Source organism: Mobula hypostoma, chromosome 11 (assembly GCF_963921235.1).
Source record: "Mobula hypostoma chromosome 11, sMobHyp1.1, whole genome shotgun sequence".
In the NCBI taxonomy this organism is placed as follows: Eukaryota; Metazoa; Chordata; class Chondrichthyes; order Myliobatiformes; family Myliobatidae; genus Mobula; species Mobula hypostoma.
This window is the reverse complement of record NC_086107.1, coordinates 105,355,023-105,427,111: the sequence shown is the minus strand read 5'-3', so window position 1 is coordinate 105,427,111 and position 72,089 is coordinate 105,355,023. Positions and strand designations below refer to the sequence as shown.

General features: G+C 46.6%; 2 protein-coding genes across 2 annotated transcripts; both read left to right on the top strand.

Moving 5' to 3' along the window:
* The first annotated feature begins 38,409 nt into the window (after positions 1 to 38,409).
* On the top strand, positions 38,410 to 55,395 carry LOC134354066 (retinoic acid-induced protein 3-like). The gene is made up of 4 exons (XM_063062805.1): positions 38,410 to 38,546; positions 41,706 to 42,679; positions 51,122 to 51,192; positions 53,454 to 55,395. Exons 1-4 carry the CDS (start codon positions 38,515 to 38,517, stop codon positions 53,571 to 53,573), a joined length of 1,197 nt encoding a protein of 398 aa, XP_062918875.1. The 5' UTR covers positions 38,410 to 38,514; the 3' UTR covers positions 53,574 to 55,395.
* A 2,395-nt stretch (positions 55,396 to 57,790) lies between these two features.
* Positions 57,791 to 70,162, top strand: LOC134353519 (uncharacterized). The gene is made up of 7 exons (XM_063061518.1): positions 57,791 to 57,805; positions 59,632 to 60,174; positions 60,256 to 60,366; positions 60,495 to 60,653; positions 60,735 to 60,893; positions 60,976 to 61,038; positions 70,064 to 70,162. The coding sequence occupies exons 1-7, from the start codon at positions 57,791 to 57,793 to the stop codon at positions 70,160 to 70,162; spliced, it is 1,149 nt and encodes a 382-aa protein (XP_062917588.1).
* Positions 70,163 to 72,089: the final 1,927 nt, after the last annotated feature.

The following is a 72,089-nucleotide window of genomic DNA, read 5'->3' as shown; positions in this document are numbered from 1 at the left end:
TCCAACATTGTATTTCATTTGCCACTTCTTTGCCCATTCTTCCAATCTATCCAAATCTCTCTGCAGTCTCTCCATTTCCTCAGCACTACCAGCCCCTCCACCTATCTTCCTATCGACAGCAATCTTAGACACAAAGCTATCTATTCCATAATCCAAATCGTTGATGTACAATGTAAAAAGAAGCGGCCCCAACACAGACCCCTGTGGAACACTACTGGTAACCAGCAGCCAACCAGAACAGGATCCCTTTATTTCCACTCTCTGTTTCTTGCCAATCAGCCAACGCTCTATCCACGTATGTAACTTTCCCGTAATTCCATGGGCTCTTATCTTGTTAAGTAGCCTCATGTGTGGCACCTTGTCAAAGGCCTTCTGAAAATCCAAATATACAACATCCACTGCATCTCCCTTGTCTAGCCTACTTGTAATTTCCTCAAAAAATTGTAATAGGTTTGTCAGGCAGGATTTTCCTTTAAGGAATCCATGCTGAGTTCTGCCTATCTTGTCATATGCCTCCAGGTACTCTGTAACCTCATCCTTGACAATCGACTCCAACAACTTCCCAACCACCGATGTCAAGCTAACAGGTCTATAATTTCCTTTTTGCTTCCTTGCCCCCTTCTTAAATAGCGGGGTGACATTTCCAATCTTCCAATGCTCCGGAACCATGCCAGAATCTATCGACTTTTGAAAGATCATCGCTAATGCCTCCACAATCTCCACAGCTACTTCCTTCAGAACACGAGGGTGCATTCCTTCTGGTCCGGGAGATTTATCTACCTTTAGACTATTCAGCTTCCTGAGTACTTTCTCTGTTGTAATTGTGGCTGCACACATTTCTCTTCCCTGACACCCTTGAGTGTCCAGTATACTGCTGATGTCTTCCTCAGTGAAGACTGATGCAAAATACTCGTTCAGTTCCTCCACCATCTCCTTATCTCCCATTACAATTTCTCCAGCATCATTTTCTATTGGTCCTATATCTACTCTCACCTGTCTTTTACTCTTTATGTACTTGAAAAAGCTTTTAGTATCCTCTTTGATATTATTTGCTAGCTTCCTTTCATAGTTAATCTTTTCCCTCTTAATGACCTTCTTAGTTTTCTTTGGTAAGCTTTTAAAAACTTCCCAATCCTCTGTCTTCCCACTAATTTTTGCTTGCTTGTATGCCCTCTCCTTTGCTTTAACTTTGGCTTTGACTTCTCTCGTCAGCCATGGTTGCATCCTTTTTCCATTTGAAAATTTCTTCATTTTTGGAATATACCTGTCTTGCACCTTCCTCACTTCTCGCATAAACTTCAGCCACTGCTGCTCTGCCGTCTTTCCCGCCAGTGTCCCTTTCCAGTCAACTTTGGCCAGTTTCTCTCTCATGCCACTGTAATTTCCTTTACTCCACTGAAACTCCGACACATCAGATTTCGGCTTCTCTTTTTCAAATTTCTCAGTGAACTCAATCATGTTATGATCACTGTCTCCTAAGGGTTCCTTCACCTCAATCTCTCTAATCACCTCCGGTTCATTACACAATACCCAATCCAGTACAGCTGATCCCCTAGTGGGCTCAACAACAAGCTGTTCTAAAAAGCCTTCTCGCAGACATTCTACTAATTCTCTCTCTTGAGATCCATTGCCGACCTGATTTTCCCAATCCACTCGCATGTTAAAATCCCCCACAATTATCATAACTCTGCCCTTCTGACAAGCCTTTTCTATTTCCAGTTGTAATTTGTAGTCCACATCACTGCAGCTGTTTGGAGGCCTATAAAAAACTGCCATCAGGGTCCTTTTACCCCTGCAATTTCTTAGCTCAACCCATAAAGATTCTGCACCTTCCAATTCTATATCACCTCTTCCTAATGATTTAATATCATTTCTTACCAGTAAAGCCAAGCCTCCCCCTCTGCCTACCTTCCTATCCTTCTGATACACCGTGTATCCTTGGACGTTCAGCTCCCAGAGACATGCATCCTTTAGCCAGGTCTCAGTGATGGCCGCAATATCATACCTGCCAATCTGTAGCTGTATGACAAGATCATCCACTTTATTCCTTATGCTGCGTGCATTTAAGTATAACACCTTAAGACCAGTATTTGGTACTTTTTGCTTTGATTACACTGCAACTTTATTGCACTGCAACTCATCCCAATGGCTACAAATTTGCCCCGTCACCAGCCTGTCTTTCCTGACATCTTTACTGCTCACTATCTTAGATTTATTTCTGTTTTCCCCTTCCTCTGCTCTATCATTCCGGTTCCCATCCCCCTGCCAAATTAGTTTAAACCCTCCCTAACAGCTCTATTAAACTTACCCGCCAGGATATTGGTCCCCTTCGGGTTCAGGTGTTTACTGTGTATTTACTGTGAATGCCTGCAAGAAAATGTATCAGGGTAGTATATTGTAATATATATGTACTTTGATAATAAATTTACTTTGAATTTTTGAACATTTTTACCAAATCCCCAGGATTTGCCTTGGGCAAATGTTATTCCACTACTGACCAGCAGTGGGCACAGGAGAGCTGTTACGGTGAGGGCAATCTGCGAGACGTCCTTCTCAAAATCACAGTCAGGGTTATTATCACCTACGTAAGTCGTGAGAATTTGTCGTTTTGCAGCAGTGGTGCAACGCAAGACATAAAAAAATACTATAAGTCACAAAATAAACAAATCGTGCAAAAGATGGATAACGAGGTAGTATTCATGGGTTCAGAAATCTGATGACAGAGGGGAGGAAGCTGTTCCTAAAACATTGTGAGAATCTTAAAGCTCCTGTTCCTTCTCCCCAATGGCAGAAACAAGAAGAGGTATCTCCCAGATAGTGAGGGCCCTTCATATGGACGCTCCCTCCTTGAGGCTCCGCCTTTTGAAGGTGACCTCAGTGGCCAGGAGGGTTGTGCTGGGATGGAGCCGGGTGAGTCTACAGCCCCTCTGTAGATGAAATCGGATTACACCAAGACCCAGAACCTTTATCTCACAGGGCCAGCATTGATTGCCCTGGATACACACAGGAAGATGTCATTCAGTCACAGCACAGTCCATGTCATTGGGCTATGGTCCAGTTTTACCCCTATAATGCTGCACATTTGTGTTTGATATCATGAAGGCTTGCTGGCCTTTGCTGGAATCAGCAAAGAGCCAAACATATTCCTCCCTGTCCCTTCCGTGAAGGACCTTAGTGAACTGGAATTTTCCTGATTATTGAAGTTCAAAGTAATTTTTTTTATTATCAAAGTACATATATGTCATTACATACAACCCTGAGATTCATTTTCCTGTGGGCGTACTCAACAAGTCTATAGAATAGTAACTTTAATAGAATCACTGAAAGACTACTCAACTAGGGTATTCAACCAGAGTGCAGAAGACAACAAACATAAATAAACAGCAATAAATAAGGAGAACATGAGATGAAGGATCGATGAAATTGATTGTGGAATTTTATGAAATTCCCAGCTGTAGTGGGCGAGCTGAACTAAGGATTATTTGTTCTGGCCCCCAGATTTTTCTCTTTCAATATTTTTATTAGTTTCTATATAGAAAGGATGGCTTTATCCATGGCTTTAAGGTAAGGGGTGGGAAGTTCAAGGGGGATATTAGAGGAAGGTTTTTTACTCAGAGAGTGGTTGGTGCGTGGAATGCACTGCCTGAGTCAGTGGTGGAGGCAGATACACTCGTGAAGTTTAAGAGATTACTAGACAGGTATATGGAAGAATCTAAGGTGGGGGCTTATATGGGAGGCAGGGTTTGAGGGTCGGCACAACATTGTGGGCCGAAGGGCCTGTACTGTGCTGTACTATTCTATGTTCTATGTTCTATGTTAGAAGATTACAGAGTACAAGAAGATATATATTGTAAGTCAAAAGAAAAAAATAAAATAGTACCAAATACAATTACAATCACAAAACCCTGTATTCATAAAAATTAAATTAAATCGTAATATTGAAATATAATAATTTTGTCATACAGAAAAAAAATCTAAACCCACTACCAAAATCAGAGCTGTTAGGAAAAGCAAGAAAAAAGGGGGAAAAAACCCTTATCATATAATAAAATATATTATTAGCCACCATCTGTATCTTTACAACAAATCAAAGGTTTTGAAAATAACTCAAAAATGGTCCCCACAATGTATAAAAGTCTTGGCTAGATTCAAAAACTGAACAATGGATCTTCTCTAAATTTAAGCATGACATAGCATCACGTAACCATTGAGTATGAGTAGGCAGAACAACACCCTTCCATTTAAGCAACACCGTCCTCCCAGCTGTAAGAGAGATAAAAGCCAAAATATGCAAATCAGTGTGTCTCCAAAATAAAGTATTTTCCTCCAACAATACCAAATAATGCAGTCAAAGGGTTATGGCTTAAAATTTACCTTGAAAAGTACCGAGAAAGTTTGGAATACTTCCTTCCAGTATCTTTCAGGGCTCGGACTTGTCCAACCCTCTCCATTATTACATCTATCACAGAAAGGAGGTATATCCGAATAAAAACGAGATCGCTTATCTTTAGACATGTGAGCACTATGAACCACTTTAAATTGTAAGAGGGAATGACAGGCACATAATGATTAAGTGTTAACCAATTTAAAAATTTCATTCCAAGGCCCCCCAGATTTTTGTACCCATAACAAGCCTGTCAAAGTTCAGGCAACCTGCTCCCTCCTTTGTCCCTTTTCGCTCTCCTCCTGATTTATCTAGTTCATCCTACAATTACTCATCAGTGGTTCTTTCCTCTCCTCCACCCTCTGCATCTGCCCATCACCCACACACTCCTTCCACTGGGTCCGCTACCCATCAGTTCCCACCTGCCCTCCCCACCTTGCTTCCTAGATTCCATGCTCCACCTTCGTCTCCTATCAGATTCCATTATCTGCTGCCACTCGTTGCCCCCACCCATCACCTTTGAGCCTCTGTGGCTATTCCTGCTTTCTCCTCCTCTACCTACCTATACCCCTCCTCACCTGGATCCGCCTATCACCTACCAGGTCTTGCTCCACTCCTTCCCTATCTCTTTACACTGCCTACCTCCCCTCAATCTGTCACTCCAGGTGAAGGGTCTTTTCCTGAAATGCTGACTGTCTATTTCCTTCCACAGATGCTGCCTGACCCACTGAGCTCCTCCAGCTCCAGATTCTAGAACCTCTTATGCACTGTTCCCTCTAAGCTGCACTGCTGCACAATAACTGAAATGCTCCCACGCACATAGCCTTTGTTGCCATGCAGCTGGAATTTTAATTTATATACAATGAAAGCATTGTCTCAAAAATATTGCAGCAATACTGTGATTTCAAAAGTTCTGAGAAAGTTAAAACTGGTGCAGTAAAGACGCTCACTGATATGTGATATGTGCTTAGAAACAAAGAATTTGAAGAACTGACAATTCATGTTGACATCGTTGGAACATTTCAAGCTTCTGGTGCTGACTATGAATGTGGATTCAGTTTTATCAATTTAATCAAATATAAATCCAGAAACAGACCAGAACCTTTGGATAGTCTAATGAGGGTGAAGATGTACTCTATCTTTCATCTGGATGCAAAATTAATCCGAATAATGCTTATAGACAATGGATTTGTAATAAAGACAGATGAGAAAAGGTTTATGAAATGTATAAGAATTTCTTTGTTGTAATTTATTTCATTACACCCTTCAATTAATAAGTAAAATCAAAAGTAAGTGATTTTTCAATTTTCATTCTAAATATTCATGGTATGTATTTAACAAAACATGTAAAATGCTGCACACTTTTCAGGCCATCTAACAATTTCCCGCTCAGAGCAATGGATGGACTCTGTAGTTCACGTTATGATGTGTTTCTGGTTTCTGGCTGCTCCTTTCGTGTTGCTACTTTGTGCAACTTTTGACCGGGGCGGGCTGTCTGTGGCCTGCAGTCAACAAACGACACAGCGCTAGATCAAACTGAACTGAACATTCCTGGGCTGCTTTGATGACTTTGTGGTTTGATGTTTTATATTCTGTGTTTTATCACTCATTTTTGCCGTTTGCGCAATTTGTTCTTTTTTTTTGGCATGTTGGGGGTTTGACGTTTTCCTTTGAATGGGTTCCATGGTTTTCTTTGTTTTGTGGCCATCTGTGAGAAGAAGAATCTCAGGGTTGTGTACTGCGCACGTACTTTGAATCTTTGGTCTGCCCAGCTGGTTAAAAATACGGGGAATGTTGCTCTTGTGTCTCCGCAATCCTATTGTTCACTGGGTGAAACATCGTGGCTGAGTTGCTGGGCCAGTACTGCAGAGAATAAGGATCAAATCCCATCAGGGACAGTTTCAGAACGTGAACTTCTTTTCAAAAGCATAAAGATGAGGAACTGACCTTTATCTCTCTCTAAGGCTGTGGAAATATCATGAATACCCACCTGGTTCAAAGACATCTCATTAGACCATAAGATCACAAGACATAGGAGCAGAATTAGGCCACTAGGCCCATCGAGTCTGCTCCACCATTCCATCATGGCTGATTTATTATCTCTCTCAGCCCTGTTCTCTTGCCTCCTCCTGACGAACCAAGAACCTATCAAACTCCGGTCTAAAAATACTCAAGGACTCGGCCTCCACAGCCCTTCCAGGTACATTGTTGGGGACTGATCGTTCACCCTATTGAAGGATTTTCTGACATTGATCGCTGAGACAGAGGTCACAGTGTCACGGGATTCATACGGGCGTAGTGTCATCCTCCCTTCCAAAGTGTGCCTGTAAAGTATTGAGCTCATCGAAAGGTGAAGCATCACTGCCATTTATGCCATTAGGTTTTGCCTTGTAGGAAGTAATGGCATCTGATTGTGGCTTTAACTTCAAATGGATTTGTCTTTTCACTCTCTTTATTTCTTTATTTTCTTGTATAATTCATCATCATCATTATGTGCCGTGTCATATGACATCATCACTATGTGTCATGCCATATGACATCATCACCATGTGCCGTGCCAGATGACATCATCACTATGTGCCATCCCGTATGACACAGGCGATCATGGTCTTGACCATGCCTGTTCTTGGTAAATTTTTCTCCAAAAGTTTGCCATGGCCTTCTTCTGGTCAGTGTCTTTACAAAGACGGGTGACCCCAGCCATTATCAATACTCTTCAGAGATTTTCTGCCGTGGTTGCGTAACCAGGACTTGTGACGTGCATCAGCTGTTCATACGGCCATCCACCACCTGCTCCCATGGCTTCACATAACCCTAATCGAGGGGCAAAGCAGGTGCTACACCTTGCCCAAGGGTGACCTGCAGGCTAGCGGAGGGAAGGAGCACCTTACACCTCCTTTGATAAGACACATCTCCACCTTACCAGTAAATACCTGCAAGAAATTTAATCTCAAAGTAGTATATAGTAAGATATACACACAATAATAAATTTACGTTGACTTTGACTATTCCTCAGTAGTTGGTACCGGGACTTCTTGTAGATTTCTGGATCAACGTTCTTGAACACCGCAGACCTAACCCTCAGCAGACTCCAGCGCTGCCGGTTTGGGAAGATGCCATATGCTCTCAAAGGAACACACTCAATCCATGCAGGTCTTGATGAAGTCATTGATAGCTGTGGCATATTCACTCAGATCCGAAGATTAATCCCTGAATATGGTGCAGTCCACTGATTTACAGCAGCTCTGTAAATGCTCCTCTGCCCCTCTTGACCATACCTTCGCGGTCCTCATTACCGGCGCTGTGGCCCGCAGTCTCTGCCAGGAGTAGAAGTACAGCCAGGTGATTGGATTTGATGGTTGTGAAACCAGGACTGTGTTGGCTTCTCCGGCTCTGTAGGTGACATGTTGGTGGTAGTGTGTCAGGTACTTCTTAAAGCTGGTCTGGTTGAAGTCCCCCTTGATTGGGAAGGCATAAGGGTGTGTTGTCTTGTAACTGTTGATCACAGTGCTCAGCTCCTCTGGTGCCACCCTGACAGTGGCCAGGGAATGATGGAGGAGGAGTCCCTCAGTTGATAGAACAGATAACATGCAGGGGAGCAGGACTGGGACAGAACCTCCACATCTGTGCACAACAGAGAGTTACTCATGAAGCAAATGCTGCCTCCTCCATCTTTACCTGACGCCCTTGTCCGGTCCACGGATGATGAAGCCCTACGGCTGGAGCGGAGTGCTGGAAGTGAGCCATGTCTCTGTGAAGCAGAGTATGCAACAGTCCCTAATGTCGCTCTGGTACTGTAGTCTTGCCCTGAGGTCTTTAGTGTAATTTCTAGAGACTGCATAACATTGTCCAGGAAGATGGAGGTGGGGTTCTAATGTCCCTGTATTTCTGTTTTATCTCCCCACCAACAACACCGCCTCCCAACCTCCTCCTGGCAGCCATGTTTCCTGAGATAATGGAGGCATCCCCTGAACTTGCAGCTGCCTCACTCGCTCCATGATGGTCTGGATTCCTGGGTCTGCAGGCTCTGAGATCCCTAGTTGTTTGAATTAACCCGAAATAGTGTTAGTACAATGTACCTGCCTGCAGTTGTAAAGGGATTACAGTGGATTCCGGTTAACTGGGACACATCGGGACCAGTACACTTAGTGTTCCTGTAGTGTACTAGCCTGCAGATTTCAGCTGTAGAGGCTTGTAAAGGGAGTATTTGATCACCCACGTAGGAGCTGTACTCAAAACGTCACCCCTCCCTGATGTCTGTTTTACACAGAAGGAACTCAGTGGACCAGGCAGCACCTGTCGAGTGAAATGGACTGTTAACATTTTGGTCTGAGATCCTTCATCACCCTTCAGCTGACCCGAGACATCGACTGTCCATTTCCCGTACCTAATTAAAGTACCGGAATGCACTGAGTGCATTTTCATGGTCTTCTGCTGCTGTAGCCCATCCACTTCAAGGCTTGACATTTTGAACCTGTAGTGGAATCTCAGGGTTGTATACTGCACACATACTTTGATAATAAATGTATTTTGAACCTTTGAAGGGTCTGACAGCTTTTCCAGTCTTTCCCTCCCTCTGTCCCTCCCTCTCACGTCCTTGTCCTTATCTCTAGCTCTTAACACTACTTGTGATCCAGCTGAGAGAAGATTTTCACTTGCACAAATAAATCACCTCCATTTAAACTCTTCAAGATCCCTTCAAAACTTTAGCATAACTTCCACCCCAGTGCTTTTCCATCCCCTAGCGGTACCATCCTGTCCCTGCTTATCTCTTATGACCTTTGACCTGGGCACATGACTTAGAGAGAGAGAGACAACTTTCCGTAGGGAGGAAACCATTCTCCACCCAGTACCTATTCAAAAGGACGTGCACATCTCCAGATTATAATCACATTCCAACCTGACACCATATTGTGTTAGAAACCTCCATTTGGCATTACACATTTTAGCATATACAAAGGAGGGATCAAGTTTAACTCTTTCTTTACACCCAACCCCTTGATTCCTCGTTTGGTAAAGGAAAGAAAAAGTAAAGTAAAATCAAGATAAAAATAGCACACTATGCGAACCAAGGAGATTCTGCAGATGCTGGAAATCCAGGGTGACATATAATTAATAAACTACATTAAATGTAAGTTGAATATAAATGTTAAGCAGCAGGGGTTATAGTAATGGGGGTTCCATATGGGTAAGAAATCAGACAATACAGAGGGGTCTGGCACTGCAATCACCTGAACTTAAGGTTTTAAGCTAAAATAAACCGCTCTACAAACAGAAGAAACATTACAGTTACAACAAGATATGACAAGATCCTAAGCCAGGGGTGTTTCTGGACCTTGGTCCCTCAATCCCAAAGTTTATCCCAAAAATCAGTTTTGGATCTTGCATTGCGTGGTGAGAAAGGATTGAATGAATAACATTGAAGAGGAGCCCGTAGGGGGAACTATGACCATAACACAACAGGATTTTACACTCAGTGGCCACTTTATTAGCTACCTGCCGTAACTTCATGTTGGGCACGTGGCCAAGCGGTTAAGGCGCTCGTCTAGTAATCTGAAGGTTGCTAGTTTGAGCCTCAGCTGTGGCAGCGTGTTTGTGCCCTTGAGCAAGGCACTTAATCACACATTGCTCTAGTCTGTGTGAGGAGTGGTGCCCCACACAGACTTCCAATCTGCGCCTTGTAAGGCATGAAAATGCCCGACGCAGGCTCCTCATGGTCTGAATCGACATTCCCCCTCCCACCCCGTAACTATAAAGTGGCCACTGAGTGTATGTTCATGGTCTTTTGCTGCTGGAGCCCGTCGACTGCAAGGTTTGATGTATTGTGTGTTCAGAGATGTTCTTCTTTACACCACTGTTGTAATGTGAGTAACTGTTACTTGAGTTACTGTTGCCTTCCTTCCAGCTTGATCCAGTCTGGCCATTCTCCTCTGACCCCTCTCATTTTCTCCCCAGGAACTGCTGATGCTCACTAGATTTTTTTTTTGTTTTTCACACCGTAAACTCCAGAGACTGCTGTGCATGAAAATCCCAGGAGATCAGCACTGGTGGCAGCTTCAGACTCCTGGGACTTCACATCTCACGCAGCCTCCCATGGTCCCAGGACACATGAGGCAAGAGAGCTCGCCAACACCTCTAGCTTCTGAGCAGGCTGAAAAGACCTGCACCTCACACGTCCTCACTCCCACGTTCCACGGATGCGCAATAGATCACATCATAAAAAGCTGCATCACTGCGTGCTATGGAATTTGCACTGCAGCAGGCAGGAAGGATCCCCAATGGGCAGACAGAACGGGGCTATGGCCTACCCGCTGACAAGCACATATATTCAGAAGGGTGCCGGAAAAGGGCCAGTGACATCACGAAGGGTCCCATCCACCCTGTTCATAAGAACATAGGAGCAGGAGTCGGCCATCTGGCCCGTCGAGCCTGCTCCACCATTCAATAAGATCATGGCTGATCTGGCCATGGACTCATCTCCACCTACCCGCCTTTTCCCCGTAACCCTTAATTCCCCTACTATGCAAATAGCTGTTTACTGAGGTAGCCTCCACTGCTTCATTGGGCAGAGAATTCCGCAGATTCACCACTCTTTGGGGAAAAGCAGTTCCTCCTCATCTCCATCCTAAATTTACTCCCCAAATCTTGAGGCTATGTCCCCTAATTCTAGTCTCACCTACCAGTGGAAACAACTTTCCTGTCTCTATCTTATCATAGTTTTATATTTTTCTATAAGATCTCTACTCATTCTTCTGAATTCGAACGAGTACAGTCCCAGGCATCTCAATCTTTCCTCATAGTCTAACCTCCTCTTCTCTGGAGTCAACCTGGTGAACCTCCTCTGCACCACCTCCAAAGCCAGCATATCTTTCCACAAGTAAGGAGAGCAGAACTTCACGCAGTACTCCAGATGCGATCTCACCAGGACCCCGTACAGTTGCAGCATGACCACCCTGCTCTTAAATTCAATCCCTCTGGCAATGAAAGCCAACGTTCCACTTGCCTTCTTTTGATAGCCTGCTGCACCTGCAAACCAACCTTTTGTGATTCGTGCACAAGCTCTGCCAAGTCCCTCTGCACAGCAGCAAGCTGCAATCTTTTACCACAACCATCAGGGAGGAGGCTATGTACCATCCACACCAGGACCACCAGACTCAAAAACAGCTACTTTCCCCAAGCAGTAAGGCTGATCAACACCTCCACCCACTAACTCCACCACTACAGTATAATATTCCATAAGTCACCTTATGTACACCCTAACGTCACTTTATGACGTTATATAAGCGATTTTATGTATTTATATTTATTGTGTTTTTATTATTGTTATTATTATTGTATTTCTTATTTTTTGTGCTGCATTGGATCCAGAGTAACAATTATTTTGTCTTATTTTGTCTTTACACTAAAGTACAGGAAATTTCCTTAAACTATCTTGACCCAAGAGTTTCTAACACACTCAAACCACCCCATCTGGCACCAGCAATCAATCCACAGTCAAACTCACTTAGATCACATTTTTTTTTAGATTATGAAGACACGCAGTCCTCTTTTATTGTCATTTAGTAATGCATGCATTAAGAAATGATACAATATTCCTCCGGTGTGATATCACAAAACACAGGACAGATCAAGACTGAAAAACTAACAAAAACCACATAATTATAACATATAGTTACAACAGCGCAACAATACCATAACTTGATGAAGAACAGGCCATGGCATGGTAAAAAGTTCAAAGTCTCTCGAAAGTCCCACATCTCACGCAGACGGGAGAAGGAAGAAAACTCTCCCTGCCATGCCCAACCACAATCCGACTCTGAGTCGTCCGAAAACTTCAAGCCTCCAATCAGCCCTCCGACACCAAGTACTGAGCACCATCTCTATCCGAATGCCTCGACCTCAGCCTCGGTCGCCAGCAGCAGGCAAAGCCGGGGATTTTGGGGCCTTCCCTCCGGAAGATTCTCAATCACCCAGTAACAGCGGCAGCGAACGGGCGTTTCAGAAATTTCTCCAGATGTTCCTCTGTGCTTTCATGCCTGTCTCCATCAAATCAGAATTGTCCACGGCCCCTATTTAACAGAAACAATATCATTTCACCGGAGAGCTGCGCGCGCTGCGTCGCACTGCCATCTTCTCCTTCTGATTTCTTCCCCATCCTGATGTTTGGTCTGAACAACAACTGAACCTCGTGACCATGTCAGCATGCTTTTATGCAGTGAGTAGCTGCCACATGATCGGCTGATTAGATATTTGCATTAACGAGCAGGCGTACAGGCGACCTGTGAAAGCGATCGACAGCAAGGCAAAAGCTGGCATCTACTATAAGACCATAAGACCATAAGACAAAGGAGCAGAAGTAGGCCATTTGGCCCATCGAGTCTGCTCCACCAGTTTATCATGAGCTGATCCATTCTCCCATTTAGTCCCACTCCTCCGCCTTCTCACCATAACCTTTGATGCCCTGGCTACTCAGATACCTATCAATCTCTGCCTTAAATACACCCAATGACTTGACCTCCACTGCCGCCCGTGGCAACAAATTCCATAGATTCACCACCCTCTGACTAAAAAAATTTCTTTGCATTCCTGTTCTGAAAGGGCGCCCTTCAATCCTTAAGTCATGCCCTCTCGTACTAGACTCCCCCATCATGGGAAACAACTTTGCCACATCCACTCTGTCCATGCCTTTCAACATTGGAAATGTTTCTATGAGATCTCCCCTCATTCTTCTAAACTCCAAGGATGTGAGAACAGTGGTTAGAAAGTATCAACGGAAATGGACAAACTCTCATCTGAGCTGCAGGGCTGGATACAATTGCAACAATTGGGTTTAAAAAAAAGGAAAAGTATGTTTCATAATCCCACTGGAGTGAATGGGAATGCTCCTAATGGAGTCATTAAGGGAGAGCCGGAACACCTTTGATAAAGTGACCTCATGTGGAAGCTTTAGAGAGGGTGCAGAGGAGATTTACCAGGACTAGAGAGCATGTCCTATGAAAATAGCTTGGGCATGCTAAGGGTTTTCTGTAAGATAGGAAGGTAAGAGATGACTTGTTAGAGGTGTACAAGCAACTAAGAAGCATAGCTCAAGTGAAAAGTAAGAGACATTTTCCCAGGGTGGAAATGGCTAATACAAAGAGGTATAATTGTAAGGTAAGTATAGGGGGCATGTCAGAGGTACGTTCTTTACACAGAAAGAGGTGGGTATGTAGAATGCCCTGCCAGGAATGGTGGTAGAGGCAGATACATTAGGGGCATTTAAGAAGCTCTTAGAAAGGCACATAGATGAGAGAAAAATGGAAGGTTACGTAGGATGGAAGGGTTAGATTAATTAACAGGTTGGCACAGTATCGCTGTGACATTCTATGTTATAAAAAAAAGTCCTACATGGAGGTTTAGTCATGGTCATACTTTATTGATCCCGAGGGAAATTGGTTTTCATTACTCCATAAATACTAAATAGTAATAGAACCATAAATAATTAAATAGTAATATGTAAATTATGCCAGTAAATTATGAAATAAGTCCAGGACCAGCCTATCGGCTCAGGGTGTCTGACCCTCCAAGGGAGGAGTTGTAAAGTTTGATGGCCACAGGCAGGAATGACTTCCTATGACGCTCTGTGCCGCATCTCGGTGGAATGAGTCTCTGGCTGAATGTACTCCTGTGCCCACCCAGTACATTATGTAGTGGATGGGAGACATTGTCCAAGATTGCACGCAGCTTGGACAGCATCCTCTTTTCAGACACCACCGTCAGAGAGTCCAGTTCCATCCCCACAACATCACTGGCCTTACAAATGAGTTTGTTGATTCTGTTGGTGTCTGCTACCCTCAGCCTGCTGCCCCAGCACACAACAGCAAACATGATAGCACTGGCCACCACAGACTCGTAGAACATCATCAGCATCGTCCAGCAGATGTTAAAGGACCTCAGTCTCCTCAGGATATAGAGACGGCCCTGACCCTTCTTGTAGACAGCCTCAGTGTTCTTTGACCAGTCCAGTTTATTGTCAATTCGTATCCCCAGGTACTTGTAATCCTCCACCATGTCCACACTGACCCCCTGGATGGAAACAGGGGTCACCGGTACCTTAGCTCTCCTCAGGTCTACCACCAGCTCCTTAGTCTTTTTGACATTAAGCTGCAGATAATTCTGCTCACACCATGTGACAAAGTTTCCTACTGTAGCCCTGTACTCAGCCTCATCTCCCTTGCTGATGCATCCAACTATGACAGAGCCATCAGAAAACTTCTGAAGATGACAAGACTCTGTGCAGTAGTTGAAGTTAGAATGGATATTATGCTGGTGTGGAATGGAGATTGTTTGTTAGACACTAGAGAGCAGGAATAGATGGGTCTCCTTTGGGGTGTCAGACAGAGACAAGTGAGATACGACTGGACTCGGACATAGTGCACATCAAGACTTTGAACAAAGGAGACTGCAGATGCTGGAGTCTTCAGCAATGAACGATCTGCTGGACTACGTCCCGATTCAGAGTTTCAACCCGAAACGCAGCGACTTCCTCTCCCCACCCTCACAGATCTTCTCCCATCACAGACGCAGCTTGACCTTCTCTGTTGGTGTGTTTATGAATCGGGAGGAGCACAATAAGGAGGTTTCAGAGTGATTTAGACGAGTGGAACAAGCGGGGAAAATACAGGGCAAAAAGTGTTACAATGTGGACAACAGCATCTTGACACTAGTACTGCTGCATTGCATACCGAGGGTGGGGAAGCGTTTGACTTGTGGAATATTATGTAGGTGTCAGGCTGTCTCAGGCTGGTGAGTCCCAGGATCAGACATTCTTACAAGCAGGAGGTACGAGGGCTGGTGATTTTGTGGTCCCGTCATCGACTAATCTGGCGGTCGATACCAAAATTCGATCAAGACTTGAGAAGTGGAAGCCCAATGGCCGATGCCTGGAGACAGGAGACTGGCAGCCCACCCTGGACATGGAGGCCTGTCTAAGTGTGTGGGTGAATGGGATGGAGGAAAGGGGCTTGCTTTGTTGTTGGTTCATTGCTTGTTGTGTTCTGTTTTGTTGTATTTTTGAGTTGGTAGGCATGCTATGTTGGCGCTGGAACGTTTGGCAACACTTGCGGGCTGTCCCCAGCATATCCCTACGCTGCGTCAGGTGCTAACGCAAACGACACATTGCCCTGTCTGTTTCTGTGTATACTTATTTATTTAGCGACACAGCGGCGAGTCGGCCCTTCGAGCCACGCCTCCCCAACAACCCCGCAACCCCGCAACCCCGCAACCCCGATTCACCCTATCCTAATCACAGCACAACTTACAACGACCAATTAACCTACCTGGTATTGTTTTGGACTGCGAGGGGAAACTGGAGCTCCCAGGGAAAACCCACATTCCACAGGGATGACATACAGAGTTTCCTTAAAGGGGAGGCCGGAATTGAACTCCAAACTCTGGAACACAATAGCGCTGCGCTAACCGCTACACTACTGTGGCGCCCGCACGTGATAAATAAATCTGAATCCGAAATCTGGAATTATCACCATTTTTCCACTACTGCTTCTTTTGTTCCTCTTGTTCAAACCCATTATTTCCCCTAATAAAAGGTCTCCAAGCTGAACCAATTGAGCCTGCTTCTCTCCCCCTAGATGCTGACTGTCCTGCCAAGTATTTCTGGCATTTTACATTTACAGCAACATTGTGTTTCTTTTTAGTTCATCCCCACTCACATACAAGTCTTTGAGCAAAGCAGGAATATCGGAACAACAGAGAGGAATTTCCTGGCTCATTAACAGAAAATGGAGATACGACAAGAATGAGGCTCATGTTAACCCCTTCATAGACCGATGGCCTGGCCTCATTTGGAAGACTTTAACCAGTTTATATCAGTTTCAAGGTCTTGGAGGCAGAGTTTAGCTGAATTATCTCTGGACATTAATGACATAGAGCACCACAGCGCAGGAACAGGCCCTTCGGCCCATCTGGTGTGTGCGGAACTGTTGTACTGCCTCGTCTCACTGATCTGCACTTGGACAGATCAGGTAAGTCACTTTTCTCCCCTGAGGTTAAGGATCCTTGAGAGGGCTGTTGGTAGAAAAAAAAGGGGGGAAAAATTAGGGGTGAGGTCGAAAGGACACAGATATAAAATAATTTGTAGGAAAGTGTCAGAAATAAACTCTGTAGTTGTCATGATCTGAAGTTCACTGAGTAAAGAGGCAGGTGGCCATAGATTCAACAGGAATTTGTGAAAAATGAAGTTGGATAATAACTTGCTAACTGTGCGGGTTGCTGAATAAATAGCAGGGATAGGACAGGGTGATGCGCCGAATGGCACGTTCGACAGTTCCAGCCTGCCTCTCCCTGGGAACCACACCCCACGCTGCCCTCAGCCCGTTGCAACATCTGCAAATGATGTAAGTCAGACCCAGCCTCAGGACCTGCGTCAGTTGTTGAGGACATCATCATTCTAAAAATAGGGCTCCAGGAATACGGGCATGAAGTGTGCTCAAGCTCCACGGCACTGGGTTGGAGAGGGGTGGGCCTATAAATATCCCACTCCTCCTAGCAGCACGAAAATGGGTTTCTTAAATAGTTCTGGGGTAAGTCAAAAATATCACTGCTCTGACTCAGAGCGTACCATGATTGCAAAATCATTGCCTTTCCCATGTATGGCCACATGACATAAGTTACAGAGTCATAAACTGGGTTACATATTAATGACTAACAAAACTAGACACGCCAGTCTTGTGAAATAATAAACCAACAATAAATTCAAAGTTTCTTATTTCTCCTTTCCATCATGTCACTTCATATGCTCACACACAGTCAGCGACCACTTTATTAAGTACCCCTGTACATCTACTCGTTAATGCAAATATCTAATCAGCCAATCCAGTGGCAGCAACTCAACGCATAAAAGCAAGAGGATCAGTTCTTGTTCAGAACGAACATCAGAGTGGGGAAGAAATATGATCTAATCAACTTTGACTGTGGAATGATTGTTGGTGCCAGATGGGATGGTTTGAGTATCTCAGAAACTCTTCATCTCCTGGGGTTTTCATGCACAATAGTCTCCAGGGCAGGGTTCCCAACACCTCAGATATTCTCTCTCCACTAGCGAGAGAGAGAGAAATTGTTCCTATAACAATGAGAATGGCAGCTTGATGTTCTGATGTTACAGTCCACCAAGCCCCACAACTTGAGGACTGACAGGCTGGGGACGGGAGAGAATGTGGGATGTAGGTATTCCACATAGACAGCAGCGGGAATTGAGCAGATTGGTCATCATGAGCGATGTAAAGCGATTCAAAGTTCAAAGATCAAAGTATGTACACAGTATTCAGCCCTGAGATTCTTCTTCTTCACAGACAGCCATGAAACAAAGAAAACCATGGAACCTGTTCAAAGAAAAGCATCAACCCTCTGCCACACTTAAAAGAGAAACAAATTGCGCAAATGCCAACAAGAACATTGACCCCCCCCCATTTGCAAAAAACAAATTGCACTAAAGAGCAACAGGAAAGAATGAGCAAAAATACAGAATATAAAAACACAAAATCGAGAGAGAGACCATTCGAACGCAGGGGCCTTCCCTCAGGAGCAGCAAACGAGAGGGAGAGCGAGACCATCATGCACAGACACCTTCCTCTGGCAGCAGCCAGTGAGAGGCTGGTAGATGGCGCTGAACGCTCGCTCGCCCTCCCTGCTCGCCTCAATGTTTCAATTTTCCTCGACGCTTTAGTTGGCAAGATTGGTGAGAAGTGGAGTCAATCCTGGGCTCGTCGTGCCCCATCTCTAAGCTTCTTGGCCTCGAGGCCACTCACCTCCTGGAACCTTCTGGGAGACAGCAAATCATCCTGAAAACACACCATCCAGCTGTAGATCACAGGCTCCAACAGTACCAGAACCACACTTAAAGGAAAAAGGAGACATAAAGGAAGTGAAAGAAACGGTTCTGTGGACCATCTGGAAGATGTCTCCCATGGCAGCCATCTTAACCAGACTGCGCTACCATGCCACACATTATTTCAAGGAAGAACAGAAGGGGCCCAGCATATTTATCCCTTGATCAAGATCTCTAAAACTGACGATGCAGTTATTGTCAGATTTGAGGAATCTTGCAGTGGACACATTAGCGTACAACAACAGTTGTGTTTCCAAAATACATTGGAGAGTGAGTAATTTCATGTTCCTGGGTGTCAAGATCTCTGAGGACCTACCTTGGTCACAACATATCGAGGCATCGATAAAGAAGACAAAGCAGCAGCTATATTTCATTAGGAGTTTGAGGAGATTCAGTTTGTCACCTAAAACATTTGTAAATCTCTACAGATGTACCGTGGACAGCATTTGAACTGGCCACATCACCATCTGGTAGTGGGGGGCGGGGGGGGGGGAGGGTGTTCCTGCACAGGATTGAAGCAAGTTGCAGGAAGTTGTAAAGTCAATCAGCTCCATCATGGGCATTGTCCTCCATAGTATCCTGGACATCTTCAAGGAACGATGCCTCAGAAAGGCGGTGTCAATTACTAAGGACCCCTATCAGGCAGGACATGCCCTTTTCTCATTGTTACCATCAGGAAGGAGGTACAGAAGCCTGAAGGCACACACTCAGCGATTCAGGAACAGCTTCTTCCCCTCTGCCATCCGATCTCTGAATGGACATTGAACCCATGAACACAACCTCACTACTTTTTTACTTCTGTTTTTACACTTCTTATTTAATGTAAATATTTGAGATATAGACTGAAATTCAGTTTTTTCTCTCTATGATCATGTATTGCATTGTGTTGCTGCCACAAAGATAAATTCCACAACATGTGCCGACGATATTAGACCTGATTCTGATTCTGTTATTGACTGAGGTTTACTTTATTGGGATAAGGTTGAAGTAGAACCATACGTTATAGAAACAGGCCATTTGGCCCGCTAGGTGTGTGCTAACCATTCACATTACATAAGTGTCAGATGGCACCTTTTTGACAGTCAAACCAGGGTAAGACATACAGTGAACAGCAGGGCACAGATGAGTGTTGTGGACTTTGAGAGTACAAGTGCAGAGTCTACAGAGAGCAGCTGTGCATGTAGAAATGGTGGGGAAGAAGGCGTTTAGCTTGCTGGCCTTCACCGTCAGGGCAATGAGGTTAGGAGCAGGGACGTTATGTTGCAGTTGTACGAGTCGTTGATGAGACCACACTTGGAGTATTGTGATCAGTTCCGATCACCCTGTTATAGGGAAGACGTTCTCCGATGGAGAGGGTGCAGAAGAGGTTTACGAGAATGCTGCCTGGACTGGAGAGCACGAGTCGTAGGAAGGAGTTGGCCATGCTTGATCTTTGTTCCCTGGAGCACAGGAGAATGATGGGTGACTGCATAGAAGCTTATAAAATGCTGGAGGAACTCAGCAGGTCAGGCAGCATCTGTGGAAAAAAGTACAGTCGACATTCTGGGCCGAAACCCTTTGGCAGGACTGAAGGAAAAAAGCTGAGGAGTAGATTAAACAGTGGGGGAGGGGAGAAAGAAACATCAGGTGATAGGTGAAACTTGGAGGGGGAGGGATGAGGTAAAGAGCTGGGAAGTTGATGGGTGAAAGAGACAGAAGTCCGTGGAAGAAAGAAAAAGTGGGGAGGAGCATTAGGGAGGCGATGGGCAGGCAAGGGGATACGGTGAGAGAGGGAAAAGGAGATGGGGACTGGAGAAGGGGGGGGCATTACTGGGAGTTTGAGAAATCGATGTTCATGCCATCAGGTTGGAGGCTACTCAAACGGAATATAAGGTGTTGTTCTTCCAACCTGAGTGTGAGCCTCATCACATCAGAGGAGGAGGTCATGGACTGCCCGCCTGCCCGAAGTGAAAGTAGTTTTGTGAACTTTCTGAAGGATGTTGCCCTTGGTCGTGTTGTTTGCTGGCATCGCCTTCTTCCCCCTCATTCAACACTAATCCCATTTTATTCTCTCCACATCCCCATTAGCTTGACCCCCAGGTTCCACCATTCACCTACGCTAGAGGCAATTAACAGTGGCCAATTAACCGTCTTAACTGAAGGATCCCAAGGAAACCCACGTGGTCACAGGGGGAAACATGCAAACTCCACACAGACAGTGCTCGAGGTCAGGATTGGATTGCTTCAAAATCTTGGACAGCACCCAGCACATCCCTAGGTGTGTTGGTCATTAGCACAAATGACACATTTCATTGTATACTTCGATATACACTTAGTAGCCGCTTTATTGTGTACCTCCTGTACCTAATAAAGTGGCCACTGAGAGTATGTTCATGATCTTCTGCTGCTGTAGCCCATCCACTTCAGGGTTCGACATGTTGTGCATTCAGAGATGATCTTCTGCACACCACTGTTGTAACGTGTGGTTATCTGAGTTACTGTCACCTTCCTGTCAGCTTGAACCAGTCCGACCATTCTCCTCTGACCTCTCTCATTAATAAGATATTTTGCCCACAGAACTGCAGCTCACTGGATTTTTTTTTTTAGTTTTCCACACCATTCTCTGTAAACTCTAGAGACTGTTGTGCATGAAAACCCCAGGAAATCAGCAGTTTCTGAGATACTCAAACCACCCCATCTGGCACCAACAATCATTCCACGGTCAAAGTCACTTAGATCACATTTCTTCCGCATTCTGATGTTTGGTCTGAATAGCAACTGGACCTCTAGACAATGTCTACATGTTTTTATGCATTGACTTGCTGCCACATAATTGGCTAATTAGATACCTAATGTACCTAATAAAGTGGCCATTGAATTTACAGAATCTAAATGTGAACCTGAATCTAAGTTTTTTTTTGAGCAATGTGTTTTAGTCCAGATGGGTTTGATGGAAGGTGATCGCATTGAATAAAACATTTAAAAATGGGAACAATGCTCTGGAACAGATTTCATCTTGCACAGGGGATGCACAGCCAGGGGAGAGTCTGTCACAGCATTGCCGTAGCAACCACCAGTATCCAAGCAGCCGGGTTGAAAGGATATTACATACCCTGCAGATGCTGGAATTCAGAGCAAAAAAAAAAAAATGAACAGGGTGGTCCAGGCAGCATCTGTGGAGGCAAAAATATGTTTGAAGTTTTGGGAGGAGACCCTGGATCAGGACTGTGAGGGTGGAGGGGAACGGGGTGAGGCAGCAACTGGAAGGTGAAGGTTGGATGCAAATGTGGACGGGGTTGATGGGTAGATGGAAACAGAGGAGGGAAGGAGGGGCAGATATAGCGATGAGCAATGGACAGTTATGGAAGCTGTTCAGAAAGGAAGGTTGGCAATGGAGCCAGGTGGGGGAATGGATGGCGGGTAGATAGGAATAGGAAGGGAAAAGGTAGGGGACACAGTGGGTTAAGTTTGTGGGTGATAGACCACAAGATGGAGGCAAGTAAGTTGATAAATTGGTATGTTATTGTCAGATGTACTGCAGTAGGATGAAAAAAAATATTTTGCATGCCATCCATACAGGTCTTTCCTTTGCAACAGCACATCAAGAATGCAGAATCCAGTGTTCCAGTGACAGAGGAAAATGCAACGCAGGCAGGCAATAAGGCCTCTACTCCCCGTAACATCGCTGGTGCTTAGGGCAGCAATGAAGGTCCTCCAACTCTGACAGTGTTCAGGGCTTCCTTCATCGTGTCAGTCGCTCGATTTTCACTACCGTCAGTTATGCGAGTTTCGAGTGGAGACTCAGGAATACCCTCACACACAGACATAAAGGATTCTCCATTGCTGTTTCAGTAACTATTTTGTTTTACCAGTCTGGGTTGTTAGCCTTGAGGTGAACCCCTGAACCTGGAGGACCGGTGGACCACTCTTAGTCTGACCTCTACCCTTTGACCTGTTTGGCATGGGTGACCCTACCAAGCACAAGGCCCTGACTCCAGCCAACATAGCTCTCCGGGTTTGGAGAGCAAGCCTCCAAACCCTACGACAAGGTTGCGGTCCTCTTGGAGGAGACAATAAGGTGCAAGACCATTATAAGGTAGGTTGTAAGATTAAGAGTCCATCTCCTTGTACCAGGGGACAGCTCAGCGGTCTCGTAACACTGGGGTAGAAACAATCCTTGATCCTAGGGGTATGTGCTTTCAGGCTTTTGTACCTTCTGCCCGATGGGAGAGGGGTGAAGAGAGAATGTGTGGGTGGGACTGGGGGCTCGGGGGGGGGGTCCTTTGGTCATTGCACTGATGCAATGAGTAGTGTGGACAGGGTCCATGGAGAGGAAGCTGGGTTCTGAGACATACCAAGCTCTCCGCAGTTTCTCGTACTGAGATTGCCGTACCAAGCCATTATGCATCTGGATAGGATGCTTTCTATGGTGCATCGATAAAAGTTGTGGAGGGTCAAAGGGGACTTGATAAATTTCTTTAGCCTCCTGAGGAAGTAGAAACACCAGTTGGCCTTTTTGCGGGGGCGAAGAAGGAAAAGGAAACGAGAAAATCAGGTAACACGTAAAATGCTGGAGGGACTTAGCAGGTCAGGCAGCACCTTTTGAAATAAGCAAACGGTCGAGAGCCTTCTCGAAATGTCGACTGTTTGCCTTTTTCCCATCAATGCTGCCTGACCTGCTGAGTTCTTCCACCATTTTGTGTGTGTGTGTTGGTTTGGATTTCCAGCATCTGCAGAAATTCTTGTGTTTAGATAACCAGGTGTTGCAAAGGGGGCGCGGTTGGGGGAGGTGGCGGGGGTGAGGGTGACGCGATTACGGTTCAGGGCCCTGGATTTCAGTTCCAACAGCATCTGTGAGGACTCTGTACGTCATCCCCGTGGAACGCACGGGATTTCTCTGGATGCTCCAGCTTCCTCCCACAGTCCAAATACGTACCAGTTAGTAGGTTATACTTTATACATTATTGTTGCCAAACAATTGATACTAGAGCGTACAATCATCACAGCGATATTTGATTCTGCGCTTCCCACTCCCTGGATTACAAATCAATAGTAAATAGTAAAAATTTAAATTATAAATCATAAATAGAAAATAGATTAATGGAAAGTAAGGTAGTGCAAAAAAAACCGAGAGGCAGGTCCGGATATTTGGAGGGTACGGCCCAGATCCGGGTCAGGATCTGTTCAGCAGTCTTATCACAGTTGGAAAGAAGCTGTTCCCAAATCTGGCCGTACGAGTCTTCAAGCTCCTGAGCCTTCTCCCAGAGGGAAGAGGGACGAAAAGTGCGTTGGCTGGCTGGGTCTTGTCCTTGATTATCCTGGCAGCACTGCTCCGACAGCGTGCGGTGTAAAGTGAGTCCAAGGACGGAAGATTGGTTTGTGTGATGTGCTGGGCTGTGTTCACTATCTTCTGCAGCTTCTTCCGGTCTTGGACAGGACAACTTCCATACCAGGTTGTGATGCACCCTAGAAGAATGCTTTCTGGTTAATTGGTCATTGTAAATTTTACCATGATTGAACTAGGGTTAAATCGGGGGTTGCTGGGTGGCAAGGTTGGAAGGGCCAAAAAGGCCTATTCTACACTGTATCTCAATCAATCAATCAATACACAAATAAATAAATAGATAGATAGTAAGACTTACGCCGAGTGCCGTGTTTGGAGTGTCTCTGAAAATAAGTGCAACATTCCTGAACTCTTGGGAGTTTCTGGCCCATGAGTGCTCGGGGTAGTGAAGGAACATTGTGTTGGCACTGAGAACCTTGCCCGCAGAACCCCTGCATAAGCAACAGAGCCCGAGGCAGCTGCCCCCTCCTGCCCCATGCGTGGAGGAGTCTCCACCCCTCGCCCCGAATTAAGCTGATGTTACTATGATACATGTACTGAGATACAGTGAAAAGCTTGTCTTGCATCCTGTTCGTAGTTATTAGATAATTGCATGGAGTACTACAGTACACAGGGAGGCCCTTCAGTCCATCTAGTCCGTGCGAGCCTGGTCTTCTGCCTAGTCCCATCTATACCTGCACCTCATACCCTTCTCATCCATTTACCTATCAAAACTTCTCTTAAATGTTACAACTGATCCCACATCTACCCCTTCTGCCGCCAACTCATTCCACGCTCACACCACCCTCTGACTGACGATGCGTTCCCCTCAGATTCCCCTTAAATGTTTCACCCTTCTCTCTAAACCTATGATGGCTACTTCTAGGCTCGCCTGACCGCGGGGAGAAAAGCCTGCATGCTTTATCTATACTCTATCTATACCCCTCATCATTTTGTATCACACTAAAAGATCTCCCCTCATTCTCCTACGCTCCAGGGAATAAAGTGCTAACCTATTCAACCTATCCCTGTAGCTTAGATCCTCAAGTCCTGGCAACATCTGAGTAAATTTTCTCTGCACTCTTTTGAATCTTATTGACATCTTTCCTGTAGTAGGTGACCAGAACTGCAGACAATACTCCAAATAGGTCACCAATGTCATATCCAACTTCAGTACTGCACCCCACCTTCTGTTCCGATAAGGAGGATGAGAGGTGACCTGATAGAGGTGTACAAGATGATGACAGGCATTGATCGTGTGGATAGTCAGAGGCTTTTTCCCAGGGCTGAAATGGTTGCCACAAGAGGACACAGGTTTAAGGTGCTGGGGAGTAGGTACAGAGGAGATGTCAGGGGTAAATTTTTTACTCAGAGAGTGCTGAGTGCGTGGAATGGGCTGTCGGCAACGGTGGTGGAGGTGGATACAATAAGGGTCTTTTAAGAGACATTTAGATAGGTACATGGAGCTTAGAAAAATAGAGGGCTATAGGTAAGCCTAGTAATTTCTAAGGTAGGGACATGTTCAGCACAACTTTGTGGGTCGAAGGGCCTGTATTGTGCTGTAGGTTTTCTATGTTTCTAAGTCACCATATTATACCCTGAGATTCATTTTCCTGCAAACTCTGATTGAAGGCCAATGTGCCAAAAGCTCTATTTTCAGCTCTGTGACACCACCTTCAAGGAACGAAGGATCTGTCTTCCCAGATCTTTGTTCTACCGCAAACTCAGTGCCCTACCATTAAACGGTACCTTGAGACAGAACAAGGTAAGACATTAACAATGCACCTCATTAGGCCTAACTGCTAATGTACAGTGTAGGTAGACAATAAAGTGCAAGATCATTATGAGGTACATTGTGAAGTCAGACATCCATTTCTTTTTAGATTATGAGGACACTCAGTCCTCGTTTATTGTCATTTAGAAATGCATGCATTAAAAATGATACAATGTTCCTCCAGAAAGATATCACAGAAACACAGGACAGACCAAGACTAAAACTGACAAAACCACATAATGATAACATATAGTTACAACAGTGCAAAGCAATACCGTAATTTGATAAAGAACAGACCATGGGCATGGTAAAAAAAGTCTCAAGTCCCGATAGCCCCATCATCTCACGCAGACAGTAGAAGGGAGAAACTCTCCCTGCCATGAGCTTCCAGCGCCGCAAACTTGCCGATGCAGCACCCTGGAAGCACCTGACCGCAGCCAACTCTGAGTCCGTCCAAAAACTTCAAGCCTCCGACCAGCCCTCCGACACCGAGCACCGAGCACCATCTCTGCCGAGCACTTCGACCCCTCCCCGGCCACCAAGCAACAGGCAAAGCCGAGGACTCGGGGCCTTCCCCTCCGGAGATTCTGGATCACACAGTAGCAGCAGCAGCGAAGCAGGCATTTCAGAAGTTTCACCAGATGTTCCTCCGTGCTGTCACGTCTATCTTCATCAAATCAGGATTGTGCACGGCACCCTACTTGACAGATAACAGATATTCATCACCGGACTGGCCGCTGTGCGCTGCGTCGCGCCGCCATCTTCTCCTCCTCTAATTTATCGCACTATTGACTTATTTACTAGTCTTTATAACAATTGGGTAGACGCTGTTCTTGAGCCTGGTGGTATTTGCTTTTAAGCTTTTGCCTAAGGGAAGAGAGAAGCAGTGAAAATGTCCGGGGTGGGTAGGAGAATGATTATGCTGGCTGCTTTACCGAGGCAGCGAGAGGTATTGACAGAGTCTTCATTAGCCTCTCAGACCTCTCAAAATTGGGGCTCAAGCAAACTTGGCAAAGCTGAGGAGATCTGCCAAAGGAGATCTTACTCTACCCAACACAACCCGACAAAGCACAGTGGAATGAAAAGTAAAGTCTTTCTCAGCTCCACTACTTCCAGTTAAAAGCATCTCACTCTTCCTGCTGGGTGACTCACATCAAGGTATAGGCACAAGAGATCATGCAGAGGCTGGAATTCTAGAGCAACAACGCACAAGATGCTGGAGAAACTCAGCAGGTCCTTGACCCGAAACATCGACTGTCTATCCCTCTCGATTGATGAGTTCCCCCGGCGTTTTGTGTGTGTGGCATTGGATTGCACGGCTTTGCAGAGATTTGCTAGGTGCAGCTCAGGTGGTGGTTATGTTACAAAGCCTCCCCCCACGCCCCCCCCCCGACCTCTCGTCACACCCGCCATTGTCTCCTCCCGTTCCATCCTTTCCCCCCGCGCTGATACAGCTGCCCCTTCTCAGAGTCTTCACTGGTAAGTAACAGGAGACAGAAGGGAGTTGAACTGAGCCCTCTGGGTAAATTCCTGGTGTAGAATTTCACCATGAACCTTGAAGTAAGCAGTTAACTGAAAGTATGCCAGGAATTGCAAAGTCTCTAAGCAATTCGACTTGCCCTGTAACATGATTTCAGCACATGCGATACAGGGAGGGAGGGGGGAAGTGCCACACAGACTCAGCACGAATGCTCCTCAGTCAACCAATGTGAACAGTTCATCCACGACCTCCTCTACTGTAAAGATGAAGCCACACTCAGGTTGGAGGAACAACATCTTATATTCCGTCCGGGTAGCCTCCAACCTGATGGCGTGAACATTGACTTCTCAAACTTCCGCTAATGCCCCACCTCCCCCTCGTACCCCATCCATTATTTATTTATTTATATACACACATTCTTTCTCTCTCTCTCCTTTTTCTCCCTCTGTCCCTCTGACTATACCCCTTGCCCATTCTCTAGGTTCCCCCCCTCCCCCTTTTCCTTCTCCCTGGGCCTCCTGTCCCATGATCCTCTCGTATCCCCTTTTGCCAATCACCTGTCCAGCTCTTGGCTCCATCCCTCCCCCTCCTGTCTTCTCCTATCATTTTGGATCTCCCCTTCCCCCTCCCACTTTCAAATCTCTTACTAACTTTTCTTTCAGTTAGTCCTGACGAAGGGTCTCGGCCTGAAATGTCGACTGTACCTCTTCCTAGAGATGCTGCCTGGCCTGCTGCATTCACCAGCAACTTTCTACGGTTGGGCGGCACGGTAGCGTAGCGCGGTTAGCGGAAAACTTTTGCAGCGCCAGCGGTCCGAGATCAGTTCTGCCACTGTCTTCACCGAGATTGCGTGTCATCCCCGCAACCGTGTGGGTTTCCTCCGGGCGCCCTGGTTTCCTCCCACAGTCCAACCACATTTGGATTAGTACGTGTGTTGGTCACGTGGGTGCAAGAGGGCGGCGCGGGCTTGTTCAATGGTTCCATTTAATACCAGAGAACCTGAAATTCTTACTCTTCACAGACATCCACGAAACAGAAGAAAAATCCCGAAGAATGAATGACAGATACAACGTATCTGCCTGGTTTAGAGAGTATGGATTATGATCAGAGATTAAGGGAGCTAGGGCTTTACTCTTTGGAGAGAAGGAGGATGAGAGGAGACATGATAGAGGTGTACAAGATAATAAGAGGAATAGATAGAGTGGATAGCCAGCACCCCTTCCCCAGGGCACCACTGCTCAATACAAGAGGACATGGCTTTAAGGTAAGGGTTGGGAAGTTCAAGGGGGATAGTAGAGGAAGGTTTTTTACTCAGAGAGTGGTTGGTGGAATACACTCCCTGAGTCAGTGGTGGAGGCAGATACACTGGTGAAATTTAAGAGACTACTAGACAGGTATATGGAGGAATTTGAGGTGGGGGCTTATATGGGAGGCAGGGTTCAAGGGTCGGCACAACATTGTGGGCCGAAGGGCCTGTACTGTGCTGTACTATTCTATGTTCTATGTAACAGCCCCAAAGCCCCTGCCCTCCTCCCACACACAAGCAGCAGCCAGTAGTATCAACCCTGCCCCCTCCCCCCACTTATTCTAGCCAGAGCATCAGCACTCCCACCATGCAACAGCAAGCTGAATCCAGACATGGCGAAACGCGGTCGATCGGCGAGCTCCAAAAACGAGAACTAGCTGCCGTGCAGATTTCGCAGTTTGGGTGCCGATGTGGATCAAAGGTCCCGACAGGGCCCCAGCCACACTGGAAGGAAAAGTAGAGACATTAGAACAGGAAGAATTTGACTGTTTCACTAACAAAACTGGCACCATCTTTAGCTCCGTCTTGATGGGCTGTATCCCCACGTAAATATAAACAAAAACATCATTGTCTTCATAGAGGGATATCAGGGTCCTCGGAATGCCCTCTGCTGATGGATAACTGGGCTATTGTCCAGACTGAACTGGCAGCACAGTAATGCACCTAGTGGAGACAGAGTCTCTCAGAACCAGGGCCCCCCGTTCCATCCTGACCCCCGGTGCCAGAGGCCTAGGCTTTAGGGTGGAACAGCAATGCAGCGATTAGCGTTAACGCTTTCCAGTGCCAGTGATCAGCAATCGGGGTTCATTCCTGCCACTGTAGGCAGTTTGTACATTCCCCCCCATCCTCCCATGACGCTATGGGGTTCTTCCAGGTGCTACGGTTTCCTCCCACATTCCAAAGGTGTACGGGTTAGGGTGAGTAAGCTGTGGGCGTGCTGTCTTGGTGCCCGCAGCTTGGCGGCACTTGAAGCCTGCCCGCAGCACGGCCTCAGATGGTGTTGGTCGTTGGCACTTCCACTGTATGGTCCAATGTGCATGTGACAAACAAAGCTCATCTTCAAAAGTCTGAAAAGATCTGGCTTTCCCCCAGTGTCCCTGCTTTCCTCCCACATGACAAAAACACATGGACTGGTGAGGTTAACAGGACACTTTACGATGTCCCTTGTGTGGCGGTGAGTGGGCAGATCTGATGGCAAAATGGAATGGGATTAGTGCAGGATTAGTGTAACTGGGTAAAGATTGTATCCTCCAAAGAATGAGCAAGATTCTAATATTCCAATGTTTGGGAAAACTCAATATGGTGAATGCCAAGATACTGTGTTTCATCACTGGAGGGTACAGATGTGGGAGACACAGTCTAGGTATAAGGCACTTAGGCTGAGCTAAGACCAATTAGCTTAATATCTATAGTCAGGAAAATGCTTTAAGTTGTCATTAAGGAAGAAACAGAGAGATATCTGGATAGAAGTGGCTCCATCAGGCAGATTCAGTATGGATTCATGAAGGACAGGTCCTGTTTGACCAATGTATTGGTGTTCTTTGAGGATGTAATGAGAGAGGTGGATAGTGGGCAAGGTTCTGGCAGATGGAGCACAATGTTGGTAAATGTGAGGTCATCCACTTCGGAAGGAAAAGTAGAAGATCAGGTTCTTATTTAAATGAGGAAAGATTGCAGAGGGACTTGAGAGTGCTGGTGTATGAATCACAAAAGGTCCGTTTGCAGGTGCAGCCGGCTATCAAGGCAAGCGGAATATTGATCTTCATTGCTAGAGGGATTGAATTTAAGAACAGGGAGGTCATGCTGCAAATGTACAGGGTATTGGTGAGGCCTCACCTGGAGTACTGCGTGCAGTTCTGGTCTCCTTACTTGAGGAAAGATATTCTGGCTTTGGAGGTAGTGCAGAGGAGGTTCACCAGGTTGATTTGTATATAAGGGGGTTAGCTAATGAGAGGAGATTCAACCACCTGGGACTATACTGGCTGGAATTTAGAATGAGCAGTGATCTTATAAAAACATATAAATTATTAAAGGGATTGATACAATAGAGGCAGGAAGGTGAGACTAGAACTAGGGGCATAGCCTCAAGGGTCAGGGAAGTAGTTTTAGGGTGAAGATGAGAAGATTGCTTTTCCCAGAGAGTAGTGAATCTCTGGAATTCTCTGTCCAAGGAAGCAGTTGAGCCCACCTCATTAAATATATTTAAGATGCAGTCAGGCAGCTTCTTGCTTTGTAAGGGGGATTATGGGGGAAAGGCAGGTAGGTGGAGCTGAGTCCAAAGCTGGGTCAGCCATGATCTTGAATGGTAGAGCAGGCTGAATGGGCCGAATGGCCTACTCCTGATCCTGTTTCTTATGTTCACCGTCACTCAGGACAGAGTTGACAAGAAATCGATTCACAAGGGATTGTTGCTCTATATCTGATCCCTTGCTTGGTTGTTGGGGAGTAGAGAACATCGTTGCTTGTAGACCTTCAAAGGGTTGTGGTAAGGTTAACTCAGGAGGTTAGAGTTGCAGTGAGTGAGGGTGATATAAAAATATAATAAGACCATAAAACCAGAAGATACGGCAGCAGAGTGAGGCCATTTGGCCCATCGAGCCTGTTCCTCCATTTCATCATGGCTGATCCATTTTTCCTCTCAGCCCCAATCTCCTGCCTTCTTCCCATATCCCTTCATGCCCTGACCAATCGAATCTGTCATCTTCTGCCTTAAACATACTTAAAGACTTGGCCTCCACAGCCACCTGTGGCAACAAATTCCACCAATTCACCACTCTCTGATGAAAGAAATGCCTTCTCATCTCTGTTCTAAAAGGACACCCCTCTATTCTGAGACTGTGTCCTCTGATCCTAGACCCTCCCACAATAGGAAGCATCCTCTCCACATCCACTCTGAACAGGTCTTTCAATGTTCAATAGGTTTCGATCAGGTCCCACTCATTCTTCTGAATTCTAGTGAATATAGGCCCCAAAACCATCAAATGCTCTTCATGTGACAATTTTCGTGAGCCTCCTTTGAACCCTTTCCAGTGTCAGCACATCGTTTCTAAGATAAGGGGCCCAAAACTGCTCAGAGTACTTCAAGCGAGGCCTCGCTAGTGTCTTATAGAGCCTCAACATTGCATCCTCGCATAATGAAGTTCCACCGGGACAATTCTAACATTGGCCCTTTGGCATGCATTTTCCATCTCCCGTCGTAATCTGTAGACCACGTCCTGACTACTGTTTGGGGGTCTGTTTTTCACTCCCATCAGGATCATGCAGTTCCTTAGCTCTACCCACAACGATTCAACACCTTCCGATCTTATGTCACCTCTTTCTAATGATCAGATTTAATTTTTTTTCACCCACAGACCCATGCCACCCCCTCTGCCTTCCTGCCTGTCCTTTTGGTACAATGTGTATCCTGGAATGTTAAACTCCCAGCTATAATCTTCTTCCGGCTATGATTCAGGGATGCCTACAACATCATACCTGACAATCTGCAACAGTGCACCAAGTCCATCTACCTTATTCCGTATACTGCGCGCATTCAGATATAACGCCTTCAGTCCTGGATTCACGCTTTTCGATTTTGTCCGCATTTTACGTTGCAGCTCATCCTGTTGACTGAAATTTTGCCCTATCATTACCTCTCCTTGCAAGGAGCCCAACTACACACTGCCTTTGTTTGTAAACCAACTACCTTATCCTCAGCACTATCAATCCAGTTCCCATCCCCATGCCAAATTAGCTTAAACCCTCCCAAACAACAACAACAAACCTGCTAGCAAGGATATCGTACCCCCTCAAGTCCAAGCGTAACCCATCCCTTTTGTACAGGTCATATCTTCTGCAGAAGAGATCTCAAGGATCCATAATCTGAACCACTGCGCCTTCACCAGTACCTCAGCCATGCACTCACTTGCCAAATCATCCTATTCTTCCCCTCACTGGCACGTGGCAGGGGCACCAATCCAGAGATTACTACCCTGGAAGTTCTATTTTTCAATTCTCTACCTAGTTCCCTAAAGTCTCTCTTCAGGACCTCCTCACCTGGTCTATCTATGTCATTGGTGCCAATATGAAACAAGACTTCTAGCTGCTCACCCTCTCCCTTGAGAATACCATGGACCCAATCCAAGACATCCCAGATCCTGGCACCAGGGAGGCAACATACCAGCCAGGTGTCTCTATTGCCCCACAGAACCTTGTCTCTGTTCCTCTGACTCTGGAGCCTCTTATCAACACTGCAATCCTTTTCACTTCTCTGCTCTTCTGAGCCACAGCACCAGACTCAGTGCCGGAGACCCGGTCACTGTGGCTTCCCCTAGTAGGTCGTCTGCCTCAACAGTATCTAAAGTTGCATACTTATTACTGAGGGAAACAGTCACAGGTGTACTCTGCACTGGCTGTGCATTTCCCTTCCTTCTCCTGACTGTTGCCCAGTTGTCTGTCTCCTGCACCCTAGGGGTCACCTCCTCAGTCTCCCATATTGAGTCGAAGGTCATCGAGCTGCAGGTCCAGTTCCTTCATACGTTCTCTCAGCTGTAGCTCAGTGCACCGGGTGCCGATGTGTTTATCTGGGCGACCGGGGGGTCTCCCAGACGTCCCTCATCCAACACACAGTGCAAAACACTGCCCGAGGAGCCGTTCTCACTACACTACTCTGCCCTAACAGACGAGGAATGAACAAATAAAAACAAAAAGAGAAACTTAACAGATACTGTACCTCACCCGAGCCTGATGAGCCAAAGCCACTCTCAACACTGGCACACTCACAAGAATGGCCACTCCACTTGCACAGGAGTTATCTTTATTTGGTTTTTCTAATGAATTCCTCTCATTGATTGGTCACAGCCCAACTCAGAGAAACTGCCGCGAAGCACTGCGTTCTAAATTTTGATCGTGGACCTGCTTGAAAAGACAGCTCTACATACGCACTCCCTCTCGCACAACTGCATAACGGAGGGTTTTACTCTCCATACAGAGTGAAAAAACCAAAGGACAGAGACAGTGTAGAGAGCAAATACATCACGTGTATGATGAAATGGTCTCCAAGATCAGCATGTTTAGGAGCCAACAAGGGGGCAGACTATTTTAGATCTGGTATTATGCAATGAGAAATAATTAATTAATAACCTGTAGTTAAGTGATCTTCAGTGAGGCTTGATTATTGTAATAATATTATGTAAAATGAAAAGAAAGTGATTAGGTTCGATCTTAAGTAAACACAAAACCATTAAGTTATGGAGAGGTTGGGTCAAAGGGCCTGTTTCTATGCTGTTTAACTCTATGAATCTACACCTAGTGACCACGTTAGGAGGTACCTCCTTAGTATATGTTTATGGACTTCTGCTGCAGCAACTCATCCATTTCAAGGTTTGATGTGTTGTGTGTTCAGAGATGCTGTTCTGCACACCACTGTTGTAACGTATGGTAACTTGAGTTATTGTCGCCTGAACCAGTCTGGCCATTCTCCTCTGACCTCTCTCATTAACAAGGCATTTTCACCACATAGAACTGCCACTCAATGGATTTTTTTGTTTGTTTTTCATACCATTCTCTGTAAACTCTAGGGACAGTTGTGTGTGAAAATCTCAGGAGATCAGCAGTTTCTGAGATACTCAAACCACCCCATCTGGCACCAACAATCATTCCACAGACAAAGTCACTTTGATTACATTTCTTCCCCATTCTGATGTTTGGTTTGAACAACAACTGAACCTCTTGACCATGTCAGCATGCTTTTAGACAATGAGTTGCCGGCACATGATTGGCTGATTAGATATTTGCATTAACGAGCAGGTGTACCTAATAAAGTGGCCACTGAGAGCATACTGAACATGAAAGCGTTCAGTAGCAAGGCAAACACTGGCATCTACTATGCGGGATGTGAGAACAGTGGCTAGAAAATATCAACAGAAATGGACAAACTCTCATCTGAGCTGCAGGGCTGGATACAATTGCAACAATTGGGTTTAGAAAAAGGAAAAGTATGTTTCATAATCCCACTGGAGTGAATGGGAATGCTCCTAATGGAGTCAGTAAGGGAGAGTCGGAACACCTTTGATAAAGTGACTTCATGCAGGAGCTTTAGAGAGGGTGCAGAGGAGATTTACCAGGGCACTGCCTGGACCAGAGAGCACATCCTATGAAAATAGGTTGTGCGTGCACATTTCTTCCCCATCCTGATGTTTGGCCTGAACAAGAACTGAACCTCTTGACCATGTCTGCATGCTTTTCTGCATTGAGTTGCTGCCACGTGATTGGCTGACTAGGTATTTGCATTAACGGACAGCTGTGCAGGTGTACCTAATAACGTGGCCACTAAGTGTATGAATTTTTGAGGTGTGAGTTTGCTGATATAGATCTGGTATGACAGTAAGCAAGACATGGGTAGTTTTTAAGGAATACATATTTTACAGTAAATATGCACTCCTTTAAGGCAGCGGTTCCCAACTTGGGATCCATGGACTTCTTGCTTAATTGTATTTTTTCGTGGCTTAAAAAAACGTTGGAAATCCCTGCTTTAAGGCAAGGAATTTACATGAGATGTCTGTGGCTACTAAGAAAAATTAAAAACATTATTAGATCAAAAGGAAAAGGTTTATAAAGTTCCCTAAAAACAGTTGCAAGCTGTATTCACATTTGCTTAAGTCATAGACGGAGGCCATTTGTCCCAATGAGTCTACTCTACTCTCCTCAAATTCTATTCAATTCCTCTCCACCTACGTGACTTCCCTCAACCTACGCAATAAAACCAAATCACAGCAGGCAGTTAACCTACCGACCTGAATGTCCCTGGGCTGTGTAGGAAATCGGATGACCCGAGGGAATCCGATGTGGTTCACAGGGAGAACATGCAAACTCCACACAGACAGCACCCGAGGTCAGAATGAAACCCAGGTCATTAGAGCTGTGAGGCAGCAGCTCTACTGTTAACCGTTGGGCTACCCAAGTAAGACTGAGCGACACACACAAAATGCTGGAGGAACCCAGCAGGAGGGGAACAAACAGTCAACGTTTCTTCACTACTGGAAAAGGTGAAGGACCCCAGAATAAGCAGGTGTGGGGGAAGATGGGTGGGTTGAGGAGGATCATCAATTAAGGAGCTGCAAGGTGATAGGTGGAACAGGTAAAGGGCTGAAGAAGGAGGAATCTGATAGGGGAAGAGAGTGGACCATGGGGGAAAGGGGAAGGAGGAAGGGAACCAGAGGGAGGTGATGGGCAGGCGAGCAGAAGAAAAGGGGCAAGAGGAGAGTCAGAATGGGGAATGTGAAAATTGCCAGAAATAAATGTTCATGCCATCAGGTTGCTTCTGTGCTATGGACATGGCTCACATGGGGGGGGGGGGGTGATGAAGTAAAATGCTGGGAGCGGGTAGGTGGAAGGAGCTGAGAACTGGAAATATTTCAGATTTCAGCAATGGATGACCAAGGATTTGATAAGGGAAAGAAACATAAGAAAATAGGAGCAGGATCGAGTCCCCTGCCCCTGAAATCAGTCCCATTTAAAATATCTTTTACTCATAGAGGCACAGCAATACACATCATGGAAATAGGTCCTTCCGCCCAACATCAGAGCTGACCAGGTTGTCTAACTGGGGTAGTCCCCTTCGCCTACATTTAGCCTGTATCCCTTGCTATCTGCCCCTGGGCCTCAACTCTTCTGATTTAGTAGCTCATTGCCCTCACTTCCCAAGGATCGAGGATTAAGCAGCAACTTTATTCACTGTATACATTAAATATTGTTGGTCAGACCACAACATGCAGCCAAAAAAGGAGCATTCAGCAATTATAAAGAATAAAGAATTCTATAAAGAAATAAAGTTAGATGTTAAAGTAAGGATATGGAATTAAATGTGCATAAAATACAGTACTGTGCAAACTCTTCAGAGTATATACATATAAAAGACTTTTGCACAGTACTGTACTTGTCAATATGGAGTGGAAAGCGAGTTTGTAAATCTGGTGGGAGCAAAGGAGCGAAGGCGGAGTACTGCGGGAGGGGTGTGGGACAGGTGGCAGAGAAGGAGTGCCAGGGCAGGGGCTGGCACGGGTGCAGACGCACCCAGCGCTAAGACAGCAGGCAAGGTTATTTGATTCCAAACAACTGGTCTATTGATCATTACAGAATGTCTCTCTGGTGCCCCCCGCCACCCTTCCCCTTTTCCCAACCATGATTCCCTTTCCCACTCTCAGTCCACACTAGAGATCCATATTGGAATCAGGGTTATCATGACTCACATAGATCATGAAATTTATTTTTTTGTGTGGCAACTATACAGTGCAATACTGTACATAAAATTACTACAGGACTGTGCAAAAGTCTTGGGCACCCTAGCTATATATATCTGCCTAAGGCTTTTGCACAATATTGTACATAAATACTAGCATGTGTTTTACAATGTAAACAGCATTATAAAAACTGGTTTCGTGCTTGCAATGTCACGGGTTAAAAGATAGAGGGGGCTGGGGAAGGGTTAATCAGATTAACTCCCAGGTTTCCCATAAATATACCTCCCTCCTCCTTAAACAGCTCCTAGAAAGAGAGGGTACAGTACAAAGGGGATTTGGATACAAGAGTGGGGATGTATCTCTCCAATTACAAAGGGTCCCAGTTAGTCTACTTCTGAAATATTGGTCACAGCTCTGGTATCCCAATCCAAGGGAGGATGTACTGGCACTGAAAGGGGTGTGGTGAAAGTTTATCAGACAGATTATTGGGGTGGCAAGCTTGTTGTATGAGTAGAAGTTAGCATATGTTCTCTTAAGATTAGTAAAATGAGATGGAGCCTTGTCAAATTAACATCTATCTTGAACATACAGAAGGAGTGAACCTCCAGAACCTCATGAAATTAACGTCAAAGGGTGTTTCAATTTCTATCTTCAACATACACAATGGTTCTCATGATTTTTTTTCTTTCTCTTGCTCATTGGTCTTTTATGTTTTTTATTCTTTTTTTCTTTAATTGGGTTTTTTCAGGTTCCTTGCTTTGTGGCCACCTGTGAGCAGGTAAATCTCAAGGCTGGATAATTTATATATTCTTTGATAATAAATGTACCCAACTCTTGAATCTTGAACCTCCGGAACCCTCCAGTAGAAAATGATGCAGGGACGGGTGTCAGGATCCATGGGTCACAGTCTCAGAATAAGTGGTCAGCTATTCAGGGTGAAACAAGAAGAGGTTTATTCACTGAGTCATAGAAAGTCATAGGGCATAAATCAGGACCTTTGACCTGCCTGACCAAGTTGTCTACCTGAGCTAATCCCATTTGTCCTGTATTCTAACCCTTTCCTGTCCCTGTAGCTGTCTGAATGCCTTTTAAATATTGTGACTGTACCCGCCTCTACAGCTTCCCCTGAAAGTTTGACCCACATACCCACTAGCCTCTGTGTGGAAAGGTTGCCCATCGTATTTCCTTTCGCCTTAAACCTAGAGTTTCCAGATTCTCTAATTTGATGGGGTAAAAAACTGTGACCATCCACCAAATAATTTTATAAACCTCTGTAAGGTCATCTCCTCAGCCCTCTCCACTCCAGGGATAAAGGTCCCAACATGGGCACCATGGTAACCTAGTGGTTAGCACAACGCTTTACAGTACCAGGGACCGCCACTGCCCGTAAGGAGTTTGCATGCACTCCCCCATGACCACGTTTCCTCCCAGTGCTCTGGTTTCCTCCCACAGTCCAAAGATGTACCGGTTGCTAGGTTAATTGGTTATTGTCCTGTTATTAACATAGAAACATAGAAGGCTAGGATTAAATCAGGAGATTGGTGAGTGGTGTGGTTTGAACTGTATCCCAGTAAATAAATAAATATCCAGCCACTCTTTATAACTTAGCCTGGAAAATCTTCGGAATTTCCTACCGGAGCATTCTGGTTCAGTCCCCCGTGTACGTCCAAGACCCAAATTGAAACTTCATTCCGTATTACGAGAATCTCGAGATTCGAGATTAATGGGGGAAAGTGATGGAGAGGTGAAAGACCCGACTGAGTGACAGTCCAGGCAGGAGGGGCTTCAATTTCCAATGTACAAGCTGGAGGGGCCGGATGGTCTACCCCGGCTTTATTGCGACCGTAGTACTGGACCACAAACCGGACTAGTGCCAGGTCTGCAATTTAGAGCCGGTTTCATTGTCTGGAAATCGCACTGGGGAGTTTGGCAGGCGCTAAGGAAATGCAACTCTGCGGGGCGACGGCAAAACGCGCCTGGCGGTAGGAACTCGAATTTCCAGGCAGCGGGGAAACAGGTAAGACAAAACGTCGGCAGGTATTCGCCCCAGCAACGTCAGGCTGGGAGAGTGAACTGACGCAGGTGCTGACACACCTGGGCACACCTGAACACAGCAGGCGATAAAAGGAGACCAGGGAGGCAGCTCCGACATAAAACAGAGAGCGAGATGGCGGGGGCATCGCGAACAGCAACACCAAGGTAGGGCACCACCTTCAGACCCCCCCCCCGGTGGAAATCTGGCCCGTAAGGAGTTGGGTTCAGGGACATTTTAAATCTTTCCTTTCTCTTCATTTCTACTTTGAGGCGTGAAATCACGGTTCCCTCCTGAGTTTATTTTTTTTTAACCCGGAGGGAGCTAGAGTAGGGTCCGCTTGCCTTCCTCCCTCAGACCGGGATTGTGAAGCCGAAGTGTCCGCCGACGGGTTCGCGCGTCCCCCGACCCTTGGCTTTGAGGGGTGGCGAGGACGAGACGGGCAATGGACGCCGGGGCTGGGAGCTATCTATTTGTGATGCCGTCCCCTCCGAGGGAAGTCACTCCGGTTTTGTTCAGTAGATCCTTGCCGATGATCGACTTGTTGACTAGATCCTGTCCCCGTCCCCCCCCCCCCCCCGCCACGGTTCCAGTAGATCGTTTCCACACATGCTGATCGGATCGTTGAAAGTGATGCACTTTAGATTAAGATTTACTTATCACGTCTGTTGATTTTTGAGATACAGCCCTTCTGGCCCAGCAACCCCTAGCCCAATCACGGGGAAGTTTACGATGATCAATTAACCTACCAACCGGTAGGTCTTTGGGCTGTGGGAGGAAACCGCAGCACCCGGAGGAAACCCACGCGCAGTCACGGGGAGAACGTACGAACCCCTTACAGGCAGCGGCAGGATTTGAACCCGGGCCCCTGGCGCTGTAAAACGCTGTGCTAGCCGCGACGCTACCGTGTATGTCGAAACATTCAGTAAAATGCGACCTTTGTTAGCAACCGTTTAGGGATGTGCCGGGGGCAGCCGCATTTTGCGGGGCGCCAACGTAGCACGCCCGCAGTACTCCCGCCGAACAACACGGGACACGACAAAACAAAATATAACGAGCAGAACAATTCGAGAAAGCGAGCCCCTTTCCTCCCTCCCATCCACCCATCCACCCACATACACACAGACAGCCCTCTTGTTGACCAGATCCTAGCCATTGTTCAATAGATCTTTGCTAGTGATCTACCAGGATCAGAACATCCTTCCCGCGCCTTCTCCATCGGTGGTATCTTTGCAAGTGATCCACTTGTTGAATAGATTCTTGTCTGCCAGCCACAAACTTGCCCCTTCCCACCAACCCCCCCACCCATCTGTTCAATAGATTTTGTGACTCGTGTGTCGAACGGTGCTGCCAGTGCCCCCTTGATCAGTAGATCTTTTCCCCTGCCCTCTATGTTAACTGGATCCTTCTTGGTGGTAGTCAGTAGATCACCAACACTGCTACTGGGTGGAGGGGTTGATCTCTGCGCCTGTTTCACTGCTGCTGTTTGGTTTCCTAGATTTGCATGACAGGGTTTGTTTTTGCCTTGTCAGTAGGTCACAGCTGATACCAACTATCAGGGGACCACAGAGGTTCTGTGTTATAGTTTGTCTCATGTCTCTGTGATACGTAGGGAACAAATGTCCCTTCCCTCCAGGGACAGAGATGCCACTTGCCTCACCCAGTCCTGTGTGTTGCCCCCCCCGAGTGCCCACCTTTGCTGAGTCCCCACTTAACAACCAACCTGTGACCATGAACTAGCTGTGCAGCAAACAGGGCAAAGACAAGGCGTCGAGACTCACTCCATTTAATCGCAGATTTGGATTTCTGCGAGCGGCGGAGGTTAATGCCGAAGTCTGGCGTGCACTGTTAAAATCTCAGCCAAATGACATTGTCAGCCATGCGAATCCACACCCTCAGGAGACTATCCCAACCAAAACTCTGAGTCAAGGTGAATCATGTTTACCTTAAACATGTTGTAAGAGGCAACAGACATTTAATGCAGCTTACAGCCAGTTTCTCCTGGAATTGAGATATGAATTTACAAGTTGATAGTGTGGTTAAGAAGGCGTACAGTTGTGTCAGCCTTCATTCGTCCGGGAGGGGGGTGGAATTGAGTAGAAAAGCCACAAGGTAACATTGCAGCTCTAAAACCCTGGTTAGACCACACTTGGAACATTGTGTTCAGTTCTGGTCACCTCATTATAGGAAGGGTGTAGAAGGATGCAGAGGAGATTTACCAGGATGCTGCCTGTATTAGCATGATGAAGATAAGTTAGCGAGCTGGGGCTTTTCTCTTTGGAGTGAAGGAGGATGAAAGGTGACTTGATGGAGATGCACGAGATGATAAGGAACATTTATAGAGTGGATAGACAGAGACTTTTGCCCAGGACGGGAATGGCTTATACAAGAAGGCATACTTTTAAGGTAAACACAAAATAATCTGCCGATGCTGGGGTCAAAGCAACACTCACAATATGCTGGACGAACTCAGCAGGTCGGGCAGCATCAGTGGAAAAGATCGATCGACGTTTTGGGCTGGAACCCTTCGTCGATCGATCTTTTCCGCTGATGCTGCCGGACCTGCTGAGTTCCTCCAGCGTGTTGTGAGTCATACTTTTAAGGTGATTGGAGGAAGGTATGGGGGGGGGGGATGTCAGATGCAGATTCTTTATATGGAGGGTGGGTGTGTGTGAATTACTTTGCCAGGGGTGGTGGTAGAGGCAGATACATTAGGGGCATTTAAGAAACTCTTAGATAGACACATGGTTGATCTACCTTGATGGAGAGCAGTACAACATCGTGGGCTGAAAGGCCTGTAATGTTCTATGTTCTAAAGTTGAGGGTTAATGTAGGATGAGAGTTTGTTGGCTGTGGGCCTGTGCTCACTGGAGTTTAGAAAAATAAGAAAGGACCTCATTAAATCCTATTGAATATCGAAAGGCCTAGATAGAGTGGATGTGGAGAGGATGTTTCCTATAGTGGGGGAGTCTAGGACCAGAGAGCACAGCTTCAGATTACAAAGGTGTGCCTTTAGAACAGGAATGAGAAGGAGTTTCTTCAGCCAGAGGGTGGTGAATTTGTGGAATGCATTGTCGCAGATGGCTACGGAGGCCAAGTCATTGGGTGTACTTAAAGCCAAGGTTGATAGGTTCTTTATTAGTAAGGACATCAAAGGTTATGGGGAGAAGGCAGGAGAATGGGAGGGATAATAAATCAGCCATGATGAAGTATCAGGGCAGAGATGAAAGACCAAATGATTCCACTCCTACAGCATTCCCTGTGGTCTTATTATGGAGAAGGTACACTTTAAATTGTTGGTTATGTTTTTCAATTTCTCCTTTCAGGGTGAACTGGAAGATAATCGCAGCACTGCCCTTCCTGTTGTCCGTGTTTGGTTATGGATCTGCTCAGAGCTCTCCTCCAAGAGGCTGTGGTCCCAACCTTCTAAGCGTATACTTCAACCTGTGTGACCTGGATGCGGTGTGGGGGATCGTCCTGGAAGCCTTTGCCGCTCTGGGGATCGTCACCAGCCTGGTGCTGGTCATGGTGCTCCTGGGCATCACCCCTTTCATTGTCGACAGCAGGAAGAAGGCTTCCGTTCCCGTCCACTGCGTCTTCCTGCTCGGCACCATGGGGATCTTTGGCTTAACCTTCGCTTTCATCACCAAGCTCGATCAGAGGACGTGTCCCACCAGGATCTTCCTCTGGGGCGTGCTCTTTGCCATCTGCTTCTCCTGCTTGCTGGCCCAGGTTTGGAGAGTGCTGAAGCTGGTGCGGTCAGGAAACGGTCCGTCTGGGTGCTGCATGCTCACCGTGGTCCTGTGCCTCACGCTGGTCCAAGTCATCATCGACATAGAGTATCTGGTGCTGCTAACCCACCGAATGAAAGAAAACTGTTCCTACACCAGCACTGACTTCACCATGTTGCTCATCTACGTCATGTTCCTGATGGCCCTGACTTTCATCCTGTCCATGTTCACCTTCTGCGGCCGCTACCAGAAGTGGAAGAAATATGGCGCGCACGTCTTTGTTACCATGCTGCTCTCCATTGCGATCTGGGTGGTGTGGATAGTCATGCTGGTGCGCGGGAACGCCGCACTGGGCAAGAGCCCCCTGTGGGACGACCCGACGCTCAGCATCGCGCTGGTCGCCAATGGCTGGGTCTTCCTCCTGTTCTACATCATCCCCCAGCTCTGGCACATCACCTGCCCGGCCAAGCTCGAGGATGGACCCGTGGAGGCCGTGCCTCAGAATCCACACGGTGGAATGATGGGTGGCGTAGACAATCAAGTGTTCACGTACGAGGAGTCAAACAGAGGTGAGTGAGGGGTTCTTGTGAGATGATTAGCTGTGAATATTTCCAGGATAGAAGATCTTGGCTTATAACTCTGAACTGGGATTTGGCCAAAAAGATCTTCTCAAGTAGAGTAAAACAACCGACCCTTCGGCCCAGTGAGTCTATGTTATTATTTACATGAATTGCACTTTATTCACTCCACATTCCCATCCACTTTCTCCAGATTCAGTTTCAGATTCAGAATTAGAATCAGGTTTAATATCATCGGCATAAGCTGTGAAATTTGTTAACTTGGCTGCAGCAGTACATAGCAATACATGATAATAGAGAGAAAACAAAAAGAAAAAGGCATCCGTTAGTCTTGCGAGACCATGGATCTGCGCCTGGAAAGTCTTCACTCCCCAGAGCGCAGGCCTGGGCAAGGTTGTATGGAAGACCAGCAGTTGCCCATGCTGCACGTCTCCCCTCTCCACGACACCAATGTTGTCCAAGGGAAGGGCATTAGGACCCATACAGCTTGGCACCAGTGTCGTCGCAGAGCAATGTGTGATTAAGTGCCTTGCTCAAGGACACAACACGCTGCCTCGGCTGGGGCTCGAACTCACGACCTTCAGATCGCCAGTCGAATGCCTTAACCACTTGGCCACGTGCCCACTCAGAGAGAAAAAAAGAAAACTGTGAATTACAGTGAATAGTTTAATTAAGTAAGTGGTGCAAAAAATTAGGAAATAAAGAAGTAGTGAGGTAATGTGTGTAAGGCTATAGACAAACCCTGCTCCTCAGTGTCTAGGGAAACCCCGCAACCAGCCAACTACGTAAGGCAGTTTATGTGGAGGCTGCGTCACAGATCAGACGGAACACCATAAGCAGTTAAATACATACACTTTATAAATCTTACTGCAAATATCAGTTAACAAAGAATACACTCTAAAAGAATAAAACAAAGAAAGGCACCAAAGTTCGAATAGAGTTTTAAAAGTCAGTGCACTTAAGGTTTCGTTGAAGCTCAATATCCCGCAGAACCTCGACCCTCCGTCCTCAGCCTCCGACGACCCACACAGGACCACTCCTTGGGTGGGTGACCAGAGCACCTCCGAATGCGACCTTCCTCCGTCTTCTCCGCCCGAAAAACTCGCCAAACCATACTGTCCCCCAGGCATATGAGACCGAATATCACCCACAAAAAGAATAACATGGATACTCGTTCTTCCCCTTATCAATAATGTAACCGAAACAAGCAGGGAGAGAGAGAACTCCTTACATCGCAGTTATTATTACAGAAAAGCCATTTTATATAACATACAAAGAAGCCATTTTAGACACCTCAGCAGGCAGTGTAACCAAGACTCAGTTACATGCGCATGGGTTCAATGTCTATTGAGAAATCGGATGGCAGAGGGGAAGAAGCTGTTCCTGAATTGTTGAGTGTCTAGTTTATTAATCACATGGACGTCGAAATATACGGAGAAATGTGTCATTTGCATTACCAAGGATGTCCCAGTGAGGCGTCTCAGCCCAAAGTGTTGACTCTTCACTCCTCTCCGTTGATGCTGCCTGACCTATTGAATTCGTCCAGCATTTTGTGTGTGGTTCCCAAAGATCTGTTAAAATGCATTGGCAACCAAAGATCTACTAACATGCACGAGCAGCCAAAGATCTACCACTCGCCTCTACACTAGGGGCAACTTACAGAAAGTGTTTAACCTCCTTTGGGATGTGGGAGGAAACCAGAGCACTCGGGAGGGGCAAGTGAACCTGCTCAGTCGCAGGGAGAACGTGCAGGCTCCACACAGACAGGGCCGGGGGTCAGGGTTGAACTCGGGTCACCACAGATGTGAGGCAGCAGCTCTGGTGGCTGCATCAGGCTGCAGTTGTGCTCCCTGGAATTAAATTAAGGCCTGGAACTCCTCAGCATTTACAGAGAGGGAAACAGAGTTACTGTTGCAGGGGAGTGACTTTCAATGGTTCAATTTAATATCAGAGAATGTATACAACCTGAAATTCTTATTCTTCACAGACATCCACGAAACAGGGGGGAAAAAAACAAAGAATAAATGACAGGAGATGTTAGAACCCAAAAGCAGCCCCTCCCTCCTTTAATGCACAAGCAGCAGTAAAACCGTCAACCCTCCCCCCCTTGTACTACACCACCACCCCTCCCCACCATCGGAGCAGGGAAACAGTGCGGAGATGAACAAGTTGCAAAGATGGAGAAGAAGGCAGAGACAACATAATAATAGCATAAAGTGGGAGGGGTTGATTAAGGGCCATGCAAAGACAATGTAAGTAGATTTAGCAGTGTCTTTGTCCTGGGGGGAATAGGTTGTGGAATTTGGTATTGAATCCAGAATTGCCGTGCAAGCAACTTGGTACAGGGACAAGGTTAGATGAACCATTCTGTATCACAAATTGAGAGGTAAGTTGAGACTGGGCCAAAACTCCTTAGGGATAAGAAGAAATAGTCTTAATGAAGCATATAGTTATTTGTGACGCTTCACTGGTTTGATGCAGGAATCTTGTTTGCTGTGAAAAATCAAAATGGAAATGAAAACAGAAAATGCCGGAAGAACTCAGCGGGTCAGGCAGCAGCTGTGGGGGTGAAAACCCTTTTGGCTGGAGTGTTTAAAACTACAGGAGTCTAACAGGGTTGTCATTGAAAAGCAAAGCTGATACAGGAACCAAATCGAGTACACAAAAGATTCTGCAGATGCTGGAAGTCCAGAGTAACACGCACAAAATGGTGGAGGGACTCAGCAGGCCAGGGAGAATCTCTGGAGAGGAATGAAAAGTCAATGTTTTGGGCTGAGACCCTTCATCAGCTCTTTGTTCCTCTCCATGGATGCTGCCTGACCTTCTGAGGTCCTCCAGCATTTTGTGTGCATCACGCTGTACATGAGCTATGCTTTTGTTTCATGGTCTTACTGGCTGTGACTTTTTTGACCAGGGGTTGTTGGTCCTAATTTGCTGACAACGCTTTCCCACACGGTTCACTTTCAACCCAGAGTCTCTGCATCAATGAGACCTGATGTAGAGTGAGAGACCACTTTGTCAAGCACCTTCACTCCATCCACTACAAAAAGTGGGGTTTCCCAATGGCTCCCTCATTTGAATTCTACTCCCCATTCCCATTCCAACACGCCTCATCTACGGCCATGATGAGACCACTCTTGGTTTGGAGGAATAACATTTCACACTCCATCTGGGTAGCCTCCAACCTGGTGGCATGAACCATCAATTTCTCTAACTTCTGGTAATATCTTTTCCGTTCCTCTTCTGGATCCTCTCTCACACCTTCTCTTCTCCTCACCTACTCATCACCTCACACTGATGCCCCTCCTCCTTCCCTTTCACCCATTGGTCCACTCTCCTCTCCAATCAGATTCCTTCTTCTTCAGCCCTGTACCTCCTCCACCTATCACCTCCCAGCTTCTTACTCCGTCACCTCCTCCCCCACCCACCCACCTTCCCCCTCACCTGGTCCCACATATCACCTGCCAGCTCGTACTCCCCCCATCACCCCCCCCCCCCGCCACCTTCTCATATTAGCTTCTTCACTTTCCTTTCCAACCCTGATGAAGTGTCTCGGCCCAAAACGTCAACTGTTGATTCCTCTCCGGAGATGCTGGCTGACCTGTTGAGTTCCTCCAGCATCTCGTGTGTGTGTGTTGGATTGGAAACAGTGTTTAACAGTGAGTGATTTCCTGGGGCTGAGGCTGGCCTTGAATAATACAGAAGAAAGTAACCGTTAATAAGCGGGAGTACATCTCACTTCAAAGTGATAACTGGTTAGGCAAGAGAAACCAACCTTGAATCTATTATTTGGCATTTAGAAGAATTTGGGGCGGGGGGAGTTATTGAAACATAAGACCCTGAGGGATCCTGACAGAATTGTCACTGGGACATTTTCACCAGTTAGGGAATCCCCAGCAAGTTCAGATCCTATCCATTTAAAACAGACGCGTAAAAATTTCTTTTTGTAAAGGGCGGTGAACCTCTGGAATTCTCTTCCCTAGGGGAATATGTCATTTCGAAGTATTTAAGGTGGAGGTTCCTGAAGGAAGTTCTCGGCCCAAAACGTTGATTGTTTACTCTTTTCCGTAGATGCCACCTGGCCTGCTGAGTTCCTCCAGTATTTTGTGTGTGCTACTCAGGTGGAGGTAGATATATTTTTGAAAATTTATCGGTGGGGATCTGGCATGGAAGAGGACGAAAGGTCTGGTCTCGGCCTGAAATGTTGCCTGTTTATAAGTGCTGTCTGACCTGCTGAGTTTCTCCACCATTTTGTGTGGGTTGGTTTGGATTTCCAACATCTGCAGACTTTCTCATGTTTTAGATAAAGCCATGATCCTATTGAATGATAGGACAGGACTGATGGGCCAAGTGGCCTACTCTTGCCTCTATTTTCTCGTATTTTCTTGTGTTCTCCAAAGCCAGTGATGGCCTCACATACTGACACTATTCACTGTGAAACAAATTCATTTGTTGCTCCCAGCGCAGATGTTTACAAGAGGGCATTGGAAATAATCAATGAGTTTCCAGTAGCTGACAATGTTCTACCAGAGTCGGTGTTTTTTTTTTGGGGTGCCACGGTAGGGTAGCAGTTAGCGTGACACTATTACAGCTCAGAGCATTGGTTCCGGCGTCCTCTGTTTAAAGAAAAAAGTTTGTACATTCTCCCCGTGTGCACGTGAGTTTTCTCTGGGTGCTCTAATTTCGTCCCACAGTCCGAAGACATACCAGTTAGTAGATTAACTGGTCTTTGTAAATTGTTCTGTGATCAGGCTAGGGTTAAATAGGTGGGTTGCTGAACAGCATAGCCCGGTGGACCGGTGTTACTAAATAAATAAATAACTGTTTGCAGACTTTCTCAACACTGGGGCATACACGTTCACCAGTGATACAAAGTGAACAAAGGACTGGCAGTAAATGGATGTAGTAACAGGTGACTTAAAGCACACACCTGTGTCTGTGTGCTGACAAGGTAATTCTATAACCTAACCAGTCACCCGCAGGCAAATAATGTGTTAATATCTGCTCTTGTGAAATAAACAGTGTGCTTTGTACTGGCAAGTCCCACTTCAACCCAGGAGAAAGACGCTGTATTAAAAGACAGCTATTGACCTTGCTGGATTTTTCAGTCAGAACATGACACAGATCCTCTGCTCTCCATTCCTCCACCCCACCCGACTCCTTTCTCAGTATGGGTGTCTTCCAGAAATCTTCTCTTAAGTGGGAAAAGAAGTAACCTTATTTCTCACACAGGGGGTTCTGCAGGTGCTGGAAATCCAGAGCGCTGCACACAAAATTGCTGGAGGTCGGGCAGCATCTATGGAGAGGAATAAACGACCCTTTATCAGTACTGGAAAGGAAGAGGGAAGTAGCCAGAATAAGCAGGTGAGGGAGGGGAAGATGGAAGGTACATTGGCTGTGGTAGCAGGTCTAAGAGTCGGAGGCCAGCGGAGATCACAGAAGGGGAGCAGTGAGGGAGAGTCTCACTGAACTCCAGTGGAAGGGAAGATTTAAACTTCTTCAGGTAGGCATCCTTCGAGGTGACCTCGCAGTGGAACAGCAAATCATAAACGCGAGAGGTTCTGCAGAGTTCCTGTTTCTCTAACCGTTAAGGTTAAGTTCTTTGTTTTGATTTTAACTTACAAAAACCCCATTATTTTAAATTGTTTCAACACTGGACCAACTATAAAGTTTATAATTAAGCCTTCTAGTCCCTCTAGATTTAAATACTTTTCCTGGAAAAAGAAAGTTTTTAATGCTCCTACATATTTCCATTTGTATCATTTTTCATTTGAATATCAATTTAAATATTCACTGACTGGAGATTAGGTTTTGCATGAATGCACACTTGGTTAATATACATCCATAATTTCATTTATTTTGAATTGTTAATATTGGAGACATAGAAAAGTACAGCATAGAAACAGGACCTTCGGCCCATCTAGTCTGTGCCATTCCACTTAAACTGCCTACTCCCGTTGACCTGCACTGGGACCATAGCCCTCCATACCCCTACCATCCATATACTTATCCAAACTTCTAATAAACATTGAAATGGAGTTTGCATACATCACTTGCGCTGGCAGCTCGTTCCACACTCTCACGACCCTCCAAATGAAGAGTTTCCCCTCATGTTCCCCTTAAACCTCACCTTTCACCCTTAACCCATGACCTCTGGTTGTAGTCCCACACAACCTCAGTGGAAAAAGCCTGCTTGCATTTACCCTATCTATATTCCTCATAATTTTGTATACCTCTATCAAATCTCCTCTCAGTCTTCTACACTCCTAGGAATACAGTCCCAACCTATTTAATCTTTCCTTATAACTCATGTCCTCCAAACCCAGCGACATCCTTGTAAATTTTCTCTGCACTCTTTCAACCTTATTTATACCTTTCCTGATGGTAGGTGACCAAAACTGCACACAATACACCAAATTAGGCCTCACCAACATCTTCTGCAACTTTGGCTAAGGAACTTGATAAAAGTACCTCGCACACCACATTACCGAAACTGTTTAAGACAGCAAAGAAGTTCAGCGCTTCAAATTTGCCCATGAGACTCACAAGCACCCAGCAATCTGAAATTTCAAATACAAACTGAACTCCTCTGAGCTCAGAAACCATCCAGAAAGTGCACAAAGTGCAGTCAGAACCCCATGTTCTACCACATCCCTTCACCACGGGTTGCTAGAATTTAAAGGTTCCAATATCTCAGGGGTTTAATGTTTTACTCTGTATTTCGGGGAGGTCAAAGTTCAAAGTGATGAATCAGCCCCTTTCAACCCTCGCAGTGGTTTCACCGGAGTGTGTAACCACACAACAGAGAGGAAAACATACACTTAGTAGCCACCTTATTAGGTAAATCTGCTTGTTAATGCAAATACCTAATCAGCCGATCATGTGGCAGCAACTCAGTGCGTAAAAGCATGCAGACATGGTCAAGGGGTCCAGTTGTTGTGCAGACCAAACATCAGAATGGGGGAAGAAATGGGGTGCCACAGTAGCATAGCGGTTAACGTGACGCTTTTACAGCTCAGGGCGTTGGAATTTGGAGTTCAATTCCAACGCGGTCTGTAAGAAGTTTGTACACCCTTTCTGTGACTGCGTGGGTTTCCTCCGGGTGCTCCAGTTTCCTCCCACAGTCCAAAGATGTACTGGTTAGTAGGTTAATTGGTAAAATTGTCCTGTGATTAGGCTAGGGTTAAAAAGGTGGTCCGCTGGGCGGTTGCAGCTCATTGGGGGCCAGGAGAGCCTGTTCCACACTGCCTCTCTAGATAAGTGTGACCTAAGTGACTTTGACCATGAAACGTTGATGCCAAGTGGGGTGGTTTGAGGGTGGCGGTCAGCGTAATGCGGGGTGTTAAAGTTCAGAGTTCAATTCTGGTGCCGTCTGTAAGGAGTCTGTACATCCTTCCCGTGGAGCGCATGGATTTTCCCCGGGCACTCCAGTTTCCTCCCACAGGCCAAGGACGTACCGGTTGGTAGGTTACTTGGTCACTGTAAATTATCCTGTGATTGGGCTAGGGTTAAATGGGGGAAATTGCTGGGTGGCGTAGCTCGAAGGGCCGGAAAGGTATATTCCACGCTGCATCACAGTAAGTAAAAATTTCTATCTACCCACCACTCTCTGTGTGAAGAACCTCTCCTAACCGGTCTCTTGTAGGTCATCATTGAGAAATTCTTGTCGGTGCCTTGATAAACAGTCGACATTACAGGCCGAGTCCCTTCATCAAGACTGGAAAGGAAGAGGGCAGAATTCCTCCAGCATTTTGTATGTCGTGATAGTTTTCTGGTCACTTCCAATTTCCCGTGGTTCCTGTGATTTCTACAAGGACACAGACCGCTGCATGGTTATATACCAATGCTCAGTAATGCAAAGGGGATTGCCTCCGACCTGATGTCATGAACATCAATTGCCCTAACCTTCTTCCCTGCCCTTTCATTTTCCGTTCCCCATTCTGGCTCCCCTCTTTCCCCTTCTTTTCTCCTCACCTGCCCTTCCCCTCACTCTGGTTCTCCTCTTCATTTTGTTCTTGGTCCACTCTTCTCGTCTATCTGACTCCTCCTCATTCTTCAGCGCTCTACCTCCTCCAGCTATCACCTCACAGCTTCTTACTTCATCCCCCACATTCCCCCTCACCAGGTTCCACCCGTCACCTTCCAGCTTGTACTCCCTCCCCTCCTCCCTCCTTTTTATTTTCTTTGGCTGGTGCTCACCTCCTGATGAAGGGTCTCAGCCCAAAGCGTCGACTGTTCACTCATTTCCAGAGATGTCACCTCACCTGCTGAGTTCTTCTGGTATTTTGTGTGTGTGTTTCTCTGGATTTCCACCCTCTTGCGTTTGAGATGCTAATGAGGGGTTGTGATTTAGTGAAGTGGATAGCTGGCGTGTGCCACAAAAAAGAACCGTTGCCTCAGCTTTCACTCACGCCTGATTGATTTGCTTTTCAGGATTTGCCATGACTCATTCCAGTGTTGCCTCCTCGTCCCACTACAGCAACTCCGCCCCAATGGAAAACAGTGTGAGTACTTGCCCGCCACCACGACCAGCCTTTATACTCCGCTTTTCATTCTGCATCCGTGGGTTCTTGCTGGGCAAAGGGTACAAGGTGTCATCGAGCCAAATGTGCTAAGGGCAATTGCTCCAGTCCACCGCTGTTGAATGTTAACGGTCTCAGGAGCCCTCACCGTCAGATTCCTGAACCAGCGGGGAATAACCTTACTCACTACAACCCTGACCTATTCCACTACCCTGTGCACTCAGTAAAGGACTCTACAACTCATGTTCTCAATACTATTTGGCGAGGCGTACTTTAGAGTAGTGTGTGAAGTTTTGGTCACTGACCTGCGGGAAAGATGTAAGTAAAGTTGAAAGAGTGCAGAGAAAATTTACAAGGATGTTGCCGGGTCTGGAGGACCTGAGTTATAAGGAAAGATCGAATCGGTTAGGACTGTATTCCTTGGAACGTAGAAGATTGAGGGGAGATTCGATAGCTGCATACAAAATTATGAGGGGTATAGACAGGGAGAAGGCTGTTTGCACTTGACCTCTGAGGTTGGGTGGGACTACAACTAAAGGTCATGGGCTAAGGGTGAAAGGTGAGAAGTTTAAGGGGAACATGAGGGGAGACTTCCTCACTCAGAGGGTGGTGAGAGTGTGGAACGAGCAGCCAGCACAACTGGTGCGTGCGAGCTCGATTTCAACATTTAAGAGAAGTTTGGATAGGTACATGGATGTTAGGGATATAATGGGCTAAGGTCGATGGGAATAGGCAGTTTAAATGGTCCAGCATGGACTAGATGGGCCAAAGGGCCTGTTTTGGTGCTGTATTTTTCTTTGACTTTGGAATAACAAAAGATAGACACTTCACAAGAAAATTTTATCTGTGAAAAGTCCCCCCAACTCTTTCAAAAATGTGGTCCCTTTATTGTATTCGACTGTGGTTTATTGATCACAGAGCTTCCGCCTGGCTCCTTGCTCTGTTCCACATATTGACCATCCTTTACCTCATCGAAGGTTTAAAGGGTCACAGCACACCAGCCACCACCTCCACCCCCCAGCCCTCTCCTAATCCTGACCTTGAACCCTGTCTGACTCACTCAGATGGTTGAGGAAGGTCACCCTGGCACTGGTGGACCTTGCTGGGTCAGTGTATCCTGAATGTCAACAATGGAGTTTGGGAAACACTGTGTATGGTCAACAGGGAATCTGTGGATCGATCTCACACTCTCACCACCCATTCATATCCACTGCTCAGTAGGGTAGGAGGCCATGAAAGCAAACTCCAGACAGAAAATTCAGGGGACCCCTTAGAATGATCTTTCAAAAGGTGCTGACAGGAGGGATTTTATAAAGACCATAAGACAAAGGAGCAGAAGTCAGCCATTCAGCCCATCGAGTCTGCTCCACCATTTTATCATGAGCTGATCCATTCTCCCATTTAGTCCCACTACCCCGCCTTCTCACCATAACCTTTGATGCCCTGGCTACTCAGATACCTATCAATCTCTGCCTTAAGTACACCCAATGACTTGGCCTCCACTGCCGCCCGTGGCAACAAATTCCATAGATTCACCACCCTCTGGCTAAAAAAATTTCTTCACATCTCTGTTCTGAATGGGCACCCTTCAATCCTTAAGTCATGCCCTCTCGTACTAGACTCCCCCATCATGGGAAACAACTGTGCCACATCCACTCTGTCCATGCCTTTCAACATTCGAAACGTTTCTATGAGGTCTCCCCTCATTCTTCTAAACTCCAGGGAATACAGTCCAAGAGCGGACCAACGTTCCTCATATGTTAACCCTCTCATTCCCGGAATCATTCTAGTGAATCTTCTCTGTACCCTCTCCAAGGTTGAATTTTTTCTGTGAATTTTTTTTTTCTGAGAGTATGCCAGGTACAGTGGAACCCGTGCTGAGAGTGTGGCCTATAAACCCCCAAATCATAATGAAAACGTCAATTGGACAAACTCTGTTCAACAGAAAGTGAAGTCAAAGGGTCACCAGCTTTCACGTGGGTCACAGGGACAGACACGGACAGTGTTGGAAGTAGGCAGCAGGTCAGGTGGCATCTGTGGAGCGAGAAGCAGTCAACATTTGAGACGTTAACCAGGCCTCTCGCTCTACAGATGCTGCCTGACCTGCTGAGTGTTTCAGGTGCTCCCTGTGTGTGTTTCAGATTCCCAGCTGCTGCAGTATTTTGTTTCTATCTTGTTCCATGTGCAAATTTGCGGTTATTATTCGTGTGTCTAATCTAAACCCTCTTGCATTCATATTATAGGTGTACAACGTGCCGCAAGAGTTTACAATCCCTCGGCCACAGACAAAGACCAACTACTACCCGACGCCCTTCCTACAAGATCCCTATCTCAACTACCAGAACAGGCAGACAATGTTCTAGAGCTCTTGGGGTCAGTTGGAAGCCCCGGGCGACTCCTTTTCCCGAGTGGCGTACTCCCTGCTACAAACCACTCTCCCACGCACCCCGCGGGACCACTGCACGTCCCCCCACCCCCGATCGTCAGATGATTAAGATACAAGCCTTTCCCGCGAGTGCTGAAGCACACAACTGTTTATATATTGACTCATTCACTGGCTGGTTACCCGATGTCTGTTTGCGCAGTGGCGCGGGGAGTTCCAGGTGGTTATCGCAACCTGCTTATCTGACACACACCATTACAGAGGTGGGCAAAGGGGGAAGATATAGTGAACCAGTGGTTTGATCTACAGTACGAATTAGATAACAAGCCCTTGAGATTAGTGCTTCACATCTCGCTGCTCTTAAAGTGTATTATTGATGACACACTGGCAATAACGTCAGTGGCTGGACTTGTAAATGCTTGCAGGGTCCCGCCACCTGTATTGTCGCTACTTTCCCCGCTGCTCCAGAAGGTGACTACCGCAGTCCCAGCCCACCAGGCAGCCGTTCCACCTTCTAGTGCACCTGCCCCGAGGATGCATTTGCGGGCTCCCGGACACCACCCTTCCATCTGGAGCGGCCAGACTCCCGAACGCCCTCCCGCCTCTCCCGTCGCCTGATCGGAGGCAACCAGCATTCAGGAGGAGGCCCCTGTCGGCTGCCAGGCCACTGTCTTCCCGAGACTGGGGCAGCCTTTTATCACGTAGCTCCGTATTGTAACCAGTAAAACGGGCCGGCTCGCCAGCGCCGCTGGTTCGCAAGGCGTTTGAGTCTGGGGCATCAGTAATAGTTATCCGAGGGCATTGTATTTTCCCCCAAATCAACCACCCAGGTCTAGAAGGAGAAAATCAGCAGGGAATCCTAGCTAAGCCTTTTTCATTCTGCCCTCAGGGCCTATGACATTAGGGCACACTACCTCCAGTCCAGATAATAGACAATAGGTGCAGGAGTAGGCCATTCGGCCCTTTGAGCTAGCACCACCATTCACTGTGATCATGGCTGATCATCCACAATCAGTATCCAGTTCCTGCCTTATCCCCATAACCCTTCACTCCGCTATCATGAAGAGCTCTATCTAACTCTTTCTTGAAAGCATCCAGAGAGTTGGCCTCCATTGCCCTCTGAGGCAGAGCATTCCACAGAACCACAACCCTCTGGGTGAAAAAGTTTTTCCTCAACTCCGTTCTAAATGGCCTACCCCTTATTCTCAAATTGTGGCCTCTGGTTCTGGACTCCCCCAACATTGATAAAGGTCTCAACTTGAAAGGTCAACTGTCCGTTTCCCTCCACAGATGCTACCTGACCCGCTGAGTTCCTCCTGCAGTTTGTTTTATTTTCTTGCTTCAGGTTCCAGCACGTGCAGTCTCTTGTGCCTCTATGCTAAAGTAGCTGCTGGCACAATGGCTTTGCAGCGCCAGCCGTAAGCTCAGGCTTTGATTCCCACCGCCGTCTGTGAAGGAATCTGTTCCTTCTCCCTGCCTGGGGGTCCTCTGAGTGCTCTGGTTCCCCCCTCCCCAACACCCACATTCCAAAGGTGTACGGGTTAGGGTTAGTGAGCTACGGGCATGCTGGCATGCTGCGTTGGCCCTGTGCGTGTGGCAACGCCAGCAAGCTGCCCAGCTAAAGTCACGCATTTCACTGTACCTTTTGATGTATATTTGATAAATAAAGCTAATCTTAATCCTTTTTCCATATAACTGTAAATTGCATATGTAACTTTAATACAAATATTATTTATCTATTTTAAAGCCATAGATGTCAGTGTTTTTACTCCTATGCCAAACTTTATTTAAGCAGTTTTGTAGCAGCAATAAAATTGAATTATTTATATAATAAAGATGCCTTGAATTGGATTATTATTTTAACACAAGAAGACATAGAAACATAGAAAATAGGTGCAGGAGTAGGCCATTCGGCCCTTCGAGCCTGCACCACCATTCAGTATGATCATGGCTGATCATCCAACACAGAACCCCGCCCCAGCCTTCCCTCCATACCCCCTGACCCCCGTAGCCACAAGGGCCATATCTAACTCCCTCTTAAATATAGCCAATGAACCGGCCTCAACTGTTTCCTGTGGCAGAGAATTCCACAGATTCACCACTCTCTGTGTGAAGAAGTTTTTCCTAATCTCAGTCCTAAAAGGCTTCTCCTTTATCCTCAAACTGTGACCCCTCGTTCTGGACTTCCCCAACATCGGGAACAATCTTCCTGCATCTAGCCAGTCCAATCCCTTTAGGGTTTTATACGTTTCAATCAGATCCCCCCCTCAATCTTCTAAATTCCAACGAGTATAAGCCTAGTTCATCCAGTCTTTCATCATATGAAAGTCCTGCCATCCCAGGAATCAATCTGGTGAACCTTCTTTGTACTCCCTCTATGGCAAGGATGTCTTTCCTCAGATTAGGGGACCAAAACTGCACACAATACTCCAAGTGTGGTCTCACCAAGGCCTTGTACAACTGCAGTAGTACCTCCCTGCTCCCATACTCGAATCCTCTTGCTATAAATGCCAGCATACCATTCGCCTTTTTCACCGCCTGCTGTACCTGCATGCCCACTTTCAATGACTGGTGTATAATGACACCCAGGTCTCATTGCATCTCGTCTTTTCCTAATCGGCCACCATTCAGATAATAATCTGTTTTCCTGTTTTTGCCACCAAAGTGGATAACCTCACATTTATCCACATTAAATTGCATCTGCCATGAATTTGCCCACTCACCTAACCTATCCAAGTCACCCTGCATCCTCTTAGCATCCTCCTCACAGCTAACACTGCCGCCCAGCTTCGTGTCATCCGCAAACTTGGAGATGCTGCATTTAATTCCCTCATCCAAGTCATTAATATATATTGTAAACAACTGGGGTCCCAGCACTGAGCCTTGCGGTACCCCACTAGTCACTGCCTGCCATTCTGAAAAGGTCCCGTTTATTCCCACTCTTTGCTTCCTGTCTGCCAACCAATTCTCTATCCACATCAATACCTTACCCCCAATACCGTGTGCTTTAAGTTTGCACACTAATCTCCTGTGTGGGACCTTGTCAAAAGCCTTTTGAAAATCCAAATATACCACATCCACTGGTTCTCCCCTATCCACTCTACTAGTTACATCCTCAAAAAATTCTATGAGATTCGTCAGACATGATTTTCCTTTCACAAATCCATGCTGACTTTGTCCGATGATTTCACCACTTTCCAAATGTGCTGTTATCACATCTTTGATAACTGACTCTAGCAGTTTCCCCATCACCGACGTTAGGCTAACCAGTCTATACCAAACCCTTAAACACTGTTGCTGAGAAGAGAGATCTTGGGACCCAAGTTCATTGCTCCTTGAAAGCGCCTGCACAGGTCAATAAAGTGGTTATGAAGGCTTATGGAATGTGTGCTTTTATTAGTTGAGGCATCAAGTTCGAAAGTCAGGAGGTTATGTTACAACTTAATAAAACTCTGGTAAGGCCACACCTGCAGTGGTGATGACGAGGCCTCCGTTGGTCAAGGTCGACCATGGCTGTTGCATCTTAGCTGTCTAGATACACAGACCTGGGCAGTACGATACGGAGAGCAAGCTGTTGCCCATGTAGAAAGCTCCCTCTCTCCACACACCTGATGAACCCAAAGGAACAGCAGAGACTGACACAGTTTGGCACCAACGGTGTCGCAGGAGTTGTCCGTCAGCATTGAACTCCATGCAGGACTGCCTTGGGGACTCCGGATGCAGACTCTTCCCTTGGGGTGTCCACCCGAAGCCGTCCCCATGAGTGGGCATAGCCACAAGGTGGCAGAGCTTCCCTCTCCTAGACGAGCTGCCAATCACAGCCGACGAGCCCCGTCTGCCCGAAGCGGCTGGTTTTAAGGTGCCAGTAAAACGCTTTTGCCCCTCCTCCTGTCAGTAGAAACAGTTCCACCAGGCTTAGTAGCTAAGCCACACGTGAAGGCCGGGAGCTGGACTTGGCTGTTTGAGTCACACACTATTGGAAGCATTTCATAGGTAGTGGAAGCATATCCCCATTACCAGCTTGGGCTGTAACAATCTAAAGGAACCTAACATCTGGAGTATTGTGTACAGTTCCGGCTGCCCGACTATAGGAAGGATGTTGGAGAGGGGGCAGGAGAAGTTCACTAGAATGCCACCTGGTTTAGAGGGCATGTGTTATCACAAGAGGCTGGGTAAACCTGTACTGCTTTCTCTAGAATGGTGGAGGCTGAGGTGAGATTGGATAGAGGTTTATATGATTATGAGAGGCATAGATAGAGTGGACAGGGATCTGTTTCCCAGAGTTGAAATGTCTAACACCAGAGGGCTTGCATTGAAGGTGAGAGGGGGTAGGTTCAAAGGGGATGAGAGGGGGAAGTTTTTTACTCGGAGCGAGGTGGAAGCCTGTTGTGTTGGTAGAGGTAAATACACTAGAGGCTTTTAAGAGACATTTGGAAAGGCACATGGATATAAGGAAGATGGAGGGATATGGACAAGGTGTAGGTAGGAGGGATTAGTGTCTGGGTGTTTTTGATTTGCTCTTTAGCCGGTTCAGCACAAGATTGTGGGCCGAATGGCCTGTTCCTGTGCTGTAATGTTTTATGTTCTATCATATTTTGTTCACCACTCAAATGGCCCGACCCCACCTAACTTCCCCCACCTCTTCCGATCTCCCTTACCCCCATGTTCCTTGGGATGGAATGTCTGCTTCCCCTCCTGAGCCGTTCGTGAGTCAGAGAAACGCGGTTGTTGTAACAGCCCATTTAAGGGATCTGTCAAAACATTCTGTTGATTGAAGCCTCTGTGAATAAACCGAGATGGACCATCCAACATTTGCCATGGCTCCGGATATAGCAAAGGCTTCCCCTTATAGACATCTGGTGATAAAGACTGATAGATTCCTGATTAGTCAGGGTATGAAGGGATACCGGGAGAAGGCAGGAGATTGGGTCTGAGAGGGAAATGGATCAGACATGATGAAATGGCAGAACAGACTTGATAGGCCAAATGGTCTAAAGCTGCTCCTATTAAGGTCTTGTGGTGTCTAAATTTCTCGGGATGTTCTGCAGATTGGTGAAACAATGTTCCATCTTAGTCATTCACACAGAATCACACATAGGAACACAATTGGGCCATTTGGCCCATCAAGACCATTCTGCCATTCCATCATGGCTGATTTATTATCCCCCTCAACCCCATTCCCCTGCTTTCTTCTCATAACCTTTGACACCCTCACTAATCAACAACCTATCAAACTCTGCTTTAAATATATCCAATATCTTGGCCTCCACAGCTGTGTGTGGCAATGAATTCCACAGATTCACCACCCTCTGGCTAAAGAAATTCCTTTTTATCTCATTCCAAATGGATGTCCTTGTATTCTGAGGCTGCGCCCCCTCGTCCTAGACTCCCTCCTACAGGAAACATCCTCCCTGCGTCTACTCTGCCTGGGCCTTTATTCAATAGCTTTCAATGAGATCCTCCCTCATGCTTTTAAATTCCAGTGAGTACAGGCCCTGAGCCATCAAACACTCCTCATGGGTTAACCCTTTCATTCCTGGAATCATTCTCATGTGCCTCCTCTGATCCCTCTCCAATTCCAGCACAAACTTTCTTAGAGAAGGAGCCCAAAATTGCTCTCCATATTCCGAGTGTGGTCCGACTGATCAGGCAATATCCTGCCTTCTCAGCTTGATTCCTGTCGACGTCCTGTCCCACCGGCTGGATTGAGGTGATGAGGCAATGGTGGACAACTGAGGTTGAATTTGTGTTGTCTTGTGACATCAAGCCAATTCAGGAAGGAAGCCAGGCACCGACGGCCTGAACAATGATTTTGCCCATTTCAGGTAACCTGCTCCACTTCTGTCCCTTTCTCTCCCGCCCCAGCCCTAGCTCTGAGTCTACCCATTTCCACTTACACACATCCAACTCACCACCACCAGCCCCACTTTCACTCAGTTTCTTACCCTTCCCGTAACTACTCCATCTGCCAATCACTACTCTTTACCCAGATCCACCTGTCACCTGTGAGCTCTCACCTCACCCCGCCCCCTTTCCAGATCCACCTATCACCTGTGAGCTCTTACCCCACCCCGCTCCCTTTCCAGATCCACCTGTCACCTGTGAGCTCTCACCCCACCCCGCCCCCTTTCCAGATCCACCTGTCACCTGTGAGCTCTCACCCCACCCTGCCCCCTTTCCAGATCCACCTGTCACCTGTGAGCTCTCACCCCACCCCGCCCCCTTTCCAGATCCACCTGTCACCTGTGAGCTCTCACCCCACCCCGCCCCCTTTCCAGATCCACCTGTCACCTGCGAGCTCTCACCCCACCCTGCCCCCTTTCCAGATCCACCTGTCACCTGTGAGCTCTCACCCCACCCCGCCCCCTTTCCAGATCCACCTGTCACCTGTGAGCTCTCACCCCACCCCGCCCCCTTTCCAGATCCACCTGTCACCTGTGAGCTCTTACCCCACCCCGCCCCCTTTCCAGATCCACCTGTCACCTGTGAGCTCTCACCCCACTCTGCCCCCTTTCCAGATCCACCTGTCACCTGTGAGCTCTCACCCCACCCCGCCCCCTTTCCAGATCCACCTGTCACCTGTGAGCTCTTACCCCACCCTGCCCCCTTTCCAGATCCACCTGTCACCTGTGAGCTCTCACCCCACCTCTCTCTCTTTCCAGATCCACCTGTCACCTGTGAGCTCTCACCTCACTCCGCCCCCTTTCCAGATCCACCTATCACCTGTGAGCTCTTACCCCACCCCGCTCCCTTTCCAGAACCACCTGTCACCTGTGAGCTCTCACCCCACCCCGCCCCCTTTCCAGATCCACCTATCACCTGTGAGCTCTCACCTCACCCCGACTCTTTCCAGATCCACCTGTCACCTGTGAGCTCTCACCCCACCCCGCCCCCTTTCCAGATCCACCTGTCAGCTGTGAAATCTCACCCCACCCCGCCCCCTTTCCAGATCCACCTATCACCTGTGAGCTCTTACCCCACCCCGCCCCCTTTCCAGATCCACCTATCACCTGTGAGCTCTTACCCCACCCCGCCCCCTTTCCAGATCCACCTGTCACCTGTGAGCTCTTACCCCACCCCTCTCTCTTTCCAGATCCACCTGTCACCTGTGAGCTCTCACCCCACTCTGCCCCCTTTCCAGATCCACCTATCACCTGTGAGCTCTTACCCCACCCTGCCCCCTTTCCAGATCCACCTGTCACCTGTGAGCTCTCACCCCACCCCGCCCCCTTTCCAGATCCACCTGTCACCTGTGAGCTCTCACCCCACCCCGCCCCCTTTCCAGATCCACCTGTCACCTGTGAGCTCTCACCCCACCCCGCCCTTCTTTCCAGATCCACCTGTCACCTGTGAGCTCTCACCCCACTCTGCCCCCTTTCCAGATCCACCTGTCACCTGTGAGCTCTCACCCCACCCCGCCCCCTTTCCAGATCCACCTATCACCTGTGAGCTCTTCCCCGCTTTTCACTTTATTCTGGCTATCTCCCCTCTACTCTTTCAGCCCAGATGGAATGTCCCAATCCAAACTATCCCCTTTGCCTCCACAGATGCCACCTGACCCACGGAGTCCATCTGGCAATTTGTTTTTTATTTTGGTCCCCATTATCACCCTCACTCCTCCCTTACCTGACAGCTCTTCACCCTTGCTGCATTCAGTCCGCCTCATTGAAACGGGAAAATCGCTTCCAGGGAGAGGAACTTGTGCGGCAAAAGCGAAGAAAGATGGGACAGTGGGTCAGCAGGTAGTGCTGCTGTCTTCCGGCCCCATGGAATGGGTTCGATCCCCACCTCAGGCACTGTGTATGTGGAGTTCACTAGTTTCACTCCAGTTTCCATCCACTTCCTAGTAACGTGTTGCCTGGCAACAGTGAATTTCCCTTCTGTGTAGCTAAGTAGCAAAAAAAAATTACTGGAAAGCGTTGTGCTAACCACCCCACTACCGTGTCACCCTAAAGAAAAGGTAAAGGAATATAATGAATTGGCTTGCTCCATAGAGAGCCAGTGAGATTGTGATGGGCTGAAAGGCCTCTTTATTTGCCGAAATAAATAAAAACATAACACTACTGTTGAATGGTCTTCCAGTGTGATAAGATGGAGTCTTGACCTCACAGTCTACCTCATTACTGTGTGTCATAGTTCTTATATGTTACACTTTATTGTCTGTCTGTACTGCACTCTCTTTGTAATTGTACACTTTATTCTGTATTTTTTAATGATTTCCTTGTACTTTCTCAATGCTCTGAAATGATCTGTATGGATGGCATGCAAAACAAAGTTTTTCACTGTGTATCAGTACACCATCATTATTATGTGCCGTGTCGTATGACGTGGGTGGTCATGCTCTCATGATCATGACTGTTCTTGGCAAATTTTTCTGCAGGAGTAGTTTGCCATCGCCTTCTTCTGGGTAGTGTCTGTGCAAGCCATTATCAATACTCTTTGGAGACTCGCTGCCTGGCCTCAGCGGTCGCATAACCAGGAATTGTGATATGCACCGGCTGCTCGTACGACCATCCACCAGCTGTTCCCATGGCTTCTCCTGACCCTGTACCAGAGGGCTGCACCCTGTCCAAGGTGACTTGCAGGCTCGCAGAGGGAAGGAGCACCTTACACCTCCTTTGGTAAAGACTTAACTCCACCCCTGTCCCCTGTCTCAGTGGTGACAATAATTTACCAATTTGCAAGCACCGGTTTAAGGGCTGCGATTCCTGCAGAACCTGACTCCTCAAGCTGTTTGAGGCTTATTTCCAGAGTGTAACAGAATACACTCCGCTTCCAACTCTGTCGTGCTCAGCTACAACAACACGATAGAAGCTTAGCAGCATGCAGAGCAGAGCAGAGCAGGTCCTCTGATCAATGGCCTTGAGCCTTCGCACCCTGAACTGTGCAGGCCATGGAGAAGATGCGATCACCAAGACTCCTTCAATAGCACCTCCCAAACCCATGACCTCCATCCCATTGCCAAAGGGCAGCGATGTCACTCCCCCCAACCCGCAAAGATGGGATGGATTTGCTGCACTACAGATCCATAATCAAAGGGGAGGAGAAGATGACGGCGCGACGCAGTGCGCGTGGCCACTCCGAAATGATATCGTATTTGTAAGTAGGTACCGTGCACAATCCTGACTTGATGGAGACAGATGCGAGAAGCACGGAGGAACACCAGGAGAAATTTCTGAAATGCCTGCTTCGCTGCCGCTGCGACTGTGCGATCGAGAATCTCCGGGGGGGGAAGGCCCCAAATCCTCGACTTTGCCTATTGCCTGTTGCTGGGGCCGGGGTTGAAGCGCTCGGCAGAGATGGTGCTCGGTGCTTGGTGTCGGAGGGCTGGTCGGAGGCTCGAAGTTTTCGGGCGGACTCAAGAGTCGGCTGTGGTCGGGTGCTTCGAGGGTGCTGCATCGGCAAGTTTGCGGCGCTGGAAGCTCATGGCAGGGAGAGTTTTTCTTCCTTCTACCGTCTGCGTGAGATGTTGGGACTTTCGAGAGACTTTGAGACTTTTTTTTTACCGTGCCCATGGTGTGTCCTTTATCAAATTACGGTATTGCTTTGCACTGTTGTAACTATATGTTATAATTATGTGGTTTTTGTCAGTTTTTCTAGTCTTGGTTTGTCTTGTGTTTCTGTGATATCATTCTGGAGGAACATTGTATCATTTCTTAATGCATGCATTACTAAATGACAATAAAAGAGGACTCCGTGTCCTCATAATCTAATCTAATCTAATTCCTTGAGAGTGGCGTCACATAGGGTCATAAAGAAAGCTTTTGACACATTGACCATCATAAATTAAAGCATTAAGTACAGGAGATGAGGTGTTACATTGAAGTTGTATAAGATGTAGGTGAGGCCTAACTTGGAGTATTTTTGAGCAGTTTCAGTCACCTATCCACAGGAAAGGTATCAATAAGATTGAAAGAGTACAGAGAAAATTGACAAGGATGTTGCTGGGGCTTAAGGACCTGAGGTATAGGGAAAGGTTGAATAGGTTAGGACTTTATTCACTGGAGCAAAGGAGAATGAGTGGAGATTTGATGGAGGTATACAAACTTATGAGGGTAAATGCAAGCAGGCTTTTTCCATTGAGGTTGGGTAAGACTGGAGCCAGAGCTCATGGGTTAAGGGTGAAAGGTGAAATGTTTAAGGGGAGCATGAGGGGGAGCTTCTTCACTCAGAGTGTGGAACGAGCTGCCAGAGGAAGTATTGAAAGCAGGTTTGATCACAGCATTTAAGAGAAGTTTGGATAAGTGCGTGGATGGGAGGGGTGGGGATGTCTCTGGTCCACGTGCAGGTCAATGGGAATAGGCAGTTTAAATAGGTTGGCACGGGCTAGATGGGCCAAAGGGCCTGTTTATGTGCTGTAGTGTTCTATGACTCTACCATTCTTCTCCTATATCTTATGGTCTTACAGAGAAAAAATGGATCAGCCATGATGAAATGGCGGACAGACTAGATGGGCCAAATGGCCTACTTCTGCGCCTAAATCTTATGGTCTTATGGTCTATAGGTCTCTCTGTTCCAAATGGCCCACGCTACATGGATATGTTCATTCCATGACATTAAGGGTACATGTCAGTCCCTCCAAAGCCCATCAAGTTCAAATTTCTGTGCACAGAACTGTCACATCATCAGTGGGTTCCTTACATAGGGCACACTCGTGTTCTATGGAAATATGTCAGTGTTCCTTCACTGTGGCTGGATCTAGAATCATAGTCATAGAGTCACAGAGCACTACAGAACAGAAACAGGCCCTTCAGCCCATCTAGTCTGTGCTAAAGCGTAACTCTGCCTGGTCCCATTGACCGGAACCAAGACCTTAGCCCTCCATACTCATCTCATCCATGTGCTTATCCAAACTTCTCTTAAACCCTGGAATTCCCCAGCACTGCAACAGTGTGACTAGTTGAATCTACGTTAACAACGCCCTTCCCTTTGTCTTGAGGAAACAAGGATCACTCTAAGGGACATCTGAAGTGTAAGCTTTGAGAGAAAGATTTGCAGGCAGGACTTATGTACAGGATATTCTGTATTCAGAATATATTACTGATACAACAGGGTCTTTTAAGAGACTCTTAGATAGGTTCATGGAGCTTGGAAAAACAGAGGGCTATGCGGTAGGGAAATTCTAGGCAGCTTCTAGAGTAGGTTACATGGTCAGCACAACATTGTGGGCCGAAGGGCCTGTAATGTGCTGTAAATTTCTATATTCTACGTTTATTCAGCTGAACCCTTTCATTTCCCACTGACTCCCTGTGCTTTTAGCCTTCAGCAAGACTAGAATTCACAAGAGAGTCAGACTTGGGTTTCAGATGCCTGGAATCACCAACAGTCAGAAAGGCCCAGAATCAATTCAGCCCTTCCAAAGTGCAGACTAACCAAGAGCTAGCAGAGCAGAAGAAAATAGGAGCAGGCCGCTCGGCATCATCAAGTTCGAGCTCAAGTTCAACTGTACACGTATACCACCAAATGAAACAATGCTCTACCGGACCAAGGTGCACAGGACAGTACGTATAACTCACACACAACTCATAAGGTAATAAATTAACAAGAGATCTGGATGGTGGCAGGGAGTTCAGTAGTCTCGTGGCCTGGAAGAAGCGAACAATTACTTGGAGCCACAGGTGTCCGGTGGGGACCAGAGGTGAGTGAGCTGCCCGGAATGGACACGACAAACCCCCTCATCAGAGGAGCCACCCTCCCCTGGACACCCCATGCACCCCGGTACTACTAGGTCTAGACACGAGGTGTTGAAACTCCAGGGCAACACACACACACACAAGATGCTGGAGGAAATCTTGCAGGCCAGGCATCATCCGTGGAAAGGCACAGAGCGACGTTTCAGGACGAGATCCTTCTTCGGGGCTGGAGAAGGAGGGGGCAGACGCCAGAATAATAAGGTAGGGGAGGAGGAGGAATACAAACTGACTGGTGATAAGTGAGTCCAGGTGAGTGGGTGCAGGAGTGACACACACAAGACAGGGGAATAACTCAGTAGGTCAGTCCGATGAAGAGTCTCGGGCTGAAACGTCAGCTGCTGATACCTTTCTATAGATGCTCCTCGACCAGCTCAGCTCCTCCAGCATTTTCTGCGTGTGACCCTCTGTGTCATTTTTTGAGGTAAGGATTTGGATCAATCCCGAGCTGAGTATTCCACGTGTGGCCTCGCCAACACTCCGCACGGCTGTAACAAAACCCTCCTATTTTAAAATTCCAACCTCTTTGTGATAAAGTACAAAATGCTAATTGTCGTCTTAAAGCTCTTGTTGGACCTGCCGGCTAATTTATTACGGATCATACACAAGAACACTTAGATCGTTTTGAATTCACTCCATTCAGATACTAATCTCCCTTTCATTTTCCTTACTGAAGTGCATGACCTCACACTTCCCCACTTTAATCTCCAGCTGCCAGTTTTTCATTCGATCTCTCAATCTGCCTGTCTCACGTCTCAGAATCACAATGTCCTCATCACAACCCACCCTTCCACCTACCTCATATCATCAGCATGCCTCAAAAACTCACAATGAGGCAGATACGTTTGGAGCGTTTTAGATTAGATTAGATTAGATTATGAGGACACTCAGTCCTCGTTTATTGTCATTTAGAAATGCATGCATTAAAAAAATGATACAATGTTCCTCCAGAATGATATCACAAGAAAACACAGGACAAACCAAGACTAAAACTGACAAAACCACATAATTATAGCATATAGTTACAACAGTGCAAAGCAATACCATAATTTGATAAAGAGCAGACCATGGGCACGGTAAAAAAAAGTCTCAAAGTCCCGATAGACTCATCATCTCCCGCAGACGGTAGAAGGGAGGAACTCTACCCGCCATGAACCTCCAAGTGCCGCCAACTTGCCGATGCAGCACCATTGGAAGCACCCGACCGCAGCGGACTCTGAGTCCGTCTGAAAACTTCGAGCCTCCAACCAGCCCCTCCGACACCGAGCACCATCTCTGCCGAGCGCTTCGACCCCGCCCAGGCCGCTGAACAACAAGCAGAGCCGAGGACTCGGGGCCTTCCCCTCTGGAGATTCTGGATCACGCAGCAGCGAGGCAGGCATTTCAGAAGTTTCACCAGATGTTCCTCCGTGCTGTCACGTCCGTCTCCATCAAATCAGGATTGTGCACGGCACCCTACTTGACAAATAACAGACATCACCACCGGAGTGGCCGCTGCGAGCTGCGTTGCGCCGCCATCTTCTCCTCCCTTTAACATGGAACGTGGAGGAGTACAGCAAAGGAACAGGCCGTCTGGCCCACAAAGTTATGCTGAACCAGCTAAAATGCAAATCAAAAACACCCAAACATTGATCCCTGGTTAGAGCAACTTTTTTTGGGTTTGGCACACTAACACTCAGCAAATGAGTCTGGCCACCAGTCTGCAGGTCTGTAGATTTAATTTGGAGTGCATTTCTAAACAATGGGTTCCTAAAAGCCGTGGATTCTAGACCAGACAACGTTGATTAATATTCATTTGGGTGTCTATGGGGTGGGTGTGAATCAGGTGCAAAAGTTCGTGTGTAGTTTCAAAGAAAGCATTGTAGCTACATTATAAATATAGAATTGTCCTTTGATGCTTAGCACATAAAATATCAAGCCAGCCAGATCTTTTGACTGACGGCATCCCCATATGATGCCTGCTGTATCTTTTTCGTGTCAAATAAAGAAGCTAATTTGTATCTACTGTTACGTAACTGGCAACAATGAATATCAATCGAGACAGGTTATATAAAAAAAACAAACATTTATTAAACACGGATAAACGATAAGGAAAAAAACAAACGAAAACTTTAACCAAGTTAACTGCTAAGCAGCCGTTCAACAACTGGTCACTAGGCACTGGTTCTTAAAGCACTAAATGCGAAAACATTTCTTAAAGCAATAAAGTCAGATATAGGTCTTAAAATGGTAAATTCAAAAGTCCAACAGATTTATACGTTCGATTGGGAGAGACTTCTCTGGAGAAGGATTTCTTCATAGACGCGACTTTCCTGCTGGTTCTGTCCACAGGATTCATGATGCAGTAAATAAACAGTTCAAAACAACTGACCTTAAATTCTTTTAGAGAGAGAGCAAACCTTTGCATGAACTCTTTGCTCTTCTGGCAAGAGTTATCTCGATGCAGGTTGCTACTCCTCCAACGAAGACTCAATAAGGTCGATCCTTTGTCAAACTGCCAAATGATGTCAACTCCTCTCAATCCTTCGGTCCTGTACTTCGACGAAGTCTTCACTCTCCCCTCTACTGCTGAAATTGAGTCAATCAGCACATCTAGCAAAAATTTCCAGTCCAATAACATTGTATCTTGCAACAGAACACACAACCGTTTCAAAAATGAAACCGCACGAAAACAAACACGCAACAGAAATGGAGACACAGCACGTTCTACCTGGAAATCCACAGACTAACAACTAACTGCGTCATCTGGGGTCTACCCTTATATACCCGTGGTGCACATGTCATCACGTGACCTCACATCGGCGGGAAAATTACATCAGGTGACCGCCAAAAGACCATTACATCATTCTCACAAAAAAAAACAGATCTCCTTGAGCAGGTAACACCACCAGTACTTTTCTCCAGTGATTTCATTCACGCAACAACGCCCTTCTACCGTGTCCATATCCCTCCATCTTCCTCACATCTATGTGCCTATCCAAACGTCTGTTAAAAGCCTGTAATGTATTTGCCTCTACTACCATACAAGGCATCCACCACTCTCTGAGTGAAAAACTTAGCCTACGCCCCTCTCAACTTCAATGCAAGCCTTCTGGTATTAGACATTACTACCCTGGGAAACAGATACTCCCGGGTATATTTAAAGCGGAGATGGATAGGTTCTTAATTAGTAAGGGTGTCAAAAGTTACTATCAGAAGGCAGGAAAATGGGGTTGAGAGGGATTATAAGTCAGCCATGCTGAAATGATGGAAGAGTCTCGATGGGCTGAATGGCCTAATTCTGCTCCTATGTCTAATGAATATGAGATGTTGCTCCTCATTCTGTAGCCTGACTATACTGCTGATCACCAATCTTTCTGTCATCTGAGAACTTACTATTCCTTCATATTCAAATCAAAGGCCTTACTTGTACATTTAATATTTCAGTAACATTTCAATAATACTGTAAATCTATTGTTTGATCAAGCATTCTTTGTTCTTCACATACAGTAATTCAGTACGGGTTATATGTAAAAGTACATGAATGGTATACGTCATTATGCCACTGCGGATATGTGAGCGCCTTACTAGACTAAAACAATGTACATACGTCATTCCCTGACTCCCATGTTGTTCTTTTGATTAATTTTTGGAATTAAAAAACACAGCAGTGGTGATGAGTTAAGACGAATCCAAAATGACTACCTACCTGTTGAAATACAGCACGTTTTTTTCTTCGGAGGAGGTAGAGAGGCATTCAAGTTTTCAAAAATTGCAGCACGTGTCTCTTCAGAAGGGGTAGAGAGAGAGAGTGGGTCGAGTTTAAAAAAAGGGAGAAAATGAATTATATTGACAGTTTCAGAAACAGTGATAATAATATTTATTCTTCTAAAAGAGCAGAAATGGCTGGCTACATCGGAAAGACAGGCACTTATCCCTGCAAGAGGCCAAAGTGCTACACCTGCCCCTTCATCTACTCCTTCACCGACATTCAGGGCCCCAAACAGTCCATGCAGGTGAGGCAACACTTCACCTGTTAGGGTCATCTGCTGGATCCAATGTTCCTGATGCAGCCTCCTCTACACTGGTGAGACCCGACATAGTCTGGGGGACCGCTTCAGCTCCATCCACAAGAAACGGAGTTGCCTAGTGGCCAACCATTTCAATTCCTTTCTCCATTCCCGTCCCAACATGCCAGTCCATGGCCTCCTCCTGTGCCATGACGAGGCCACCCTCAAGTTGGAGGAGCAACACCTTATATTCCGTCCAGGTAGCCTCCAACCTGTTGGGAATGTATCAATTTCTCCAACTTCTGGTAATTTCCCCGCCCCCCACCACCTCCCTTCTTCTTCTTCTTCATCTCCCTCTTCTTCTTTTCCCCACTCTGGCCTCTTACCTCATCTCCTCACCTGGCTATCACCTCCCCCTGGTTCTCCTCCACCTTCCCTTTCTCCCATGGTCCACTCTCCCCTCCTATCAGATTCCTTCCTCTTCAGCCCTTTGCCTTTCCCACCTATCACCGCCCAGCTTCTGACTCCATCACCCACCTGACCTCACCTATCACCTTCTAGCTTGTCCTCCTTCCCCTTCCCCCACCTTCGCATTCGGACATCTTCCCCTTTCCCTTCCAGTCCTGATGAAGGGTCTCGGCCCGAATCGTTGACTCTTCATTTCTTTCCATAGGTGCTGCCTGACCTGCTGAGTTCCTCCAGCATTGTGTGTGTGTGTGTGTGTGTGCGTGTTGCTCTGGATTTCCAGCGTCTGCAGGATCTCTTGTGTTTACGTTTTATTGGTTGCTTAGTTACGGGACGTGGATTGCTATTGGCAACGCCAGCATTTGTTGTACATCGTCAACTGGCCCGGAATTGACGAGACAGCCAGGAGTCAGCGACTGTGGTAGGCTTGGATTCACATGTTGATTTCCTTCCCTGAACACCATACGATCATAAGACCATAGAAGAGGAATTAGACCATTTGGCCCATCGAGTCTGCTGCACCATTCCATCACAGTTGATTTATTATCCCTTTTAACCTCATTAGCCTCCCCACAACCTTAGACACCTTTACTAATCAAGAACCTATTAACCCCTGCCTTAAATATACCCAATCACTTGGCCTCCACAGCCGTCTGTAGCAGTCCTTCGTGGCTTTGATCATGAAGAGCGTAGACAGGGTACAGAATGAGAAGCAACAGCTTATATGCATCAGATATAGGGCCATTTTGTTGAAGTGGAAGGATACATCAGCTCCCACTTTGTCACAATGGTTCTCTCAAGTGATGCTATGTCTTAGTTTGGAGAAAATCAGAAGTCGAACCTTGGAACCTTTTTTTGATTTTGAGAAAAGATGGGGCTCATTTGCTCATTATTATCATTTGAGCTAATTGATAGATTTTTTCCACGATCTAATTGTGAATTTTCTGGTATATTTTCTTTTCTTGCTGGCGGTTTGATGTTTATTTTTAGAAGCTTTTTGTATGACGCATGACTCCAGGGTTGTACACCTAATGGGTTCTTTTTTTTTCCTTCACTTTTTCTGCTTAGTAGGTTGTTTTTGTTACCGCAGATTTGTTTTTCAATCTTTAAGATAATGTCTTTTTTGAGACATTGTAAGTGTTGTTACTTCAATGTAGTTGTGTTATTTCTTTTGTATAATATAACAAAAAAATTTGAAAAGAAAGATATAGGAGCAGAATTAGGCCATTCAGCCCATCAAGCCTTCTCCGCTATTTTGTCACGGCTGATTTACTATCCCTCTCAACCCCATTCTCCTGCCTTCTCCCCATAACCTTTGACACCCTGACTAAGCAAGAACCTATCAACCTCCGCCTTCAATATACCCAGTGACTCAGGCTCCACAGCAGAATTCCACAGATTCACTGCCTTTCCCTGAAGGATATCAGTGACTCTAACAGGCTTCTTTTATTTCCTTATTTGAATGTGACTTTCCTGGGATTTGAACTGATGTCTATACAGCAGTGGTCCATAACCTTGGTTGCCTGACCAGTAACGTAGCCATTACATTACGCCCTCAACAGCGGCAGTGAAAGCACACAGAACCACCCCCCCCCCGACGGATTGCTGCGTCGGGACCAGAAACGTCGGCAAGTCTTTCTCCTCCACAGATGCCGCTCGACCTGTTGAGTTCTTCAAGTGGAGCTCAGGTGGCGGGTCGCATTATGCTTTACGGTGTCCGTGACTGGGGTTCAACGGCCACCGCGGGTGAGAAGTTCGTGCGTCCTCTCTACGATCACGTGATTTTCTTCTGGATGCTTCAGTTCACTCCCACGTACATTCCAAAGATGGGGCGGGAAGTAAGTTGTGGGCATGCCGCGCTGTCGCGGGTAACATGGCAAAACGTACGAGCTGCCTCCAGCACATCCCCAGACCATGTTGGCCGTGGATGCAAACAGTTAATTTCACTGTATGTTTCAATCATTTCATGTATTTACTTACAGCCCGTTTCGCCGCGAGCATTTAGGGCAGCGATGAAGGCCCTCCATCTGTGGCGGTGTTCAGGACTTTCTTCGTCATGTCAGTAGATTCCTCTCGGTTTTCACCACTGCCAGTCATACAAGTCCCGGATGGAGACTTAGGAATTCCGTTGCGCCCAGGTGTAGAAGGATTCCTCGTCGCTGTTTCCATAACAATTTTGTTTTACCAGTCAGGGTTGTTAGCCCTGAGCAGAACACCCGAACCTGGAGGACCGGTGAACCACTCTTAGTCTAACTTCTACCCTTTGACCTGTTTGGAGTGGGTGACCCTACCAAGAGCCAAAGCTTAAAACCCTGACTCAAGACAATATCGCTCTCTGGGTCACTGAGGCAG

Bases quoted from the DNA above. Each gene is read 5' to 3' on its own strand.
- LOC134354066 (XM_063062805.1), top strand. From the start codon at position 38,515: ATGGCGGGGGCATCGCGAACAGCAACACCAAG. The intron at 42,680-51,121 runs GTGAGTGAGGGG...TTTGCTTTTCAG, and splicing joins GTACGAGGAGTCAAACAGAG to GATTTGCCATGACTCATTCC. The intron at 51,193-53,453 runs GTGAGTACTTGC...TTCATATTATAG, and splicing joins CCGCCCCAATGGAAAACAGT to GTGTACAACGTGCCGCAAGA.
- LOC134353519 (XM_063061518.1), top strand. The intron at 60,175-60,255 runs GTGAGCTCTTAC...CTCTCTTTCCAG, and splicing joins TCCAGATCCACCTGTCACCT to ATCCACCTGTCACCTGTGAG. The intron at 60,367-60,494 runs GTGAGCTCTCAC...CCCCCTTTCCAG, and splicing joins TCCAGAACCACCTGTCACCT to ATCCACCTGTCAGCTGTGAA.